General features: G+C 35.0%; 6 protein-coding genes across 7 annotated transcripts in view; 1 reads left to right on the top strand and 5 right to left on the bottom strand.

Moving 5' to 3' along the window:
* LOC141487385 (uncharacterized) overlaps nt 1-3,066 on the bottom strand; it is a 3,486-nt gene extending 420 nt beyond the window's left edge. The window contains exons 1-3 of the mRNA XM_074186350.1: nt 2,915-3,066; nt 1,624-1,832; nt 1-65 (exon numbers count right to left, since the gene is read on the bottom strand). The exon at nt 1-65 is cut by the window's left edge and continues 420 nt beyond it. Coding sequence (XP_074042451.1) covers nt 1-65; nt 1,624-1,832; nt 2,915-2,978 — 338 coding nt within the window. The 5' untranslated portion in view covers nt 2,979-3,066. The remainder of the gene's footprint in view (nt 66-1,623; nt 1,833-2,914) is intronic.
* Nucleotides 3,067-13,495: 10,429 nt separating this feature from the next.
* On the top strand, nt 13,496-15,161 carry LOC141479861 (uncharacterized). 2 transcript variants are annotated; one of them, XM_074186338.1, is made up of 3 exons: nt 13,496-13,509; nt 13,889-14,473; nt 14,534-15,161. In XM_074186338.1, exons 2-3 carry the CDS (start codon nt 14,303-14,305, stop codon nt 14,867-14,869), a joined length of 507 nt encoding a protein of 168 aa, XP_074042439.1. In that variant the 5' UTR covers nt 13,496-13,509; nt 13,889-14,302; the 3' UTR covers nt 14,870-15,161. The 2 variants fall into 2 exon arrangements, with proteins under 2 accessions (XP_074042439.1, XP_074042444.1); XM_074186343.1 differs by lacking the exon at nt 13,496-13,509 and having other exon boundaries at nt 13,739-14,473.
* Nucleotides 15,162-16,892: 1,731 nt separating this feature from the next.
* Nucleotides 16,893-18,466, bottom strand: LOC141487371 (uncharacterized). The gene is made up of 2 exons (XM_074186328.1): nt 17,253-18,466; nt 16,893-17,196 (listed from the first exon to the last, which is right to left on the bottom strand). Exons 1-2 carry the CDS (start codon nt 17,598-17,600, stop codon nt 17,176-17,178), a joined length of 369 nt encoding a protein of 122 aa, XP_074042429.1. The 5' UTR covers nt 17,601-18,466; the 3' UTR covers nt 16,893-17,175.
* Nucleotides 18,467-29,783: 11,317 nt separating this feature from the next.
* On the bottom strand, nt 29,784-35,888 carry LOC111506059 (uncharacterized). The gene is made up of 3 exons (XM_023160989.2): nt 35,732-35,888; nt 33,982-34,190; nt 29,784-30,101 (listed from the first exon to the last, which is right to left on the bottom strand). The coding sequence occupies exons 1-3, from the start codon at nt 35,793-35,795 to the stop codon at nt 29,820-29,822; spliced, it is 555 nt and encodes a 184-aa protein (XP_023016757.2). The 5' UTR covers nt 35,796-35,888; the 3' UTR covers nt 29,784-29,819.
* On the bottom strand, nt 35,871-40,692 carry LOC141484820 (uncharacterized). The gene is made up of 2 exons (XM_074180257.1): nt 39,843-40,692; nt 35,871-35,911 (listed from the first exon to the last, which is right to left on the bottom strand). The coding sequence occupies exons 1-2, from the start codon at nt 40,690-40,692 to the stop codon at nt 35,871-35,873; spliced, it is 891 nt and encodes a 296-aa protein (XP_074036358.1).
* A 15,617-nt stretch (nt 40,693-56,309) lies between these two features.
* LOC111506060 (uncharacterized) lies at nt 56,310-64,653 on the bottom strand. The gene is made up of 3 exons (XM_023160991.2): nt 64,496-64,653; nt 58,512-58,720; nt 56,310-56,627 (listed from the first exon to the last, which is right to left on the bottom strand). The coding sequence occupies exons 1-3, from the start codon at nt 64,557-64,559 to the stop codon at nt 56,346-56,348; spliced, it is 555 nt and encodes a 184-aa protein (XP_023016759.2). The 5' UTR covers nt 64,560-64,653; the 3' UTR covers nt 56,310-56,345.
* Nucleotides 64,654-72,089: the final 7,436 nt, after the last annotated feature.

Below are 72,089 nucleotides of genomic sequence, written 5' to 3'. Positions count from 1 at the left end.
TTTTTGAGTGCAGGAGATGACGTTGGATACCAGACTAACTTGTCTTTGTTATCGGAACATAAAACCTGAAAAAATATGATTATATTGTATTCAGTAAAGGATGATATTTGATATCAAAGTGAATGGAAAATTTATACAAAGTATCCCCAATTCAGTGGCGTATTAGAAGTAGGTACATCAGAATCAGAAGTGTTCCAAATTGAGGTAACCACTAAAAATGTTGTGAATCAGTTTTTAAAATTATTGACTGAGCGTAAAAGTATTGACTGATTTCTACACCTAAACAGACATTTCGATTTCAACATCATGGGCACTTTTGGAGATTCAAAAAAAATTGCTTTTGACATTGATACACTTTGACGTTTAAAGCAATTCTTGGAACAGTTTTTCCTTTCCTTCTGATGTTGCTTTCAAACCTCTAGCGTCAGTTATTTTAACGTAGTTATATTGTAGGGTACTGGAGGGTAGCCAGGCTGGATACAATTACACTTGTTTCTAATGACTGTTTCAGATACTTTGCAGCGAAAGATGGTTTTTTGGGCGCCCATGTCCGAATGGCCTAGTTAGTTAGGACTCAGGACCTGAACCTGTTTTGTCAGTTTTCGAAGAAGAGCACACTTATGAATAAAATATATTTTTTTTATGTTTCTGTAGATGGTGTCTTCCAAAAGAGAAATTAGTAAGGCAACCTTCAATTTTCAAAAAAATCTTCCTTTTTTTTCAAATGAAAAGTGTTTGGCGAAATGCTATCCTTCGGAATCTTCCAAAGAAAGCAATCAATTTTAAAAATTAACTCTATACAAAGATGTGTAGATCATGCAAAGAAGTAACTTTCAGAAACAAATTGGAATAAAAAGCCCTCTCGAAACAGCTATTTTCATATAATCATTGAATTACACGAAAAAAATACTTTCGAGACAAATACTTTTATATGAACGCTAAATTATACGAAATACCAATTTTCTGTATTCAGTTTTTACTCCAAATATTCGTATGAAATCGAATTAGATATTTTTCACAGGATTAGTACAGAATATAATCAATGAAAGGAGTTGAATTTCACTCTCATGGAACAGTATCATCCTCACTACTAGATATCTGATTGTTTGTCGTAAGACACTTAACTTATCAGCTCTTCAGTAGCCAATACGGATATGACTATAAGAAAAAACACTCTATTCGTTCATAACTACGACATTTTGTCACGTAAAAACTTTCATTCGCTTATTTGATTAAATCCCAGCCATAGGAAACTTGTTTAAATTGAAAATAGCTGTTTCGGGATGGCTTTTTCTTTCAGTTTGTGCCTGAAAGTTACTTCTTTGCATGATATATACATGTATAGAGTCAATTTTTGAAATTGATTACTTCCTTTCTTTCTTTAGAAGATTCCCGTATTTTTTATATCAAGGTGAAGTAGAAGGCCAAAAACTTTCTTTTCCAAAAATTAATTTCTTCAAAAAATATACGTTTTTGATTTATCCTTCGGAGATAATTCAACCTCTTTTTTGCAAAATATTTTATAGAATCAAAAGTGTAAAAGAGTGTTCGTACTTTATATAAATTGTCGAAATTTTTCATTTCTTGAATTGTCAAGAAAATATATAAACCAACATGTGATACCTTCAAAGCATGACTCTTCTGTGATATCAGTGACGCATTTACATGGAAGGCTGAAACATTGACTTCATGCTGATGAACAAATGCCTGACCGATAAAAATACCAAAATTGGGAGCATAGGCTTCAACTATGTAAGAAATGCCTCTGTAATCTCTACCGGTTATAGCGTCTACAGGTGGAGAACCAGGAGTCCAAGGTCTCCAAAAGTATTCTGGAAATGAAATATTATGAATTTTAGTGCCATCTGAGAATATGATTGAAGGGAACAAAATTCGAACTGGCAGGATGTGATCGAATGTACCGAACATTTCTTTAATTGTTGTAATGTTGTAAATATCCCCTTCAGAATTTTGAAATGTTATAGACTGTTTCGAGAGAGTTTTCTATTATCCAAATTATCGTGAGTTTTGGTTAGGCATTCATCAAGAAAATTCAATATGGTACTTGATAATCGAACAATAATTTGTCCAATCCAATGTGTCATTGAACCGATATGATTCCAGATAAAATGTCAAATATATCTCAGTTATGACGGTGACATAAACTTCATCTTATGTTCAAACTCTGAATATGAAAATGAAATCATCAAAATTGAAAGCTTTCTACTCATTTAGATTTTGAATTTGTAACGGACTGTACGATATTGAAAAAACTGTTTAATATCAACATTCAGTAGTTCATAATCAAAAGAATTCACATATATCATAATTGAATTCACCGTAAAATAATGTTGATCTTTTTTCAAGATTTCAGCAAAGCTTAAAAAGATAATGTAATAAAGACGATGAAATATTTTTTCTCAGAATAGAGAATCAATTCTAGTAAAAATAAATCATACACTGAAAATAATTTTCAATTTTATGAAATTTGTATTATTGTTTAAAGCTTCAATATGGTGTGATGATTTCAATGATGAACCTATTTTTCTATTGTGATTCCAAAGTAGGTGCTGTTATTCAATAGAATTATAATTTATTAGTTTTATTCGATGATAGGAGACTTATAACGGTTATCATGATGAAATTCAGTTGAAATAAAATATTAATTCAATACATGTATGTCACTGATGATGTATGTCAATCTGCATAAAATGTGTATTTATGGTCCAGTCATGTTCATTTCCAGAAACATATTTTCAAGAATTTAACAAAATGTGACTTGAAGCTGTATATTGGTTGACATAGATCTAATGCTATGAACGAGTATTTGTGATTTCGTTATGATGAATATATTATTGAATGAAAAACTTATTTTCTGAAAATTATCAAGTTTAATTCAATTGAATTACTTTACCTCCTTCACATTTCACTTGTAAAGTAATACTGTAAGTAATGATAACAACTATTTTGAGCAACATTATCACGGTGCATTTATTGTTGGGAATAAGGAATTACCACCGTTTTTATAGTAAAAATATGTGATTAATGTGTTATCTTTTTTAAAATTTATGAGGTAGCTTATGAATTAATACGACTAGAGAAATATGAATAACAACTCCTGAATAAATGAATCAAACATTGTAAATTGCACTGCCATCCTAATTTCTTTTATTTTGTCTTGAAAAATGTAAGATGTTTGTCAAATATAATACCAGCTACTTCGTTTGCGTGGAGAACAGACTAAATAATAATTAAACGACTGTAAACTAATCTCAAAACTAACAAAAAAAAATTGAATGGCAAAGCAAAATTTTGCAAAGAGAAAAAAATTTCAGTGATGGGGAGAATAAATAATATCGTCAACATATACATTCATCGGTGAACCTACTTTTATTTGTCTACATTATTTTGAAACAAATTTCATTTTCAATATGGTTCTTCCTCAACAGCCATGCACAAAATAGTTAGAGTTTCATATTATGCATCTTTCGAGGTGTCATCATAATTTTCTGTTACATTTCATTGGGTCAATGTCGAAGAGTTTTTGTTACAAATTCGATACGCGTTCTGTATATTCTTTGATTCATGATTATCTCGGATATAGTTCTAGACTGCGTGTTGATTCAATCCATATTTTTTTTTCAGTTCTCTTTATATTGAGATATATATACTTTCAGAACATGAATGTCAACCTCAGATTCGTATTTTATCCCATTGGCAGAAAAATAAATTTCGTAAATGAAAGAAAGTTGAAGGTGTCCATTATTGAAATAAACGTACCTTTCGAAAATTTTGTGCAGCCAAATGAAAGTGTATATGGAACATATGAAATTTGAATTTTTCCGTATTTAAAAAAATAAAAACCCTAAAGCTAGAAAACCAAAACTATCATTCTATTTATTTTTTTAAATTATTTTAAAAACGTTTTATGATATTTTCGATTTCATCACACCGTTTGATTAATCCTTGAAATGCGTAACTTTTTTGTGATTCAAGCAATAGTCTAACTTTGAAGGTTCTTGAGATAATATTAGTGACCCCCTTGAAGCTCATCTTTATGTAGAACTTTCATTTCATCAAACTCAATTCAGTGTACTTTCTCAAGATAATAATGTACTCGTATCAGTGCACGGGAATATTCATTTTTCAATTTTATATCACTTTCGTGTAAAGTTATTGTAGTGGACAATATTTGTGAGGTAGTTCCAAAACAATCAAAATCACAATTATCACCTGGTATGTTGTAGACATTTCATTTTCACAATCCGGTTTGAGCTTTCGAATTCCTAAAACCTTTTCTTAGAAGTTCCATTGTATACATTAACGCTATATCCCAAATACAAAACTTCAACGGCCATTTGTTACGCTGATGACACAGCGCTAATATTCAGAGATGACAGTTGGTACAATATCTCCAATCGAGCTGAGGAAAACCTATAGGAATTTAAAATCTGGTTCAACAATGAACTACTGAGTCCTTATATAAAAAAGACAAAATTTATGTGCTTCTCATTAAACTCTGATGACCAACCATCTATCAACAAACTCAGAATACACATGCCCACCTGCACTAAGAATATTACATGCAACTACCCAAAAATTGAAAAAGCTACGTTCATAAAATATCTGGGTGTAGTTATTGACCAACATCTGAGGAGGAAAGAATAGATTGTCCAAGTTAAAAAAAGGATGAGACTTCTCATGTTTAAATTCTACACCCTTACGGTTATACTCTCTCAAAAAAATATATTAATTTTATTTAATTTCTTGGCATAGTCTATAGTTAGATATTGTATTGTTGTGTGGGGAGGACCATTCAATAATACCATCAATTGCCTACAAACAACCCAAAACTTATTAATGAAAATTACATTAAAAAGAGCTAGAAGTTTTCTAACGGAGCAAGTAAGTATATTATATCTTCGATATACACATGTCATTCCTACTCTTTTCTTATTCGGAATAGAGTTCAGTTTGGGGATTGATGATGTGGTATTTCATTGTATTTGTCTGCTTTCGAGAAATATAGAATTTACCTGAATTGCATTTTATTGTTAAAACCTTAGAATTACTGAGCATAAGATCCTGATTCAGCTACCACAGTTTGATATGGAAGTTCTTGAGTTTCCAGAAATTCAGTTTCATCACTCACAAAACGACAAGATCAGTCGAAAACTTGCATATCAAAATTAGGCTCTTTTGAAAAGTGATACCCAAAGATTCGTTTTCTTCTTTGGAGTTTTGCCCCAAACATACCCTGAAGTTGCTGCCATCCAGAAAACAGCCATCCGCCGGATTGGAGACGCAAACATCACGTGCAACGGACTGTGGCTACTCATCGTTTTGAGGTTCAACTCAGTACACTTCGAACTTCACTGTTTACGAACTCTTTCATGTGGAGAACTGCTTTTATGTGGAATAAACCTCCTGAGAACGTTTTTTCAAATGGATTTAATCTCCAGCGATTCAAATCCAATGTGAATCGCTACTTCCGCACAGGCACCGCTCTGAGAGAAACTTAAGGATTTTCCTGTAGTGCTTGTGTTTGTTCCTTGAAAAAAAACGTAAACTGTTCAACCTTCTTCCAAAACTTCTGAATAAAAAATAATAAAAAGAAGGAAATTTAAATCGACTCTCAAGCAACACATTCAAGAGAACCCGGTGACATAAAATATTAAAAAAAAAAGAGTCGAAGACTCATTTCGAAACCCTGCATCGACGATCGCTATCCCTTCCTCCATCATCCATAAAATCAAAGAAACAATTTTTAAAAATCCAGAAATCATTAACACTCATTGTTAGCAGTTTTTCATTTTTATCAATGGAATTTTTGTTTTTCCTGTAGTAAGGATAATTTCATGGAGTTACTTCTCTGTTAAAGAAAGAGTATTTTGCCGATATACTTTCAATAATAGTATTTTTTGCTTTACAGGACGCATTCATTTTCATATTGGGAGTTGCTATGGGACATTCTTAATAACTTCGAAAGTCAATGTATTGAGATATATTTTACAAAGATTTTGACAAAATAAGTTAATGCAATTGATACACGTTTCAACACGACTTGAATCCTCTAAAAAAACGAAAGTAATCTGTATTTACTTTTCATAGTTTCTTTTTTGCGAATTCGATAAATTATAAATTATGTTCATCCTTGAATACATTTTCTCCTCAGTAACTTTGTGTTACGACAAATAAGTACATAGTTCAATTATCAAATTCAAAATAAAATATATTATGAAATTAGATAATCAACCAAGCAATTTTGAAGATAGTATTGTTTAAATGATATTTTTCGTGGTGAATTACCATGAGTGAGATAAAATTAAAATCTAAATATTTACTATAACCGTCATAGTATTCGACTAATATTATTATAATCAAAAGCATTGTCCATAAATAATCTAGATTATTGAAATTCAACCTTAAGCGTAATAATTACTACCTTGGGCCGGTTTTATGTGGTTGAAAAGGCGAGAAGTGGGGAAGATAAATAAAAGGTATTACCCTTTCATAACCTAAGTGAAGAGTGGGAAGTGAGGAATTGATCGATGAATGATATTCGAAAGTCAAGTTATGTTTCCCAATAGGCTCCCACTCTTCAACTCCATAAAATTATTGTATGTGTATCAAAAATCCAACGGGTCAAAATAGTTTATTTGGAATGAGTGATGGTAGAGAAAAGCGATAGAATGAAAACTCGCAAGTAGTAGAAACCACTACAATTTGCATAGACAGGAACGTTAAACTCGAGCAAACATGAAAAAAACGGCTTCAGGAACATTCAGTTGTACCACGCGATTGCCGCTGGCCGTCTCATTGCTATGTTGAAAGCACTTATTGATCGTGCCACTAGGATTTATGAACCACATTTCCTTGAAGAAAAACTTCGTCATCCAGACCAAGATCTACAGTCCAATGGTTTTATAGCGCAAGATATCAAACATGATCTACATCCTAAAAGGAGAAATACTTTGATCACATTACAGTCGCCAGTTGTGGGCATAGCATATTTGTCTCACATAAGCAAAGTCACGGACCACTTGAGAAGAATAATAACATTAAGAGTATTCACAAGCTAACTAATCAACTAAATTACAACATCAAATCGGCCAAGGACAAAAAAGAGCTTCTGTTATCCGGCGTTGTTCACAGGATTCTGTTCCTGTGGCTCATTTCATATTGGGACTACCGAATACAGCTTCAACTCTAGAATATAAAAACACAAGCATAGTTGCCACCTCATATATCCGAAAAAATCTGCAACTGCAGAACACTACGCATGACTTCATAGAGGGATCATTGAAATCTATAAGCATCCAACAATTTCAACAGATAAGAAAAAGCTATATGGGTCAACAAAACATAGTATTCAGTACTCAATAAGGCTATAAATGGATTCTAATAAAACCCCAATCGACATTCCAACGTGGACTAGTCAGGACAATGTGACAGTAACAGTAGGGACCAATCAGAATGACCCAGCAAAAGTACAATCCCGAGTGAGTATTTTCCGCGGGCATCCACTATCGCTTTCAACCCCACATCCTTCTTCGCCCTCACTCCCTTCCACATCAACAGCCTCACCACCGTCTTCACCGTCACCCCCACCACCCTCTGAAATCATAAATACGAGTGAACACGTAGCTCGCCAGTTAATCGTTGCTGACACTTCGATATGTAACTTACATCCTAGCATAAAAAGAAAATACCGAACGAAATCTAAAAAAAATCTAAGAATTTTGAATTGAGAAAAAATCATCTCAAATCAATCATGAGATGACGATAATAATATGTGTGATGGAAGTTTTGAATACTTAGAAGAGAAAATTCATGTAAGATATGTAACGATGTTGGCAAACATGAGGACCACTTGCAGAGCACCATTGCAGAGCTTATGGCAATTCCTGAATGTTCAGATTGCGATAACCCTGAAGATTTTATTTTTGTTATGTCCCTAATATATTTTATAATGTGTCATTTTTACCTATGAGAATCGTTAATTTTTGTTGTATATTATATCTTATTGATTAACTTTTGATTTGTTCAAATTTTTGTCATGTAGATCAAATTAAGTTTAGTTTTGTTCAATAGATTATGATGGCCCTTATTACACAAATGGAGGTTTTTGGCTATCTGACTCGTAGGGTCATGAGGGCGAAAGTGAAATCCACATGATTTCAATTAGCGTAATGAGGGTATGAACGAGTATTATGAATATTTCTTAGTAAAATGATTGTAACCTAAAATGACATATTTCTGTTACTTTTCCTCACTTGGATCTATTTGTCCCATTCTTTCCTATGCAAAAATCAAAAGTATTTTTTCCTGTGGTCTTTCTGTTTCTCGAATAACATATTTGCATGGACTTATTCAGTGAGTAAGTTGAAGGATCATCTTGATCTTCATCTATAATAGTAAAGATTTCAATCTGGTCTGAAGAACCAGGCAGTATTTGAAATTTAACTTTTACGGTTGAGGTTTCAATCCAATCTGAAGATCCAAATTTCAAATCCCAATATCATTCCTGACAAAATCAATTCTATTTTCAAAAATCATTATGTAAACAGTAACAAACGAATAGAACAGTTCAATTGTTGAATTTATTCAGGAACTGAACTGAACTGCACCTTTAATTTTCAAAAATATTCTTTTGATATAAATTTTCTCAATCTTCATTTCTTTAATATATTTCTTGAAAATAATAAAGACGATTATTATTATTATTATTATCAAAAATAATATAAGATGAAGAATATCAACAATATCGAAAACATAAGTATTCAACAAAGTGAAACTTCATTTTTACTATTAAGTAGGAAAGACATTGCGCAATTTGTGAATATGGTTTTATTTCTTCAAATAATAATGTTTGAAAATTCGAAATCCTATTGAATCACGTGTAATAACCGTCGATTAAGAAAATCCTAGGCTTTGTTATCGAATACAAGGACATCGGAGTATTGACAACTACATTTGATTACTATGACAGGTTGAACAGAGAGCTCTTGAATTCCATGCATACAAAATAATTTCAATAGTAAAGTTAGTCTGTCTCCTTACTCTGAGTATTAGTCAAATTAAATATGAAAATTATTATTCATCAGTAAACCTCCGTCCAGTGAATAACTAGGCGAAAGTAATTATGAACCAATCTCGAGGATATATACATAAACTCGTAGGGAGAAAATAACAGTTGTACTGTATTTGTAATTCGTTGAGAAATTTTCTCAAAAGAGTCAAACGACAAACAACAAATACAATAGATTCTGAGTATGGAATCCCAATTCAAGGTAATTCCAAAAGTGCAAAAATTCATAGTCCTTTCGATATTTTCAGAATGCGACAATCCTATGAAGTTGATATAGGGTATATATGAGTCGATGGATTCATGTTATCAACAAATGCCTTTAAGTTCGCTTAAATATAAGTGGCCACATTCGATGGCTTTAAATGTAAAGGCAAGCTTATGTAGACATCATAACCTCACTCATTATTCTTTAGTTTTGGAAATACTGCAAGTGTCATTTTGCTGAAATATTTCAGTAAACGGACTTGTGAAATTAAAATCAGTTGTTGCAGAATGATGGAACTAGAAGATAAAATCATGCTGGAAGACGATAATGGCATCTTACGACGAATTTTTAGGAGGCCCAACTATTTCGAGGAGATGGATGATATGGCCTTTCATAGAAGATTTGGACTGACCAAGCTAACAAAACTATATGTGCTGGAGCTCATAGAAAATGCTTTAAAATTCGAAAACGATTTGTAAAATAATATTCAATTGTTTTTACTTTTGTTCAATACAATCACATATCATATAACTGACCACATGTGAAATAGCAAATTTATAATTGGCTTCATAGAATTATTATTCTTCAGTATAGCTGGCCATCAGCCGAGATGCAGGTAGTCCTGAGTAGGACATTTCTCTCTCTCTCTACAGATGGTCAGATAGATCTTATTTTGCAATACAAGGAGCTACGATGAATTGCAAAAATTAATTCTCCGTTGAGGTGAAGTTTGGAACTCTTGATTTTCCATTCATTTAGCCAGTAAAAGATATGAAAATTCACTGTTAAGTATGTTCTTATCTCTGTTTCTAATACTTTCCGACAACAAGGTAGAAGAAAATCTACGAAACCCCAATTTTTATTGAATTCATTTCCTGCTCGTAATTTGAGAATTGACGTGAAAACCGTAATTATATCCCCTAAAAGATACATTACCAAGTGATTTTGGCGCTTGGCTAAGCTACGTGTATTTTTCTGTAGTGCATACCGCAAACATTCAAGCTTGGTTTAATTCATCCATAAAATTAAGACTTTATGTCACGAATCAGTTAATTAAATCTTCTCATGTTATCGATGACAGTACGTAATGGCGTAATGCACCTCTCCGGAATATTATTCATTATTCGGATTCCCAACCTGGAGTATGTGTTTGTGGAGTTGTTTCCTGGCTTTGTCTGTAGGTGGCGCAATGGTCATCTGATTCAACTGCAGAAATAATTCATGACTAGCTGGAATTATATTTGTTTGGTCGTGAAACTCAGACGATTCACTCCGTTCTGAAGAGACCATGCCCATACTGATGATGGGGCAATTACCCCGAAACCGTATATATACAGTGCATTCCATTCAAAACGAGCCGGCCTGAATAACTTTTGGTACAAAGATTTGCAGAAAAAATAAAAAACACGTCAACCATAGCACACAGAAGGACACCCCAGAGCATGTCACCATTTTTTTTAAATGGATCACCCTATATTGTTTCGCATTATCAGATAGATAGATAGATAGCACTTAATTTCCAACAGGTGTACACCCAATTACAGGAAATATACTGAAAAAATAAAATTCAATTCAATTGAATTCACATATTAGTAGAGGGGGAAAGACGGGTCTGGACCTCCCCCCAAGGGTATGCCCCCCCAGATACACACCACTGACTGTGACCTTGATTCGTTTTTTTATTCTCTGCCTATGAGTTGACCTTGAGTTGTGTGTAACATGATGAGGTGAAACCCCTTTTTTACTCTCCGCCCATGACTGGCATTGAGATGTGTGTGATTTGGCCTTGCATGGTCACATGACCTTGGAAATTTCCTAAGCGATTTCGAGCTACGAACACGTCATATGACCTTGGGAGAAAATTCTGATCGATATTGACCTCGGAACACGTCATATGACCTTAAACACAAAGTGTGGATAGACAACCGGCTTTGCCCTTGATACATGAGCTCAAATATAAAGAAGATGTAACCTTGAACCCCTTCCCTCCTGATAATTTTTCTATAAGTATGGAGTTTCATACTTTCACATTCAGTTCATATAATCTCAAGTGTTCGAATAGGTGATTAGTATTTGTTGAGTTTCAAGGTGATAACGAGAAGTAACTAGCAATCCAAGTAGTGAGTGTTGACATCGTCATAGAGGTGAACATATTTTTTATATTCTTAAACTGTAATTTTCACTATTTTTTTTGAAATGGATAATTTGAAATTTGACATTGAAAAGATTAATTTTGCAATTAATCAACAAAATGAAGTTTTAGAGCAGAGATCCATAACATCATTGATTGTCGATAAGGGTTATAAAATTGAAAAAATGACTATGCTTTCTACACGATATGGTAAATCCATCCAAGTAGTTTTATTGGATGAGGAAAGTAATACTTCCTTCAAATCGTGGCTACCAAAACGTGTCACAGAGCAATTCACAGAGGACATTATTCGTGAAGTGAATTCAACCAAATCTAAATTCATTTTTACATATATGGGTCAAAGTTCTCAGGATTATCCTGGTGCCAAGACCCGCTCATTGGTAAAATTTGATATTTTAGATTGATGGTGTTGATTGTGTCTTTATTCTCTTTGTAAATAGTGAAAATATGGTTTATTTATATGAAATATGTATCAACTCTCTCGCTTCAATCATGGTCAAATTTCAAGTGAGTGTTTTTTTTCCATTCACAATATATCTCCCAAACTAATGAATGTGATTTGTGTTTTTTCAGAGCTGTTCATTCTGCAAATATGTGGATGCAATATTCAGCACAAGAGTGGCCGGAAGCTGTGGATTTGGATTCTGCCATAAGAAAAATGGCTTGGGAAATGGCTGATCTGAGTTTTGACGCTCTACATTCATCAAATTATGATTTAAGTGTATGTTATGATGCTGAGGAGGTGCGAAAACTTTTGGAGCTTAGTGAAAAGTATGAACTTGGTGTGGCATTGTGTCATAAATATTCGTATGGAAGCAGGAATTTGGATGACTTCTGTAAGCTAATAATTGAAGCAGACTTGAAACATTTTCTTTACGATATATGCACATACCTGCCGCAGAATATTATAGAGAAATATCAATTGGAACCGCGAAGTCCTAACCCACAACTGGAAGAATCATTAACTGATGGTGATGTAAATAATTGAAATCTGTTGTATATGGTATGAATAAAATAATGTTGCATATTTGCCTATATCTAGTGAATAAAAGACACAAAATAATTATTGATTGTTTTATTATTTATCGAATATTTCATGATGAATTACATGTCAATCTTATTATAATCCAGTCTGAACAGAGCCGTTAAGAGCATTATATGATAAAACAGCATCGTGGAGGATGAGTGCATATACTTTGGTGTTTGCTGGAAACTTCACCTTGCGTGTTTCAAATTCTATTTTGATGTCGACAGTGGATGACTTCATAGCATCGGGTTGATGGGAGCAGTCGATGATGAATAGTGGATTGTTGCGAAAGCTGCCAATATCCATCATCGGCTCACTCATAATTTTATCGTAGTAGCTGCGTTGGAAGTTTTCATATGCATAGTAGGCTGATGAGTCTAACTTCTTATCGAAATCCAGATTCCAACGCTCATATGGATATACTTCAGAGTTCAGAGATAGTCGAATATTATTAATATTCACATGTGAGAATTTAGTTACATCTTTTGATATATTTTCGGATTGATTAGTATTTTGAAAGCCGATAATGATATATCGTGGTCTTTCGAGACTGTTGGTTGTCTTCACAGCCCATATATCTGAGGATGTATCACGAAGTGTGGGTAATTCATAAAGGTCCCACATACGATAAGCCACCTTCACTTTAGCATTATTAGAATTTTTATTGATGCGATTCAATAGTTTCAATTTTTGGCGATCTTCCGGCACAATGTGTCTGATTCTCCATTCTATTTTATTGATTTCTAAATCTGCATCAACTTCTCCTATGAATGAATTTTTGAATGAGCGTGCTATAATCAAAATGAGCTCCTGCTTCACATTCAATATCCCTTTATTGTAATCTTCAGCAAAACCCATGAGATACTTCAAGGGTAATTTGCCGCTGAATACATTGCTGACGGAATCCAATATATCTTGTTTATTCACATCAAGACCCCATCCTATCGGTAGTAGTGAATTTGCTTGTGTTTGTCCGAATGATATCATCGTTTTCATTGTTGTAGTTATACCAGGTTTTCGAAATTCATCTCGATGTAAGTACAACCTAATATATTATTCATATCAAACTGAAAAGGTTATATTTTAAGATGAGAATAATTTTGGTAAAGAACGGTTTTTGTTTTTCTATAAAGTTTTTTTTTTTGTATGATTCAGTGTTCATATGAAAGTAATTGATTTGAATGTAATTTTTGTTTCATGTAATTCAATGTTTTTTTTTGAAAGTAGTTGTTTTAGAAAGGGTACATTGTGATTAAAAGTTACTTCTTCGTATATAGTTACCTCTTTTGAAATTGCTTTTTCTGAAAGATTTCCACTGTTTTGTATCAAGGTGATGAAAAGAAAAGATGAAAACTTTTTTGTTAGCTAATTAAATTTAATCATATTATATTGTCTATTATTTTTTGATTTCAGAACCATGTCTTTGTTGAAAGAAGCTTTATTAAAACCATCAAGCTCTGTGAACCGATCAGAAATGTGTGAAATGGAGCGCAGGGATGTAATTGTCCACCAGAACGTGATCATTCAGGAAGGCGGGGAGATACCACAACCGGTGATGACTTCCATTCAGCAGATGCACAATGCTAAATCATTTTTAAATGGATTCAATCCAAACCATGTGGAGATGAATGACAATCCCTCAAACATTGATAATGTGATGGCGACTCACACCCAGAATCTTGATGAGTCACTTCCGAACTTATCACAAACTGTTGTGAGTAACATATTAGAGATGGAGGAAACATATTCGAAGAATATGGGATCTCCACATAGTTCAATCATTCAGAACAGTTCGGATGATGACCTTGAGAGACGAAAAAGAAAAAAATGGAGAGTGATGAAAAAATAATGAAGAAGGCGAAGAAGTCTAAAAAGTCTACCTCGAAGTCGCCATCTAGAAGGAGACACAAGGCGAAACACGAAAAAAGGGATAAAGTCAAGTCGATAAAAGTGAGAGAGATGGAAGTCATAGCAGGACCTTCTACATCACTCCATCAGGTAATTATCATTACTCAAACGCGACAAGATGTTAGTTCATCATATCCTTTCATTCCACAGGTTCCTGAATACGATAATGTTAGTGCTGGAAGCACGCCTCCCCCAACGATTGACCTCGAAAACTCAGACGATTGGTTTTTATTTATGAGATCCAGGAGAGACAAATTTCTAGAGATGTATCACGCTTACAATGGCTTCGAAACGGAATATAGAGCGAAGAAGGAAAAACTTGTTGAACTGGAAGAGCAAGTTTCTCTCCTCAAAGTGGAATGTGAACAAATGAGAGCAGCTCAACGAGAGAGATCTGCTCACATGAAAAAACTTTCTCCCAAAATTCGACAATTGGAAATCTTCAGTAAGGAGATACATGAAAATTCCATCTTACATCTCTTGTAAAAATTTTTATCTTTCCCTATACATTTGCAATTCATGTATCATAATATTTTCTATATTATTTTCATATCTGTATTATTCAGAGCAATCGTGTCGAGAAATCTCCCCCAATAAATATTTTGTAAATATTTTTTTTTGTATGTTGCTAATAAAGTTATATGTGAGTGTCACTTTCTAGTCATATTTAAAAGTGTAAAATTGATTATTCATATTTGAAAAAATGAATAATGAATGTATCAGTTAATCATTTAGTTTAAAAAAAACAAAATAAAGTTATGTAATGCAATTTCTATTTATATGTAAAAAAGTATATTTTATATTTTGAAAAATAAATAAGGAAAATAATGATTAGTCATTTTTATTTCTAGAAAACAAATAATATTTATGTATCTTACTTTCTACTCATAACTAAAAGTGCAAATCTGATTATTTAAAAAATATATAAAAGTAACAATTAGAAAGTTATTTTCAATCTCTGAAAAAATTAAAATGATTGTAGCATTGATTATTAAATGTCGTCAATGCCACAGATCAAAAAAAATTCTACATCCTATATTGAGATGGATGACTCAGATGAAGACAAATCAATGGTTATTTTTCAGAAAACAGAATGAGATTATCATTCATTACATTCAAAAGTTATCTGTCGAAAACAAAGTCAATCGTTAGGGTTAAAACTCCATGTCAGAGGGTATATGACATTTCATAACACAAGGTCGTATGAGATAGTAAAACCAAGGCCAAAACTCCATGTCGGAGGGTATATGACATTTCATAACACAAGGTCATATGAGATATAAATAAGTTGTGTTCATATATCGAGGTCATGTGACACAAAATATAATCAAGGTCATATGACACACATATCCCAAGGATTTGTGATGTTATTCATTGTCAATGTCGAAAGATTGGAAGTTTTCAGCTTTACATTGCAAGTAACTGACCACTTGTTCCCTCATAATGAATCAAGTAAAACCAAGGCCAAAACTCCATGTCGGAGGGTATATGACATTTCATAACACAAGGTCATATGAGATATAAATAAGTTGTGTTCATATATCGAGGTCATGTGACAAATCCTTGGGAAATATCCCAAGGATTTGTGATGTCATTCATTGTCAATGTCGAAAGATTGGAGATTTTCAGCTTCACACTGCAAGTAACAGACCACTTGTTCCCTCATCATGAATCAAGTAACACCGGTTGTGCAAGAAGCCGATTCAACGAGTGAACCATATTTCGTTCCTTCTGAGGATTCAGCTTATGGAGACATTCAAGTTGAAATTATCAATTCAACGGGTGTGGACAACAACTTTGATGGATATTCAGACACCACAATTGATTTGGATGAGGACCGTGGTTTCGAATTCGACGCTGACGAATACGGTCTATTTGACGACCCAAATGATAGCGACGGCGACTTTGGTGTGATGAATGAATTTTTTCCAATCTTTCGGGATTCACCCAGCCCTGACCTTATGGAACCGTATTTGGATGAAGAAATTGTACAAAATCAATTCGCCGACCCCCCAGAAATCATTATGATAGCCGATTCTCCAGATCCTGAAATAGTCGTTATCGATGATGATCAGAATGGTTAGGTTACGCTAGTGTACTCGGAGTGTACATAATTTGGTTGGTGCACACGGAATACTGCGTGATTTGGGGCAGTGTTCAACCTAAGACATTATTTTATTGAAAACTGATTACTCATATCTATCACTTATAGATGTTAGAAAAAAATTAGGTAAGTTCAATACAAAATTCAATGTGAAAAATGAATGATGAATATAAAGATAAAGCCATTTGTTTGTTTCATCTCGTTTTGTGTTGATGTTGTCTCGAAAATTTGTTGTTGCAATGATTTTTATTTTTCAAATATCTACTATCTCTGATAGGTTTTAAATTATTAATATCATCAACACGAAAAAACGACTTTTTGAGCTCTGAAGAAAAATTCAATTGAATTCAAATCGTCGACTAGAATACAATTATTTTTTAAGAAAAAAACTTGGATGTCTCAACAATATACTTTAGTTTATCATGTATATTGTGTCAATCATATTTTTTGAGAAGGACTTTTCTTCTCCATCAAAAGGTTCATTATTAAAATAACATCAACAATAGTGAAATCAATGATATTTATTATAACATTTCATTGTGGAGGGACATTGTTACAAATAATGCATGCATCTAAACGGCGAAAATTCGTCAGAGGTCTGTCACAAGATTCACACCAAGTTTGTGTTATTTCCATCATCGATATAGTGTAATGTAAATCCATATGTTCATATTCGCCTCCATTATTTCTATTTCGATGGGAATAAAATCTAAAACAACACCAACATAATGTGTGGATGCTATCATTAATGGTTCGTATACGCACATGAGAGTCCGTCACACAGTACAGATCTAAATTATTTTCCACTGTCTCACTAATGTTCATCCACCGGCTCCCTATTATAATGTTGCCATTGTCTGTCGCTGGATCATCATCAATGCCTTCATCTTCAAGTTCTGGATCCATTACACCTTCATTATCCTGCAAATTATCAGCAGCAGCTATGGCTCCACCATCTTCTTGTGCTACATCGAATATATCGATTTCTCCTCCGATGTTATCTTCTCCTTCGATAATGATGTTGGGAAGTTCGTCTTCTTCATCCGAAAACCAATTATTTTCATCTTCAAGTGTCAACCTTGTCAAAACTTCATTAATTTTTGCAGAATTCATTTTTCTTTATTTCTGAGTGAAAAGCTTGAAGTTACTAATAGTACTAGTGAAGTGAAGTTTCAGAATCAGCATTCGATTTTTATGATTTGTTCGATTGTGGAGGTGGTAGCCCCACCACTCTTCTCCCTCTATTCTCTCTATGAGTTTATGATAGGAAAAATAGGTTCATGAGAGTGCAGTTGAATTTGTCAGTTGAATATTGCACCATCTAATAGTGAATACTAATATGCCTTTTCCGAAAGAATGGAATTCAAAACCGAAAGTGTGTGGCGATCCAATTAAAATTGATAAAACTATATTTTGTAATAATTGTCAAGGTTATTGGCCTGAGACGTATATTAATCCATGTACTGGTTTGTGTCGTAGATGTGTGTTGGAGAATCCAGTTCCAGTTCCGAGTCCATTCACAATTCCGAAGACGTCAAATGATTCATCTCCTGAAGTATGCGTCCATCATCAGTGCTACAAATGTTTTACCAAAATCGTGTATAACAATATAGGAATTTGTAGAAATATGTGTGTGAATTGTGCATCAAATCGCGAGTTACTAATTCAACGTTGTATGCGTTGTGATAACTACAAAGTAGATTGTTGGAACAATTTATGTAGTATGTGTAGAAATGGATGGATATTATGTGAAAATGTTGGTGATTTCCATCCCGATGAGAACTTTCACTTCCGGGATTGTTGGTGTTTGGAGAGTGAAGATCAGATGAGGAGACTAGAAATCTATGGCAACGTTATTCGATCTTACATTCCATTGGTTATGGTGCCACCTATCACAACGAACGCTAATAATTAAACAAATGCATTAATAGATATAAATGTGATGAATAAAATCAGTTTGAATATTGTTTGTTTTTTTTACTATTTAGAATCAAAATTAAAAAAAAAAATTCAATTTCATTTATATATCTTTATTTTTCATCAAAAACAATAATACTGCAATTACATTAATGAATTTTCATCAATCCAAGAGTTATGATCTCCAGAAAATCCCAACCATTTCACAAATAGGCGACGTCCTTTCTTTTTCAAAACTCGTTCAACCAAATATGTATTGGGATCTTTCGCTTTATTCAACTCCATTTTATAAAAGCAACCTTTGATTGGATGTCCATTCACATCTTCTAGCTCATAAGTTATAGGGTCTGTACTATTAATTTTCACAACTTTAAAAAGTTCAGTGGTGAAGTTTGCAGTATAGCCTTTGGCGAATATGTTTTTAAATTTACTAATTCGTACCATATCTCCAATTTTGAATTGACTTTTTTCACGTTTACCACTTGGCTTCTCAGATTTTGTATAAACGAACAATTTTGTAGATGGTTTTACCTCTGCAGGCTTCATGCCAATGGTGCGATGAACTTTGTTGTTATATTGATTGGTAATTTTAGGAAGAACTTTCAACCACTTGTAATGGCCTTGAAGTGAAAATTGTTTATAAAGCCAACTTTTCAAAGTTCTGATAACTCGTTCGGCAATTGAAGCTTTTTTTGTGCTGAATGTTGAGTAATGATTGATATGGTGTTTTCTCATTAACGATGAAAATTTTGAATTATAGAACTCACTACCGTGATCAGATTGTAAGTTTCTCGGCACATGCTTTGCATCTTCCAACACACTTGCCATAGCTGCAGTAACTGAATCAGCAGATTTATTTTTCAACGGTTTTGACCATACATATTTTGAATAACAATTGATTACTATGAGTATGTATCTATTCCCGTTATTTTCTTTAGCATATGATTGCATTTCCATCAAATCCATCTGCCACAAGTCCGAAAATCCCTTTATTATTGTCTTTCGACGGGGAAAATTTCGACGCGCTGGCTTATGTATTTCTTTCACAATCTCCCATTTTGCATCACTCATATTACTCAAGATTATTATGTTAAGGATTCACTTCTCTACTGTTCAAGTGCAGGTTTAATTACTGACTGATCAAATTCATCAACTCGCTCAGTAAAAGTACCAATCAATTCAGTTATAACGCTAATTCACATTTCCACATTCCTCAAATCATTTAGTGATGAGTCAGTTTCACAAACTGATTCTGTGTTTATGACTTTGTGATTAATAGACTAATCCTTCTTCACGTAATTCCTCAATTATGGACAATATTTCATTATCGTGGCCGGTATGACCAGCCATTCGTGAACTCCAAAGTAATCGAAGGCGATCAATCAATTCTTCGAGTTTATTCCAATATACATAATCTATATGCTTATTTCTGATATATTTTTTTTGGGTTGGCGGTTTGATCATGCCAGCACCTTCTCTACTAGAGTTTGGCAGAGGGTTTCCATTGGATAATAGTGGTAGAATTATTTCACGATATTTCTTCCAATTATTCGATAGTAGACCCTGTTTTCTTTCATTATATTGATATGCCGCCTTTGTTAATTTGAGTATATCACCATAAGTGCTCATATCGGAAGAGGGAATATTTCCCGATGGTACTTTCATGAATATCAATTTATATAATTTTGGTGTGCCCTGATATGTGGCAATAGTTTTACCATTTTTCTTGAACACAATTTTCTCATCGATAAATTCCACATCAGCTACACCCATTTGTAAATTTCCCGTATCAGTGTTCATGTGTACTCCAAAGACTGTATCGTATGAGGGATTTCCTGATAGTAACTTTTGTATATGCATTTGTACTTCATCACCATTATCAAGTGCATTTGGTGATTCTGAATTTGAAGTTGACAATTGAGAAGATTGATGAGCCTTCGAAAAAGCACCTTCAAATTTTGGTTTCAACTCACTTTTAATTATAGTTTTAGCGGTGAATGGTGTACCACTATCTGTTTTCTGTATAACTCCATTCATTTGAGATAATCCTCCAGTATTGGCAGATATTGCTTTCAATGGTGTTATTATTGGCTCGTAGATTCTCTCGAGTGTTGATTGATCACCTTGGCGACTATTCTTGATATAATTGAATTTCTTTCGAACGGCATCCGTTGCTTCAATTAATTTTCTTTTTAAACATATTTCGTCATCATTTTTCCCCTCCATATTGTTTTCACTCCGAAAATGAGTACAATGAAGTGTTGTCTACACTATCCAGCACTTGAATGAATGAATTATTTCAAGAACGTCAAGGATATATGAAAGCGTCAAATCCTTTTCGATAACGTCCATCTAGCACTTCTCGATCCTTATCAATAACTAAAAATCCATATTTATCTTTCCAACATCTCGCACACATATCTTGAAATTGCTTGAATGTAACATCTGGTGACACATGGTCGGAAAAAATATGATTGAGATTCATATCATCTTGTTTGAACAGCACAATAAAATTTGCATTATCTCGAATCAATTGTTTTGGGACTCGTGAATATGTTTGGGCTAGATAGAAACAATCCACATTTTTATGACGACCCATACTGAAATATGATCGTATAACATCCTGTTTCTCACACATAACATCATCAAAAATGAATATCGAATCCGCTTTGGCATCTGACGGTTCTACTATTTCACCTGCGTTATTGGCGAAGGTGTAAAATCCCAATCCTCTAATTGGAGTTAGCACTTCACGTAAATACTCATATTTAGGTTGATAAAGAGATTTTGAATACAGATAAACATTTGCAAATCGTAATCCTAGAGGATGAGTCAGCAGAGAAATCATAACATTTGTTTTGCCACAATTAGAAGGTCCAATAATCAGTCCGCGAATGGATAGTGGAAGTAAAGATCCATGACGCTGTTTGACACCACTTCCCGATCCACAACCCACTTTTTCATCGAAATTATCGATGGAAAATTGTTGCTTTTGCTGTAGTATGCGCATTATATGACAGTTGGAGACTATATAAGCAGGGTTCCATATCGATTTCTTTATTTAAATGGGGGTTATGAACCGATGCAGATCTACTAAATTGCATTCGAATAAAGTTGGTAGAGGATTGGTAAATTCACTCATTAATAATCTACCATTCGAATTACACTTACCTGGCTATCAGTATTGCGGTCCCGGCACCAAATTGCAGAAAAGATTGGTGAGAGGTGATCCAGGTGTCAATCAACTGGATGTTGCATGCAAAAAACACGATATTGCATATTCACATAATCCCAACAATCTTGTAGCTAGACACATAGCGGATCAGGAACTTGCTGAAAGTTCTTGGAATCGATTCAAGGCAAAAGACGCTTCTATTGGAGAGAAAGGAGCCGCTTGGCTAATTACAAATATAATGAAGGGAAAACGTCGATTTGGTATGGGTTGCAAGTCACCATCCAAGCCGTCGCGCATACAAAAAAAACGTCCTATCAAGAAAAAAAAAGCTACAAAAAAATTAAAAGATTCTAAGTTAATAGCTTTTGGATCTGGAATCGTTAAGAAAGTGCGCGATGTTTTACACAAAGCGGGAGGAAGTGAATTTATTGTCAAAAATTCTAAAAAAGCAACTGAAATTGCATTAAAAGCTGCACGCAAATATACGCGAGATGCAGGTGGCAAAAAGAGAATTCGCACACCTCGAATCATACCAATTCCTAAAATTGGTGGAATACTACCACTCATTCCAATTTTTGCTGGTTTATCAGCGTTAGGAAGTTTAGCTGGTGCTACAGCTGGCATAACGAAAGCAGTTCAAGCAGCCAGAGCGAGTAGGGAGCAGCTGAGTGAAACAAATCGACATAATAAACACATGGAGGCAATTGCTTTAGGTAAACAAGGGAGTGGTATCTACTTGAAACCTTACCGTAAAGGATTAGGACTATATCTGAAACCTCAAAATCCAAAAAACTCATAGATTTGCTACCTCAAAGAGCTCTCTCCAACATCGACCTCATCTATCACGCTAAGAAAATGATGATTCCATATTTTCGGGGGGTATATATGCGTGATGATTTACCAAAATCAGGACCACGCCGATATGAATCTGCTATAGTAAATCTGGATAGTCGACATGGCCGAGGAACACATTGGGTAGCATACAGAAAAAGCGGCACTTCTGTGAAATATTTTGATAGTTTTGGTGATTTACCCCCTCCCAAAGAATTGATTTACTATTTCTATAAGGGATCAAATTCTATCAATACTATTACTTATAACTATGAGCGTAAACAACAATTCAACACAGTATGGTGTGGTCATTTGTGTTTGAAGTTTCTCCAGAACAAATCATGGAAATAACACCAGCACAGGACAGAAAGAGTATCAAGAGGATGAGTCATTCATTGATCGCATATTCCAGAGCACGCACTTTACGAAAAATGAGTAAAGAACAACTCGCTGATATGCCGAAAGAGGTGTTGATTGGGTGTGCATCACATGAAATTGCATCTGTATGGGATAAGTTACCACAAAACCTACAAAATGATATTGATGTGATGAAGTATCAGTACTGCCAAGAGCATTACAATGATTCCAGCGGCGGCAGCAGCTGTATTTCTGATGTGAATGATGGTCCACCTACAAGAAAAATTTTCTGTTGTTATTGTAAAGTGAATGATGTGAATGTAGTCACACATAGTGATATGGATAGATCGCCGAAAAAGCAACGATTACTCCACAATTTCTGCTGTCAGCAATAAAAAGACTTGAATCAGTGAAAATTCATCAGTCATGTCACGTACGTTTTCATTGTCGGGATACTCTAGCGAGTTGAGCGCCAACTTCTACCCTCCCATCGAATTGGATGCCACCAGTAATTATGGTCTGGGATTACATGGTTTCTACTCTTACAACTCCATATTTAATGTAGATGCTAAGAATAATGTTATCGGCTATTCGCAGACAATAAACTCACCCCCCACTATTATAAAAATTCCACCTGGGGCTTATGAAATTGATGAAATCAATAAGGTGATTCAAAGATTCATCAAATCCAAAGAAGTGAAACTAGAAAATGGGGATGAAGAAAATATCAACGAAGTATTTCTCCTACATGCAAACAACAACACTCTGAAATGCGAAATGCGCTCCAAATATTTCATCAATCTCAAACATGAAAACACCATTGCTGAACTTCTGGGGTTTGATAATAATGTGTTCGGTTGTGGTGAAACACACGAATCAACATTGCCTGTGAATATCAATAAGGTAAGAATAATTCGTGTGGATTGTAATGTTACAGCTGGAGCATATTCAAATGGTGATGAAATCCATAGCATCTTTGAATTTGATATTGATGTAGAGCCCGGTTACAAACTCACCAAAGAGCCACAAAATATTATATATATGCCAATCCAACCTGGGGGTCGTCAGTATCTCGACAATATCACTCTACGCATATTGGATGATAATGGTAAGCTGATCAATTTCAATGGTGAAAAAATAATAGTTAAATTGGAATTGATAAAGCTATAACAATCATCATTTCTCATATGTTGAATCACAACATCAACGACCGTCATAAGTGTATCACAAAAATGAGTGGAGGAAGCATCGATAAGTTTGGTCGCAGATGTAAGGCTGTTTCAAATACTGTTTTGCGAGGACCACCTGGAGCCGGTTTCAAATTGACTTCCGATGGAAACTTCGATATGGAAAATAAACGTTTGAAAAATATAGCACAACCTGAAGAGAGTACGGATTGTGTTAATCGTGATTATGTTGGTTTTTACATCTCAAAGATTAGAGGAGAAATAGATTCTGACATTGATAAAATTAATTTGAGATTAGATAGAGTAGAAACACATTCCTCATCTGTTAGAAAAGATCTCATTGCGCTTGGACTGAAGTTAGTAGAAACTGTGAGAAATTGTGAGCATATGGAAAAGGATATCAAATCGATGCAATCTGATTTGAAAAAACAACCCTCGATAAGTATCCAAACAATTGACCAAAAACGATGGTAAGCGATGATCATCTGTGAAAAAATCAATATAAAGCTGAAACTGATAAAATAGTAACTCAGTATTTATTACTTCCCAGCGCTGTGCAGATGATAATATTTGATGAAGATATAAACTCTACAAGTATTGTAAAAAAAAATGGGATTGTGCTTTAATAGTCATCGATTGCAGCAGCGGCAGCTGATGAATCAACGTAATGCATTTGGTGGAGAGTATAGTCATGTGCATTTAAAGGAGGGGAAATCTAAAAGTCGATTCATTCCACATATGTTAGCCAAACGGTCAAGATATAGAATAAGTGCTAGTAGCGTGAACTTTCTCAAATCCATTGGTTTGAAGGTGCGATATAAAAAATAGTAATAACATGGCTACCATCACCACAAGTGATAAATTGGAGGTATTCGAAGAGCCAATGTTCGACCATTCCCTCATTAGCCATCATGAGCATACATATAAGCCGTATGGTTCACCATATTACAAAAATTCAGATGAAATAAGAATTCCAATCAATTTTCAAGATCTTATACTGGATATAGCAGACAGTTACATTTATATCGAGGGGAAGTTCACACCATCTGATACCACGAAGCAGTGCTACCTATCCAATAACGCCCTCGCTTTTCTCTTCGATGAAATTCGCTATGAAATGGGGGGTGAACAAGTGGTCGTTGTTCGAAAACCTGGTATAACTACAACAATGAAAACGATGATATCATTCGGACAAACACAAGCAAATTCACTACTACCGATAGGATGGGGTCTTGATGTGAATAAACAAGATATATTGGATTCCGTCAGCAATGTATTCAGCGGCAAATTACCCTTGAAGTATCTCATGGGTTTTGCTGAAGATTACAATAAAGGGATATTGAATGTGAAGCAGGAGCTCATTTTGATTATAGCACGCTCATTCAAAAATTCATTCATAGGAGAAGTTGATGCAGATTTAGAAATCAATAAAATAGAATGGAGAATCAGACACATTGTGCCGGAAGATCGCCAAAAATTGAAACTATTGAATCGCATCAATAAAAATTCTAATAATGCTAAAGTGAAGGTGGCTTATCGTATGTGGGACCTTTATGAATTACCCACACTTCGTGATACATCCTCAGATATATGGGCTGTGAAGACAACCAACAGTCTCGAAAGACCACGATATATCATTATCGGCTTTCAAAATACTAATCAATCCGAAAATATATCAAAAGATGTAACTAAATTCTCACATGTGAATATTAATAATATTCGACTATCTCTGAACTCTGAAGTATATCCATATGAGCGTTGGAATCTGGATTTCGATAAGAAGTTAGACTCATCAGCCTACTATGCATATGAAAACTTCCAACGCAGCTACTACGATAAAATTATGAGTGAGCCGATGATGGATATTGGCAGCTTTCGCAACAATCCACTATTCATCATCGACTGCTCCCATCAACCCGATGCTATGAAGTCATCCACTGTCGACATCAAAATAGAATTTGAAACACGCAAGGTGAAGTTTCCAGCAAACACCAAAGTATATGCACTCATCCTCCACGATGCTGTTTTATCATATAATGCTCTTAACGGCTCTGTTCAGACTGGATTATAATAAGATTGACATGTAATTCATCATGAAATATTCGATAAATAATAAAACAATCAATAATTATTTTGTGTCTTTTATTCACTAGATATAGGCAAATATGCAACATTATTTTATTCATACCATATACAACAGATTTCAATTATTTACATCACCATCAGTTAATGATTCTTCCAGTTGTGGGTTAGGACTTCGCGGTTCCAATTGATATTTCTCTATAATATTCTGCGGCAGGTATGTGCATATATCGTAAAGAAAATGTTTCAAGTCTGCTTCAATTATTAGCTTACAGAAGTCATCCAAATTCCTGCTTCCATACGAATATTTATGACACAATGCCACACCAAGTTCATACTTTTCACTAAGCTCCAAAAGTTTTCGCACCTCCTCAGCATCATAACATACACTTAAATCATAATTTGATGAATGTAGAGCGTCAAAACTCAGATCAGCCATTTCCCAAGCCATTTTTCTTATGGCAGAATCCAAATCCACAGCTTCCGGCCACTCTTGTGCTGAATATTGCATCCACATATTTGCAGGATGAACAGCTCTGAAAAAACACAAATCACATTCATTAGTTTGGGAGATATATTGTGAATGGAAAAAAAACACTCACTTGAAATTTGACCATGATTGAAGCGAGAGAGTTGATACATATTTCATATAAATAAACCATATTTTCACTATTTACAAAGAGAATAAAGACACAATCAACACCATCAATCTAAAATATCAAATTTTACCAATGAGCGGGTCTTGGCACCAGGATAATCCTGAGAACTTTGACCCATATATGTAAAAATGAATTTAGATTTGGTTGAATTCACTTCATGAATAATGTCCTCTGTGAATTGCTCTGTGACACGTTTTGGTAGCCACGATTTGAAGGAAGTATTACTTTCCTCATCCAATAAAACTACTTGGATGGATTTACCATATCGTGTAGAAAGCATAGTCATTTTTTCAATTTTATAACCCTTATCGACAATCAATGATGTTATGGATCTCTGCTCTAAAACTTCATTTTGTTGATTAATTGCAAAATTAATCTTTTCAATGTCAAATTTCAAATTATCCATTTCAAAAAAAATAGTGAAAATTACAGTTTAAGAATATAAAAAATATGTTCACCTCTATGACGATGTCAACACTCACTACTTGGATTGCTAGTTACTTCTCGTTATCACCTTGAAACTCAACAAATACTAATCACCTATTCGAACACTTGAGATTATATGAACTGAATGTGAAAGTATGAAACTCCATACTTATAGAAAAATTATCAGGAGGGAAGGGGTTCAAGGTTACATCTTCTTTATATTTGAGCTCATGTATCAAGGGCAAAGCCGGTTGTCTATCCACACTTTGTGTTTAAGGTCATATGACGTGTTCCGAGGTCAATATCGATCAGAATTTTCTCCCAAGGTCATATGACGTGTTCGTAGCTCGAAATCGCTTAGGAAATTTCCAAGGTCATGTGACCATGCAAGGCCAAATCACACACATCTCAATGCCAGTCATGGGCGGAGAGTAAAAAAGGGGTTTCACCTCATCATGTTACACACAACTCAAGGTCAACTCATAGGCAGAGAATAAAAAAACGAATCAAGGTCACAGTCAGTGGTGTGTATCTGGGGGGGCATACCCTTGGGAGGAGGTCCAGACCCGTCTTTCCCCCTCTACTCATATTACATATGCAATTGACAAATTAAAAATTGTTATTATTAATATAAATGAAATAATATCATTCAATTGTTGACATAAAAATTGAAAATTATATAAAAAAAAACTATAAATGAAAGGTTCTATGTAAGATACAATCCTTGATGAAATTCAGAGAGTTTTCATTAATGTCACACACGTTGCATAATAAAGCTCAAGGTCTCCGGATCTCACTCCTGTAGATTTCTTTCTATGAGGTCATTTGAAGTCTCAAGTGTATGAGATAGAATCACCAACATTGACAGATTTGAGAGAGAATATCATGAGGCATTGCAAAGAAATAACTCCCGAGATTCTCAACAATGTGAGGGCGGCAATGAAAGCTCGTTCGTACCAGTATATGGAAGTTGGTGGAAACGTTTTAGAACATTAATTATGAAATTTTTGCTCCATTGTCCAGTCATTTTGATTCAAGAATTGATGAAAAGTATCTTTTTCTGATTTATTGCTTCCATATTTGACTCTTGAACGAATATTCAAAAATGTGACCTCCTGTATAATTGTTGACTTTTTTATTTTTCCTGCTAATTATTGTTTCAAAAGTTACTCAGGGTAACTCGTTTTCAACTCAAATAATCAAGCTTCAAACCATATGTTCTATATATACTTTGTTGAAATCTGCTCATCATAGAGCATCTGATAATGCGAAATAATATATGGTAATCCATTAAAAATCATTGATGACATGCTCTGGGGGTGCGATAGGGGAAGTAACATCAAATGTGAATATGTCAAAATGTATCCCTCTGTATACTATTGTACGTGTATTTTTATTTGTACATTAATGAAATCAGAATGAGAAGCACTATTTTTCTGTATGAAAAAACGATATAGCGCCCATAATAGAAAAAAGTTGATGATGATTGCCATAGACGATACATCGGATAGTAAATCTGAACATGAAAACGTGTAGCTGACAAAAAATATCAATGAAAATGTGTTTTTGGTTTTGAGACTATGTTGTCAAATAACGCTAGTAAAAATGAAAACAAAAATTCCGATTTTCAATTTTTCCGGAAATGCTCGGAGTTTTTTCAAGTCTCAATAACAGTATTTTGTTAGGCACAAAAAACGCAACTTTGCCCTAATTCAAGCTTCGACGTATCTCCTGTAGTTTAGGAGATCCCAATGCTGAGGATCGAATTTGAATTACTTCTTTAGATATAGATGTTGATGTTTACCTGAGTTTTTTCTCCTCTTTTGTCTGTTAATGATCAAATGTTCGGAACTAGACTGACCCTGCTCGAATCCATTTCCTACTATATAGGTACAGATATTAAATCAGTGACATCATTTGAGATATTTGTCAAGGCTTTCTGTGAAATATTGACATTTCATGACGTTTCGGCAAAATCCCACTTGTCATATTCATGTGTTCTGATTGGGAGCTGAGAAAAATCAACCTCCATATTTGCAATTTTTTTTCTGTTCCTACTAATTCATCTGAATATTTTGGCCTTGTGATAATTATTATTTTCAATCATTTCAACAATTATTTCAACTGTTACTCCATAGATTCCAAATCAACTTTCCAAACAAGTCCAAACTTGTTCGATAATTTTGGTTATGTTCGGAGCTAAACACTGTTAACTTCCGTGACGACTATTACGGCTGATTATTATTTTTATTAAGAGTAATACAATTTGCTAGACATCACTGGTCGTAAATAAATGGAAAATGTAGATGGTTTCTATTTTCATTTGTTTGTCTGTCAGTATTGACTTTAATCAGCAGAAGTAAGAATTTAAGGTCGATTACCAAACACGCATTTAGTCTATCAGCTCACAAGAGTATCCCGGAGAAATTCTTATTCAGTTTTAAGTTAATTCGAATTGAATTCCGAATAATCAGCGGCAAAGTTGCTCTCTACTTCAAATCAACTATTTGATCGAATAAGAAATGGGTAGAACATTTTTGTTGAAATATTAACCCATATCTTGAAACATTTTTGTTGAAATATTAACCCATATCTTGAAATCAACATTTTTATTCTTTTGAACTCGATGTAGGTGAAATTGTATGATTAATAATACCTACGCTTCAATGTATCACATATATTTCAGTATTACCTTCATTTATTTATTACACTTATCATTCAATATCAATATTTCATAATGATATTGAATTTTATTAACGTTATTATGATTGTAATGTAAGTGCAGCAAACTATCGCAAATGCTTCCAAAATGTATAGTTCTTGCTGATGTATCTACGTATTTTCCTATGTAAAGGATGTCATCTTGTGCATTCTGACCTCCAACCACAGCATTCACTGTCGAAGTCTCCAATTCATGTCTGAGTACATGAGATGACGTTGGATACCAGGCTAACTTGTCCTTGTTACCAGAACATAAAACCTGGAAAATATGGATGTTTATATTGAAAAAAAAACTAGAGTGTGAGATCTGATCAGTGCGTTTGGTGTAGAGTGAATTTCAAAATTTCCTTATGATGAAAATTAAAGAACAATATCAAATTCTCTAATCACGCATCCCCCATTTCTAAATGTCAGAATATCAAACCAAATTCCCTATGTGAACATTTCGAGCCTACTGTCAAGCATTAATTCAGGAAGTGAAAATTGTCAAAAAAATAATTCTTTTGAATCCAACTCCGTTGATGTTTCAGTAGCAGATACGCGTTCTTCATTATCCGCACGAATATAGAAATCAATGTTGTTTGTCCCCACTTGAAATCGTATAAACCGTAACCAACTTGTAGGAACTAAAGTTGACAATTTCGAAACTTTGAGGGAAAATAGTTCATCATATTTAGATAATTATCAACTTAATAATTGACTTGGGAAATTTCCATGACAAAAAAATTTTTGTTTTTTCAAATCAACATGCAAGCATTTTCAAAAGACGTTTCGTCTCCCAAAATAATATTGGTTGGAATATCATTTCGTAATTTCTCATCCATGATCCATGTTTCTTTATTATTTTGTCTAGTGCACTATTCAATGAAGTCATTTCTTGTTACAGATCTGAATCCTATATTTGGATTTATATCCTGATTCCATTTGAATATTTTGTCACTTATTGATTCTAACCTTTCCACACGAACCCTGGCTTGTAGGGTTTAACGAATGTGTTATATTTGAATAGCTGATATTATTCATCTACCTTTTTTCCGAATTTTGTGAATTTCTATTATGTTTCTCTGTTGAATGCCTAAATATTTCTTCACGACTTCAAAAGTGGGTGATGATATTTTTTTTTCAAAAGGCATTCAATCCAACTTTAGTGAAATATTTATTTGTAACACAATTTACCTATTTATCAACAATACTATTGGTCAAGGCTAATTTTTTTTCGTGTTAATTGAAACACCGAAAACGATTGAAGCCGATTTTATATCATCGTAAATATATTTGGAATATGTTCCAATAATTTTTAATTTCGATGACCTGCTTCCTACAGACGCAAGATTCACAGGCGTTATGACATTGATTCTCAGGACTTCTCAAATGGAGTAATAGTAAAAAACGGTGCGGCGAGTCGACGTAGTAGTGCGCGGGTAGCAAAATTAGAATTTGTTTTCAGTTTAGTTTTAGTTCAGAATCAAGAATTGTTTTTCTACAAGGGTCACTGCGCAAGGCTTTTGAAAGAGTAGTTGTCCTGCTCGCGACCCCCCAAGGCCGCCACTGGAAACAAGTAATGATGTTTCCGAAATAAATTGAGTTGAGTGTGACTCTGAATTTACCCGAATTTTTTTAGTAGTTTCAAGAATATGTACTGAAATCAAGTTTTTGATGAATAATAAGAAAATAAGAGCAAACAATAGATTATATACAAAATGTTCTAGAAAACACAGTATTGCTAGAGAAACAAAAAATACTATTGGAAAAATTATGATTCAAAATTGAAAAAGAGGCGAACAGAAAAATTTCGAAAAATATTAAGTGATGTTCTCCCTACGGATTCATCTACAAGGCTAATTAGTTTGGTGGATGGTGGTGAATGCTTACAGAAGTTACCAAAACGATTTGATTGCAACCATGCTAGTAGAAGGAGTTGAATCAGAATTAGTGATTGTTTTGTCTTTTCCAGTAGGAAAGGACAGATCAACCCGTTTATGCAAATAGGCGGATTCATGTGATGATGTTGTGACGAAACTGTCACTTATCGAGTATTTTCTTCCCACATGAACACTGGTATTATTCATTTCCTTTTTTGTGCATTCAGCGAATTTATATTATGTTCATTCTCTGTTGTATACCTTACTAATTCTCATGACTTCAATAATCGCAAAATACACAGAAATCTATTAGATGAAAAGTCATTATTTTGAAAAAAAAGTGAGTAATAATAATCTCTTCCAACTGCAGTTGAATATTAATTTGTAATAAATCTTACCTACCTATCAATAATACTATCTGTCTTAGATGATTTTTTTCCGTGTTAATTGAAACACTTCTTGAAATGGGTTCTATTTTTCGTTAAGAAGACTTGTCCGCTGACAACTTTTGTACTATTCTATTCTATTTGATGAAAAGCCATCCTTCTGAATGAAAAGTGAGTAGTAATATTCTCTTTCGAAAGGCATTTTATCCAACTTCAGTGAAATATTTATTTGTAATACCACTCACCTACCTATCAACAAGACTATCGATCTAGATAGAATTTTTTTACGCGTTATTCGCAACACATTTTGGAATAAATTCAATTTTTGGTTGAGAAGACTTTACCGCTGATTATTTTAGTACTATTCAGATGATAGGCGAAATTATTTGAAAATAATTACTAACCGTTATTGTGTGTGATGAAATATCACTGATTTCAAAAAATTACTGTTTCACAAATTCTGATAAAATTGCCTTGAAAAAAATTAATCATAGTTGTTCAGAGAATACGAAAGGTTACATTGAACATTTTTGTTTGAGAAATGTTTGAGACATCATTTAACATTTTTTAAACATCAAGAGAAGACACATATGTTACGGCGTGAAATAAATATATTTTTCTCGAAGGAAAATGTTCTGTTCATCAGTAACTTGCGTTTTTGAAAAATTTTGTCTTTTGAAAAAAAAAATTGAGAGAATTTTAAAAGTTACTTTTTACATCTTTCTTCAAGATGGAAAGTCAAGTACGATCCATGTCCAGATTATTGAAAAATGTGTATATATGTATTTCACGAAGTAATTTGTCCGGTAAAGTGAAAGTTTGACTTTTCTACACCTGTATGAAGTTCTTAATTACTCATCTTCATTTTTTCAGATCGTGGAAGGTGAAAACATGCAGAAAAGGTTGATGAAAATACTGATTCCTTCACAAAAATTTCTTTCATTCAAAATATGGGAGACTGACATGATCAAATATGGTTTTTGTTCCATATTTCCCTAATCAGTTTTGATATCGTAAATATGTTTTCACCAGATGATATCCAAAAATTATAAATGTTTCTTCATTTAACCGTTCTTCTTTCTTTCATTACTTCAAAATCATTCATATATCCAAACCTTCATCTTTGGTTATCATCATTAAAGTTTCCGTTGTTGACGGCCTACAAAGTCTCGAAAAAATACCGATTCATATCAAGGATACACATTTCTGTCAGTTGTTTTTTTTGTATATTTTGACATATTCTACACATTCAAATCATTATTGGTTGAATTGATTTTTGAATCTTCTATATCATCCTCTTTTCAATAAAATTGTTTTTACGAAGAACTAGCTAGCTGAAATAGCCTACAAACGTTATTTTGTATATAAGAAGTGGAATATTTAATCCTGCAGCTGACGTGTGTTAGTTTTGGAGGTGTTAAAAAATAATAATTATTTTCCTGGAACTCATATGGCGAGTACAAAACATTATTCTCCATTACGTCTCATCAATTTTGCAATTACCTCATCACCAGTCTTTTACCCATTACCAGTGCTTCAAGTACTATTTTTCTGATTATTGGATAAAATTTCAAAAAACGGGGTACATGGGAAGTTACGGCACATTTATGTACTTATGATCAGAGATTACAAATTTTATAACTTCTTGAGAATGTTGGTCAACCTGTTTGATTTTTGTGTGATTTTTTTCTAAAACAGCTTGGGAACTTGAAACTATATGAAAGAGAAAACAGTGAAAAAAAATTAATTTTGAACTAATTTTTCAAAACTGATTAAGTTTTTTATAAATATTTTTAATGTGTTATAATGTCTCATATTTCAGCAAGAGAATAATGAAATCTATTTGAGAAACTTTTCAAACAGGCATATTATTTAATACATAATGTGCTACCTTCAAAGCATGACTCTTCTGCGGTATGAGCGTTGAATTCATATGGAAGGCTGAAACATTTATTTGGTGCTGGTGAACAAATGCCTGCCCGATGAAAATACCAAGATTGGGGGCATAAGCTTCGACAACGTAAGAAATTCCTCTGTTATCTCGAGCCGTTATAGCATCTTCAGGTGGAGAATCACGAGTCCAAGGTCTCCAGTAGTATTCTAGAACCAAAAATAGTTCGATAAATTATTGATTTTGGGATTGAAGGTTATCAAAATTTTGATTGGAATAATTCCAACTCGGTTCCAGGTATACCATCCAATTTATGATTTTGTGTTCTGTTTTGTGGAAGCTGCGAACTCTTCAATCCATCCTAACAATCCCGATTGATATTTTAAGCGCGCACGCCAATATAACGATACCGTATGCTGCTGGATATGAGATATAAAGAGGATGATAATAGATTTGATATTCTTCGACGAGACAGCGAGTCATAAGGGTAGCCACGTATTTTCAAGATGTTCATAATAGATGAAGAAAAGACAGCTGTAAGTCCTTTCTATTTTTCGTAAAACTTAAACTAACCGTCATGTATTTCTATCAACTTCGTAAAGGAATCTTCCCAGACAGATATGTGGATTGAATTCCAGTAAAGTCGAGTGAAATCAGACTGACTGAGTCGAATCCATGTTGAATTTTGCCTTGTACTAACTACACTGTTGCTGCTCGTCGCGGCCTGGGCTACTACAAATTCGAAAGGTTGGCCGCTCAGAATCCTTCGATATCATCCAATGTCGTCATTAGGTGAGTCAACATACCAGAGAGCTTTGAAATATATTCAATTTATTCATTTCTTTCTTTGAAATTCTTTAGCTTCCTATACATTCAGAGAAAAGCTAAAAGCAAGAAAGTTTTTTTTAAAAAACTAATTTTGTTTTAAAAAACATTCCATGATCAATGATTCCTTCAATTCCCAAGATTTTCAATACCCTCGCTACGTTTCTTGAATCGAAATAGTTTTCTTTTTTGAAATAGACTGTTTTTCAATTAGGAAATGGAACAGCAACTACTGGCTCATTGAAGTTTACCAAGTCCTTCTTTTTGGATTATATACTGTTCCAACTACTTTCGAAAGGGTGATAATATCGGTTTGGAGGAGTGTACATATTGGAATAATTTTTATTTAAAATATAGGTTTCATATGAAAAAACTTGATAATTTTTACAGTATTCAGTGATTGGCAATAAAACTTTTGTATTTATGATTCTTTACTAAAAATGTTTGAAAGGTTTTTTTTCTTTAACCAACCGTCATTCCTTCACGAACGACAATCCTTAGAATTCTGAGCTTTTGCGAGTTGAAAATTAACGATATTCTTTTTAACCTGGAGTTACTAGCACGTATCAGACGTGTGCATTGAAAATAAAAAAACTGACAGTTGGATTCGAACCAACGTTAACTGGATTGAATGAGTAGAATGAATATCTCACGCTAGCCAACCGGCTACTGTCCGACCGAATAAAAACAAAGAATATTTTATTGGGTAAAAATTACACTTTGTGTTGCACTTTATTGAAATTCCCAATCCACATTTCAATCTTAGAGAAAAGCAAATAGGAAAACATTCATGGGCAGAGCACCAAAAAAAATATAAACCGCAGACACGTTTCTCTGGATTATTGACCATCATAGTACGGTTTTTCCATGAATATACCTTCATTTAATTCATATATTACACTTAGATAAAATAACAGCAGCTTACCTCCTTCACATTTCACCTCTAAGGTTAGACTGTATGTAATGAAAACAATTATTTTAAGAAACATTATCACGAGAGAATTTATGGGTTATTGTTTTGAAAAAAAAATGACCACTGTTTTTATAGTAAAATTGTTGTTATTTTAAGTTATCTTTATCAAATTGGCAATTCTTTTAGTACCGCCTGAAAATTATTATGATCCATAAAAAATTTGAAACAAATGAAATGAAATATTTTCAATCACATTAGGATTTACCTCGATGGCGCATTTTCTGATATGGAAATAAAAATAATTCTTTTGTAAACTTTTCAATTCACCGGAGGTTTGTTTTTACAAATTTTCGCGTATTGAACGAAGAGTGAAATCTCGCTTCTTGATACGTAAAAGCGTGCAAAAGGAAAAAGTAAATGAATAAAAACTTATGGATATGTAAAGGAGTTGAATGTTATATGATAACTGAACGCTATGGGTATTTAAAACACTTTTTGAAGGAGAAATGAATCATATTAACAATTTTTTATATTCCATGAACTATTATGAGCCCTATGAAGTTGATGAAAATGAATGATGAATCATACCAACAAATACTCCATGAATTGATAATAATAATATTGATAGCCACCGCGCAGTTACGTAATGGGTATAGTACAGAGGTTCCTGACGCAGGGCCAGTCGCGAGGCATCCGAGATCCTGATGAATTTTCCCTCGGCATGTTCAGCATATTATGCGGTCTCAATCTCTTATATTCATCGACATAAAGTGGCCTGAGGAGTGGTTGATTACCACTTACGGCACTTCCACGGTATTGACGAGATACCGGTGTTGCCTTACTCTCTAGGGGATATTGAATGCGATGTGAAAAATGAGAAGTGCCAAATATATCACGCTGACTAGCCTGATGTAGATTTTCTCGAATATCCCTTCCAAGTAAACAGTCGATAAAATTGATAATCACTGATGAAGAAAGACGCCTTCACAATCAACCTTCTCGGGGTACGGGGCAAGTTGGTGAGACCCATAACCAGATTTTTCTATCAGATGACGAACTCAATGCCACTGGATGTTTTGAGAGGACGCATACGTTGAGATGTAGCCTGATACAATAAAACGAGAGTAGTGAGTCCTTGCGGAGAGGGTACTTAGTAGGAATTCATGCTCTGTGCCGCTTTTTCCATCCTGGTCTGTTGATTGAGTAGTGGTAGTGACAGCTCTACCATCCGTAGATGCGACTGGAGAAGAGACTTGCATCATATTCCCAGTGGAGCCAATCAAAACACACAGGGCGCTCCACCGAATTAGGCTTCTGATGCCACAAGAACTGGGTCGTTTGGATGCGGAGGTTTGGGATGTTTAAACACTAGTGGCTGACACCTGGCAAACTGAAAAACCGCCGTGTATATAGCCATTCAATGGCTAATCCGAATTAGAGATTCGTAAGATTGGGTGGCGGATACACAAAAGGCTAAGATGGAGGTAGTGGGACTACAAAGGGACAACGTATTCAATGTGTGATGGATTACACGGCGACCAATAGGCCTTTCACGTCCGGAATGTGGCGAATAGTCGGTAAATTACGTCAGGGCATGCTCCTGACACAAAGAACTATTATCTTGATGAGATACGAACACTAGTGGCCGCTGAAAAGTTACTGGCAAGGCGAGCGGAAAATATCGTAGAAAACCTCAAGTGTGACGGGAAACCCTTTCGGTTGTTCCAAGAGACTCCGCGTGTTGTGAATAATTTGCTGACCGCTGATTAGCTGATATCCTTTCGATAGTATATTTATAAACAGCCGCAACCACTCAACTTGCAGTTTGAAGCTTCCAGTAGGGAGCTTCGATAGCCTGAGCCCAATTAACTGCATAAACCGATCACCCCGGATGATGTTCAAAGAGGTCTTGAGGGACCCAAGAACTTTGCTGCTACGGGCCAAAATCACTTATTGTTTGAATAAACTGATTATTGTTCGAAAAAACTACCAATCTCTCACCGCCTTCTGGCCGGAGTTTTTAACTTCTGGCTGGAAGAAAAGCAGAAAGCAGCCGGTACCGGTGGCTTGACTTGAGATCGACCGTCTTCATCTCCAAACACGATTCCTGGGAAGGCCAATAATATGCCTAAATTCGTATTGTGTGTTGTTTATGATCACCCTATATACACCATTACTTACCGCAGTTGATCGAGTGTTCGAATGGATATATGAGCGAGTTTGTCGAAGAGAGAACCTGCTCATCGATAGATGAAGAACTCAGTATAAGCGTAACCTTTGTATGGCCTGAATCGACTATGGCATACATGAGTACATCTTGAATTTGCTCAAGTGCCTTGCGGATTCCGACGAGATAATGTGATGCTTTGAACAACTTATATCTCTCTGCCGGACTCATTCAATTATAAAATATGGGCAGGCTAGAGTCCAAACGTAGTGAGTCATTTCCAGAAGGAGTATATGTCAGGACGGAGACATTAATATGGATGATCTCAAACTTCGTGTCTCCAGAGAAAAGGATCTTGATCAGTTCTTGAGGGTAAGTACACGCATGGTATCGGTATGAAATTCGCCAAAGTGCATTGACCCATCTCAAAAAACGGCGATGTGAGGATAACGAAGAGGATGTGCAGCTAATAGATGAATGCCATCTGGATACTGGAGAGAAGTATACTTGCCTCGATGATGAAAAAAAGCGTGGTCCGCGACCATGATAAAGCAGGAATTGGAGCATTTCTCTCTAGGGCAGCTGCGAAAAGGATTTGAAGCAGCTTTAATAACTTCTAATTATTATATGAGGACGAAAGCGCTCGCATATAACCAAGAAAAAACTAATCCAAAGGGACAACGAGCACAAAAAAGCATTCACAAAACCAATACCATTTAAATGAAACCTCGCAACACACTCCACATCAAACAAACATAACTTTCCCCCAACAGAAAACAACAAACTCATAAAACAAGTCAATAAAGGAAATCGTATTAACATCTGAGAAAACCTGAATCTTCATATATATATATATATATATATATATATATATATATATATATATATATATATATATATATGATGTGTTGTTTTTCCGGGTGTTCATCCGTTGTGTACTATTCGATAGTCGACGTTTCGCCATCATCTCAGATGGCATTATCAAGACGAGTTACTGCTTCGCTTCGAGAGGTGTAACTGATGTTAGGTTCTTCTTGTGGTGTTTTTATACGGTTTCGCTTGCGTAAGTTGTATGGATTTGTTACCTGCTTTTCCACCTGAAGGTTGTTGATGGATTTTGGTAGTTCTCCTACCTGTTTTTCTACCTGAGGGTTGTTAATGGCTTCTAGCGGTTCTCCTACCTGCGATGGTTCATTATCAATTTGTGGTTGTCTTTGGGGGTTGTTTTTAATTATTGTTTTCCAAATCCTTGGGATGTTTAGTGAGTCATCCTTTTTATTGATGAGGCCTTGCTTTTCGATTTCGATAGCTTCCCTGATTTGTCGAATTCTTGGGTTTTGCACCTGTGCTATCTGTTTTGTGGACTCAAAATTAATCTTGTGACCTGTTTGTAGATGGTGTTGAAAGAGGGCAGAGGAGGTTTGTTTTGTTCTTATCGAGTTTTTGTGCTCCTGGGTTCTGGCAGATATACGTCTGTTGGTCTGACCGATATATTGTTGTCCACAGACCTCGCATGTGATGCTATATACTCCTTGGTTTTCTAGGGAAATTCTCTCTTTCGGTCTGGGCAGCCAACTGGATATCGTTTTGTGCAGTTTGTAGGTTATCCGAATGTTTTTACGTCTTAGTATTCTCCCGATTTTGTCGGTCACACCTTTGATATAAGGTAGTGTCACAGATTGTCTGTCGTGTGGAGAGTCTTCTGTCGATCTAGTGGATGTTTTTTGGTTCTTCTTTGTCTGTCGATGGCCTTTTGAATGATCTTTGGTCCGTAGCCATTTTGTCGCAGAGCCTTTGTTGTCTCCCCCAATTCTGTTGCCCTGTTTGTTGGTTCTGTTAGGCGGAAACTGCGGGATATTAACGTGTTGGCTACGGATTGTAGCTGGGTAGGGTGGTGGTGTGATGCTGCTTGTAGGTAGCGGTTGGTGTGTGTGGGTTTTCGGTAAACTGTATAACCCAAGTTGCCAGATGGTTTTCGTGTTATGAGCAGGTCTAGGAAAGGTAGCTGCCTGTTCTCCTCTCTTTCGGTAGTGAACTGGATGCGGGGATGGATGTTGTTCAGGTAGGTCAAAAACCGGTCTAGTTCTTGTTTTCCGTGGGGCCAGATGATGAATATGTCGTCTACATATCTTTTCCACAGGGTTGGTTTGAGGCGGGCGTTGTTAAGTGCTTCTTTCTCGAATAGCATCATGAACAGGTTTGCGATCACGGGCGATAGGGAGGAACCCATCGGAGCTCCCTCTACCTGTTTATAGATCTGGTTGTCAAATATGAAATAGGTGTTCTTAAGGCAGTGCTCTGCTAGATCTGTGATATGATGCGGAACGCTATGATCAGTTCTAATGGTGGCTAGGGCTTCGTTTATGGGTATACTCGGGTAGAGGGATTTTATGTCTAGGCTGGCAAGGATGTCGGTGTCGTTTAGTTTGATGTTTTTAATGATATACACCAAGTTCTCTGAGTTTCTCACATAAGATTCTGCCAGTTCCGTCTTTGGTTGCATCATTTTGGATAAGTATTTCTCTAGATTTTGTGTCGGTGAGTTGATGGCACTCACTATTGGTCTTAGTGGAACGTCCGTCTTGTGAATTTTTGGAAGGCCATACAACTTCGGGCATTTGCGTGACTTTTCCCGAGGTATGGTTTTCTGCTCGATTTCCCGACCTAGCTTGAAAGACTGGATTTTGGCCTTTGTGGTTTTCTCTAAATATATCGTCGGGTCTCTGGCTGATGGTTTATAAGAACCGTCTTGGAGGATGTTCATCATCTTTTTCTGATAGTCCGTGGTATTCATGACTACTGTCATGATGTTCATATTATGATGTTCTTGTTATTTTCCAAGTTCTGAAGGGCATCTCTTTCTTTCCTTGGTAAGTTGGATTTGGGTGGTTTTTGTGTTTTTAGGACATGTGCAACTTCATGTCGTATATCCTCTGCGGTCTCTGGTGGCATGTCTTGTAAGGTGGCTTCCAAACTGGAGATTATTTCCTCATTTGAGACTGTTTTTGGTGTGATGGCAAAATTGAAACCTCTACTGATTACGTGTGTTTCGTCGTCGGTGAGAGTGTGATCCGAAATATTATACACTACCGTTTTGGTTTCGGAAGTCGTGTTGGACTTGGTGGTGTGTCCGAGATGCTCAAACTTTTGAGCATCTCGGACACAGGCAGGTAATAGCTTATTTAGAATACAGGTGTATTGGTGGCCACTTCCGTAAGAAATTTAAAAAAATGTTGAGATATGTTATATTTTCTCTGATAAATATGATCTCATGAATACATTCAATTATCCATAAGCCGAAATCAGTGAATTTTCTCTTCATATTCTCTGTAAAATCGAAATAAAACTCATATTTTCAGTAAATTTATTATCCAACAGTTTATGGGTTGGTAATGAATCTAGTTATATCCGTGAATCAACAACCCCTTATTTTAATTATAAATTGTCATTCAGTATCTCGTAGAAAGTCAAAATGAGTGATAACGATAAAAAAATTTGTGCTATCCCACCAGATATCACCGCAAGCAAAATCAAAAGGAAAATTCGAATATAATTTCGAAAATTTTATGAGTTGTAGAGAGAAGAAAAACATAACTTCGTTTTCCGAATACGTACTTCTCGTTTATTTCGAAGATTTAGGAAAAACTTTGAAACCATCATCATGATGGGCAATTTACTATATGCTTAGAATATCAATAAAAATATGGTCATTAGCAAATATTCCATATTCCACGTTCCTCTCTAAAACGCAAATCTGATGGTTATAAAGCGAAGAAGTGGTCGACGCTTACCACTGAAGGAATAATTAATTCATTCAATTCTATTCTTTTTGCAACAATTTTTGAAATACTAAGAGCCAACATAAAGGTTGAAACTGAATTATTTAACGTCACCAGCTAATAGCCAATCGTATTTCATTTGCCAGACGCCTCTAAAGCAAAGCCCACTTTCGATAATTCTATGAACTATAACAGCCAAGCAAAAGGATTTGAAAATATTTTTCAGACCAAAAACTTCCTGTTCGAACTCGTATTTGAGGTTATCATTTTATTTAAAACTCTCAATCTCAATCAATATATTTTTCCTATAACCTGAGTTCGAATCCCACTGCTGAATATAGGTTTATGTAAATCATATAATTATATATTAGTGTAACTATAAATGTACATAATTGCCACCAAGTTTGAATTTATTCAATTGGTTTCTGACTGTCTGAGTCAATGAGTTTATTATCCATAACCATAATCGCAAAGGAATATATTTTACCATTACTTTCTACGGTCAGTCGTAGAAAATGTATAGTACGCACCTCGAGGATAAGACCAATTACGTCCACTCACGAATTATCGCACTCGGCTAACGCCTCGTGCTTACAATTTTTCGCTCGTGGGTAATTGGCTCCCTGTCCCACTCGATACGTAATACACTAATTAACGGTTTTGTTCAGTTTGCCGTGTTTGTTTGTTTGAATCAAATTCAGTTACTGAAGTTTGACCTCCTTCTTGTGGACATATTGATCTGATATTTGATACACACATTTGGTTTTGATGACGATACAATTTGATGAATTTTGTATCATTGTTATTTCAAGATGGTCGCAGCTACAAAATGGCAGATTACATATTGCTTCACAACTAACTCAATATCGGTATCAAATGACAGGGCTTGACTAGTAGCAAAGTAGAACACTTTGAAAGAGATGCAAATTCAAGATGACCACAGCTACAAAATTGCAGATTACATTTTACCTTATAATACTGGGGCACTAACTGAAGTAAACGGAATGGGAAGAATTGAATAACAAAATTAGAAACTAGAAACTTTAGAATGGAATAAGTGAAAAAAATCATGCTAAGCGACTTATTAAAATATTAATAATAGTATGATGTCATCATAATAGTCATCAGATAGAAAAATAATAAAATCGTTGGGTGTAGTACCTACATATTTATTCGGCTAAGCCGACTCATGTGACCTTGAAAAATATGTCTGGTGCATGCCACCTTGAAAATTATGTATGGTGTATATGACCTTGAAAAATACGTCTGGTGCATGAGTGGTATGTGTACATCACAGATTATAGCCGGTTCTGGGCCTCCCCCCACCACTATGACGTATTGATTGCTTTTTTTGTTGTTGTTCAGTAACATCAAGGCGATGTGACCTTGAAGGGTCTGGTGCATGGATCGTTCAAAATTTTTCTCATATGAGATTTTGTGTGTGTGTGCGGGTGACATAGTGACGTCATTAAATTTGATTGGTGTGTGTGTGTGTGTGAGAATGCACGGTACAGGGTTTCATCATGTGCTTGTTTATGTACAAACATACGTCTGCATACTCCGAAGATCCTTCAAGTAATGAATGTTCCATCGGTGTGAGCCCACCAAGTTAGTAGTGGTGTGACGTCACAGCATCAACCGTTCTACGGTAAGAGAGCGAGATGTTCACTCCACGACGTGCGGCTGAGTAATGCGTATTCATCGGTGTGCCCTCACCTATCCCGATTCGATGAAGGTTGTGACGTAACGCATCGCTCTAGCCTCGCTATCGATGGTGACACGCAGACGGCCGAGGACTATGCTAACGTCTGCCCTCTCCGAAAGCGCAACGACCACTGTCTGTCCGTATCGACATGTGTTATCGCATCCAGTTGGGAGGTGGGCTTGGCTGTGACGTCAGGCATCTCTAGTGGGTAGCAGAGTAGGGTGAACTGAAGAGAGTTAAATAACGTGCATTTGTATAGATAATTTTGTAGAATCTCGTGAAATATTAATCTGAAAATTATCAACTTGAGCTGTGCCAAGGTATGTTAGGGCGAATTGGATAAATATAACAATTGACAGAAATTCTCCCTATTATAGCAAAATTTGACCTCACATTTTCGCTTTGAAACCTCATTGAACTATTGAGGCCCGCGTCGGACTGCAAAGTTAAAGGTTATAAAATAATTCGAGATAAGTAATGAGAAGAGTTCATTGCATGTATTCAAATGATTCAACATGAAACAAACCAATAAAGCACAAGTGATAAGAAATGAGAGTTCAGAGAGTGAATTCTTGTTACTTGCAACTATACAATGGAATTTAGGATCTGAATCTTGTGCAATGTTATATTCATGATGACGAATAAAAGAACAGTTATTATTCAGGTCTATTTTATGTACGGAAAACACTGAAGAGAGTGAAATTGAATTACAGAATACATATTCGGAAGAGAAATAAATTTAGTAGTATTTGGAAAAATGTTGAGGTTTGGTTAGAATTTAGAAATTGTCGAAAGAGACAACTGCTTTGATGAGCCGATTTTCTATAGTTTGTGCCTGTATTTCTTGGTCCCGTATGTCAAAAACTTGTCGATTTTGATATTGCAAGTAGCTTTTGCATTCCGTTTCGACCTTCACAGCATATGACATCCGCGTAACTATAACTGAAAAGTAGGATGTGCCATCACTTTCATCGAAAATAAATTAATTCACCTGTCATTGCCAGATTTACCCGTCAAGTTTGGTTTGACTTTGAAATGAATGCAAGTTTATTATCTGCCCCAAAACAGATGCGTAGAGTCAACACATAACATTTTACAGGAGAACAGACTGACATTTCTCACGCATATGCATGTCTAAAATGAATTAGTTATCACATACTTAATGATGATTCAAAATGCTACACTATATTTTTACTTGAAATATAATTTCATTACAATTTGAAGCGACATAGTAGATGATATTGACGTAACATCAACTGAAACGTGGGTATCGCCTTACTTTGGTCTCTTTTTTCCACAAATTAGCAAAATCTGATGGTGAAGTTTGGTTTAACCTTGAAACTAAATATTAGGATTTTCTCGAGGGTCGAGTTTTCATGTTTGCCGATGACACAACATTGTGATTTCCCCAGATCTGAATAAAATTGAAAATAAAACTAAACTAGTAATCAATGAATTCGAATGTTAGTGTAGAAACAATCATTTAATAAATAATGGAAATAAAACAACATTTATCCAGTTTTCAAGTAAGTATCAGCGCCCTTTCCAAATAAATCTAGGTTTAGAAATAACAGAATATACAAAATGCTTCGAAACACAACTTGACAATGAATTGTCTTTCAATAATCACATCGAATACTTGTGCACTTCTCTGAAAAACCTATTTTGCCTTCCTAACAATGAAATTAAATTTTTTGAGACATAATCTCTTGGATATATACTATGGTCTAGTGTATTCTAAGCTTAATATAAATATTACCATTTGGGGACACTCATCAGAAATAAATAGAATTTTATAAGGCAAAAACGCTTCATTAGACTAATTTTTGATCTCAAATACAGAGAATCTTGTAAGAGACCATTCCAAGACAAAACATTTTTCACATTACCATGCATTTATCTTCACAAAAGCTACGTTCATGTACATTCTCATTTGCTAACAAGAAATTAGGAAATTCACTGTCATTAAACGAGACGGAGAAACGACTTCCATCAGGCAAAAATAAACCATAATGAGTACAGAGGTTCGCCACTTTATGCTGAGGCAAAATGTATTAACAGCTCAGAAGTGAAACAAATTTTCTCATATTCAAGAAAAAAGTCAAAGACTTTTTGGTAACAAGTTGTTTTCCCTTCCTGATAGAGTATGAAAATGATATTTTTGTGTAACATGTGCTGTTATTGATATAAGTGCTATAAGATAAAATATCTTTTGTAAAATGTGACGTGTCATATATACATTCATGTATCAAAAATGATGACTAAAATTTGACTTTGACTTCTCCGCCAATGTCATGCTAGATGGAGATTTGTAGACATGTAGTGTCAACACTTGACATTTTACAGGAGAACAGACTGATATTTCTCACACATATGCATGCCCTACATGAACTTCCGCATGCTTAAAAATGATGTAATAATTCAAAATGTCACACTACGTATTTCTTTTCGAAACATAATTCATTACGAATCTGAAGCCATATAGTAGATGATACTGATATGATTTCCACTGAAAAGCAGGTTTGTTCTCACTTTGGTGTGTTTCTCCCCCACCATGTCAAGATCTGACAGTGCGGCTTGGTTTGAGCTTGAAACTGAACTTGTGTTTACTCACTGACCAGGTTATGCTAGACGGAGATTTGTGGAGTTTCCAGAAGAGATGCGTAGGGTCATGCCATTTTGCAGTAGAACAGATTGATATTTCTCACACATACATATGCTCGCCTAACAAGAACTTCCACGTATTGAAATACAATCGAATCATTTGAAATTCAACACTATATTGCAGTATCTGACGGTGGAGTGTGGTTTGACTGTGAAAATGAATACAAAGTTCATTCTTTGCGAAAATCATGCTAAACGGGGTTTGGAAGTTCTCCAAAACAATGTATACAGACACAACACACCATTTTACAGCGAAGAAGACATATTTTCCACATCTAAATATATTCTCGACATGTCGCAATACACATGTTTCAATTTGAAATGTATTACTATCTTCTTCTCAAAACCCAATATTATCCAAGATTCAAGCCAATATATCATATGACGTAAGCGTGTATTCAACTGAAAAGGATGTATTTCCACACTTCAACCTGAAAACTGATTCCTTCCCTCCACCATTTCATGATCTGAACTTGAAGTTGAGTTTGATCTTCAACTTGACTACGTGGTCATTTTCTGTCGATGTCCTGCTATACTGGTTTGTGAGTCCTCAAATATTACATAATGCACACATTTTTCGTACATACCCACGCATGCTTCACACCATGCATGCTTATGCTTATGTTATAGTATTTTTCTCGAGAGAATTCATCTGGTTGAAGCTGCAATGATTCTGCAACCGTGTTAGGAATCACACGTTGAAAGGTAAGACCTCGTTAGTCCTTAGCTCGCATAAGTAACAGAACATTTACTTGCTGCATGATAAAGATACAGTAATGCAACTTGTCGCTATCGAATTGGGTACTGTAATAGCGCGATAAACATTTTTACTGTTGTTCCTGTAAATATAGTGTTTCAGACTAACATATCATCATAGAAATTCATTTTTCTGATATACTATGATTCCATAAGACATGTGTCTCAATAGCAGATTTTATTCATATTCATATTTGGTCACATTACTTCTAACGCAAAGTTTTCCCCGCTAGGTAGTGATGTTTCTAATTCACTGTTCGAAAAATATTTTCTGGCGCTTCATTTCGGTCAATCAGTTATTGTTGAACCTGCTTCTACAATTTTGAAAAATGTTTGCTGATGTGATGAAATATATCGCATCTATCTTGAGGCTCATAATAGATGAATACAAGGAGAACACAGTGAAAGATGGACTTGAAGAGTGTTATAAGGCTTCTAAACGAATAAAAAAAATCTGAAAAATACTACTACTATGGGTGGGAAACAAAATCTACTAGCATTCTTGGTCAATATTATAATACTACGTAATCAGATGAAATTTGAGGTGAAGAAAGGAGCAGGCCTGATTAGCCGGAAAGAGACAGCCCTCTAATCGAGTACATTGGGATGATTCAGAATCGGCATTCAATTCGCGTATCCGGTTTGAAGTGATTAGTAATCTCAAGCATAAGAACCCTACCTCATTTTTGATCGACTGTAAGACCCTTTTTGTGAAACTAATTCAACATGCATTGAAAAAGGATGCATTTTCAAAGGTCAATATGACATTCGGTGGAGAATTTGAGGTTGTCAAAGGCGATCGAATCTTCAACGAATATAAGTATTACTCATTATCTAACGCATCCATCCACAGTGACACTGATATGAATATGTGGTTTGAGGAACATGTTATGGAGCCAATCATGATAAAGTTTGAAGAGTTTGAGGAACGTGACAGAGGTTAGACGTTGAAAGCAGTAGTGAATTTGGGGATTACCGTAAACAAATTTGTGCCGCAGAGAGGTTCATCATACATTGAACTGCTTTCTCAAATCAAACGAAAAATCATGATAATGCCTGCTTCGCTTGGGCCATTGTTGTATCCAGTTCCCCATGGACAACATTCAGATCACATCCTATCTTATCCTGACTATTCAAAAGTTGTGAAGTTGTAAGGTATTCACTTTCCGATGACAATTATTCAGATAATCTCTCAGTCAATGTTTACACGTTGAAACTTTTTAAACCGGAGGATACTGTAATACCGCTAAGATTGAGCATAGCAAAAAATAAAAGCAAACATGTGAATCTACTAATGATTCAAAACATGTATTACGATGAAAGATGTGAGGATGCAATAAATGTCTATGATGTTACGTCACCAACCAGAAAACACTTTGGATAAAATATCTATCTAGTTTGGTGAGTAATCAACTCGACAACCATAATAGAAAAAAATATTTTTGTCATAGGTGTTTTCACTGTTTTTCCACGCAAGCTATATTAGATAAACACCTTGAAGACTGCTCGAAGACAAAGGAATGCCTACCAACATCACCTATGGAGGGAAAATATATTTTGAGGTTCAAAAATTTCAAAAATAAAATTACATCGCCTTTCGTCATATACGCCGAGTATATTGGTATCTGCACAAGATGGCAATAGATATCAACGACACATTCCGGCATCTATTGGATATTATGTGAAACGCTCTTATGATGATACACTACTATCATTTTATCGATCATTTCGTGATGAAAATTGTATGAAATGGTTTGCAGACGAGATCGGTCAGTTTGCTGAAGATTTTGGAACTGTGTTCCAGTGTCCATTCGATCTAGATATATCAGCCAGCCAGGAAACATTTTTTCAGACATCAACTCATTGTCATATATATGACAAACCATTCAATATATCAGACAAAATAGTATGCGACCATAATCGTCTAATACCTAAAAATAATTAATCGCCGACCATCACACAATGAGTGCATTATAAACTATCAAGATGATCAAACAATTCCCACCGTGTTTCATAACTTATCAGGGTATGATGCACATTTTGTTATAGAAAATATTGCATTGGATCTCAATAGAAGTGTCGCCGTTTGGCCAATAACAAAGGATCATATAACATCATCTCATATGGATCATAATTTATAATTTCATAAATCAAACTGTCCGTGTCAGTATAAACTGCGCAAAAATTTCTTCTATACCTAGGAGCCATGTACTCATAATGGAAATCATATGTGGTCAACTTTGCCAAATCCAGTACTACCATTCCAACATATATAGGTTTGTTGAAGAATATTTTAGATTTTCCCAATTCAATGGCAGTCAAGTTTTCATCGAAGACAGTCAAACTCTTGAACCGAGGATTGGAGATTCTGGCTTCGGCACCATATCGCCCATCCCAACTCGTTACAAGGCGAACATCAGAGTGCTTTCTCAGATTTTCCATAGTTTTCCCTGAAACAAATATTTATATATATGGGACAAAAATTGAGTTTTGAAGATAGCAGTACATATCAAATAAGGCATTATTCATTAGTTTGATTAGGTTATTTTCAAAATCATTCGAGGCAGCAGTTCGCAAACGTGTGTTCAAGCCTTTGTAGGGCTTCAACCATGTGGACTGCTTGAACGTTAGAACACGATGAATCTTGTTCAAAATGAGACCATGTTCTAAGGCCTGCCTGAGATTTCTGTAATGATTCACATACTTTTTCTTCGACTGTAGAGTAGCCATCAATTTAAATTGTTTCACATCCAATGTACTTTCGGTTCGAGATTTTTTTGTCTTAGGATCCACATGATCGGGGCAGAACGGTAAATCCTTATGCATATTGTGAAGGTTGTTTGGATACTCCATATCAATTTCTAGTATATAACCTTCCGAAGCATCATCAGGCACAGTTGTGATATCAATGTTGGTGTCCATCCACTCAAACCAGCCGTATGGTAGATATTAAGACATTGCCCAACCATATTGATTATTAACATCGAAATACATTAGGTATGAGTCAGCTTTGGCTTTATCATAATTGTCACCCATGTATTTGTTATTAGCTGTGACTTTTCGCTTGGAGCAAACTTGACTCAGTCCACCTCTTGTTTCCTTTTCGAAAGACATCAACTAATCTACATCGGTGAGAAGTTCAAGTTGCTGTTTCGTTTTGAATAACATAGCATCCCATGTATAGCCAGACAGAGTGAAATAATGGGCAGGATCCAAGCCGTAAGTTTTATGACAACTTGAGCGGAACTGCTCAAAGACATAGCCAGAAGCATAACATCCGTCTTCAAATACAGATTCGTATATTTTCCCAATGTGTTTATATTAAAAGTAGCCCATATCAGCTTGGCACGTAAGTAAGATCTCCTAGGACACGGTTTTTCCTCCAGTTAAAGATGTCGATAGTAAACAATCTTCATTGAATTTTTTGAAAGAATCGATAGAGTCATACGGCATTACACCCTTCTATGTCAAAATCTACTCTTCATCATTTTGTCTGATATATTGAATGGTTTGTCATATATATGACAATGAGTTGCTGTCTGAAAAAATGTTTCCTGGCTGACTGATATATCTACATCAAATGGACACTGGAACACAGTTGCAAAATCTACAGCAAACTGACCTATCTCGTCTGCAAAACATTCCATTCAATTTTCATCACGAAATGATCGATAAAATGATAGTAGTGTATCATCATAAGAGCGTTTCACATAATATCCAATAGATGCCGGAATGTGTCGTTGATATTTATTGCCATCTTGTGCAGATACCAATATACTCGGCGTATATGACGAAAGGCGATGTAATTTTATTTTTGAAATTTTTGAACCTCAAAATATATTTTACCTCCATAGGTGATGTTGGTAGGCGTTCCTTTGTCTTCGAGCAGTCTTCAAGGTGTTTATCTAGTTTAGCTTGCGTTGAAAAATAGTGAAAACACCTATGACAAAAATATTTTTTTTCTATTATGGTTGTCGAGTTGATTACTCACCAAACTAGATAGATCTTTTATCCAAACAAAGTGTTTTCTGATTGGTGACGTAACATCATAGACATTTATTGCATCCTCACATCTTTCATAGTAATACATAAGTAGATTTACATGTTTGCTTTTATTTTTTGCTATGCTCAATCTTGGCGGTATTACAGTATCCTCCGATTTAAAAAGTTTCAACGTGTAAACATTGACTGAGAGATTATCTGAATAATTGTCATCGGAAAGTGAATACCTTACAACTTCACAACTTTTGAATAGTCAGGATAAGATAGGATGTGATCTGAATGTTGTCCATGGAGAAGATACAACGCCAAAACAATGGCCCAATCGAAGCAGGCATCATCATGATTTTTCGTTTGATTTGAGAAGGCAGTTCAACATGTTCCTCAAACCACATATTCATATCAGTGTCACTATGGATGGATGCGTTAGATATTGAGAAATACTTATATTCGTTGAAGATTCGATCGCCTTTGACAACCTAAAATTCTCCACCGAATGTCGTATTGACCTTTGAAAATGCATCCTTTTTCAATGCATTTTGAATTAGTTTCACAAGAAGGGTCTTACAGTCGATCAATAATGAGGTAGGGTTCTTATGCTTGAGATTATTAATCACTTCAGTCCGGATACGCGAATTGAAAGCCGATTCTGATTCAGGATCGGCTCTCAATTCAGAATTCAGAGTTTCTGAATCATCCCAATGTACTCGGCTGTCTCATTCCGGCTAATCAGGCCTGCTCCTTTCTTCATCTCAAATTTCATCTGATTACGTAGTATTGTAATATTGACCAAGAATGCTAGTAGATTTTGTTTCCCACCCATAATAGTAGTATTTTTCAGATCTTTTTTTATTCGTTTAGAAGCCTTATAACACTCTTCAAGTCCATCCTTCACTGTGTTCTCCTTGTATTCATCTAGTATGAGGCTCAAGATAGATGCGATATATTTCATCACATCAGCAAACATTTTTCAAAATTCTAGAAGCAGGTTCAACAATAACTGATTGACCGAAATGGAGCGCCAGAAAATATTTCTCGAACAGTACATTAGAAACATCACTACCTAGCGGGGAAAACTTTGTGTTAGAAGTAATGTGACCAAATATGAATATGAATAAAATCTGCTATTGAGACACATGTCTTATGGAATCATAGTATATCAGAAAAATGAATTTCTATGATGATATATTAGTCTGAAACACTATATTTACAGGAACAATAGTAAAAATGTTTATCGCGCTATTACAGTACCCAATTCGATAGCGACAAGTTGCATTACTGTATCTTTATCATGCAGCAAATAAATGTTCTGTTTCTGTTTAAAATATGTTTTTCCGTTAATCAGCTATCGCCCCCATACGAACGACAACTCTCAGAAGTTGAAAAACTTGTGCGAGCTAAGGACTAACGAGGTCTTACCTTTTAACGTGTGATTCCTAACAGGGTTGCAGAATCATTGCAGCTTCAACCAGATGAATTCTCTCGAGAAAAATACTATACCATAAGCATAAGCATGCATGGTGTGAAGCATGCGTGGGTATATACGAAAAATGTGTGCATTATGTAATATTTGGGGACTCACAAACCAGTATAGCAGGACATCGACAGAAAATGACCACGTAGTCAAGTTGAAGATCAAACTCAACTTCAAGTTCAGATCATGAAATGGTGGAGAGGAGGAATCAGTTTTCAGGTTGAAGTGTGGAAATACCTCCTTTTCAGTTGAATACACGCTTACGTCATATGGTATATTGGTTTGAATCTTGGATAATATTGGGTTTTAAGAAGAAGATAGTAATATATTTCAAATTGAAACATGTATATTGCGACATGTCGAGAATATATTTAGATGTGAAAAATATGTCTTTTTCGCTGTAAAATGGTGTGTTGTGTCTGTATACATTGTTTTGGAGAACTTCCAAACCCCGTTTAGCATGATTTTCCACACTCCACACTCCACTGTCAGATACTGCAATATAGTGTTGAATTTCAAATGATTAGATTGTATTGCAATACGTGAAAGTTCTTGTTAGGCGAGCATATGCATGTGTGAGAAATATCAATCCATTCTACTGCAAAATGGCATGACCCTACTCATCTCTTTTGGAAACTCCGCAAATCTTCGTCTAGCATAACCTGGGCAGTGAGTAAACTCACGTTCAGTTTCGAACTCAAACCAAGCTGCTCTGTCAGATCTTGACATGGTGGGGGAGAAACAGACCAAAGTGAGAACAAACCTGCTTTTCAGTGGAAATCATATCAGTATCATCTACAATATGACTTCAGATTTGTTATAAATTATGTTTCGAAAAGAAATACGTAGTGTGACATTTTGAATTAAGCATGCGGAAGTTCATGTAGGGCATGCATATGTGTGAGAAATATCAGTCAGTTCTCCTGTAAAATGTCAAGTGTTGACACTACATGTCTACAAATCTCCATCTAGCATGACATTGGCGGAGAAGTCAAAGTCAAATTTTAATCATCATTTTTGATACATGAATGTATATATGACACGTCACATTTTACAAAAGATATTTTATCTTATATCACTTATATCAATAACAGCACATGTTACACAAAAATATCATTTTCATACTCTATCAGGAAGTAAAAACGACTTTTTACCAAAAAGTCTTTGACTTTTTTCTTGAATATGAGAAAATGTGTTTCACTGTGCTGTTAATACATTTTGCCCCAGCATAAAGTGGCGAACCTCTGTACTCATTATGGTTTATTTTTCCCTGATGGAAGTCGTTTCTCCGTCTCGTTTAATGACAGTGAATTTCCTAATTTCTTGGTAGCAAATGGGAATGTAAATGAACGGTAGCTTTTGTAAAGATAAATGCATGGTAATGTGAAAAATGTTTTTTCTTGGAATGTTTTCTTACAAGATTCACTGTATTTGAGATCAAATATTAGTCTAATGAAGCGTTTTTTCCTTATAAAGATTCTATTTATTTCTGATGAGTGTCCCCAAATGGAATACACTAGATCATAGTATATATGCAAGAGATTATGTCTCAAAAAATTCAATTTCATTGTTAGGAAGGCAAAATACGTTTTTCAGAGAAGTGCACAAGTATTCGATGTGATTATTGACAGACAATTCATTGTTGAGTTGTGTTCCAAGGAATTTTGTATATTCTGTTATTTCTAAACCTAGATTTATTTGGAAAGGGCGCTGATACTTACTTGAAAACTGGATAAATGTTGTTTTATATCCATTATTTATTAAATGATTGTTTCTACACCAACATTCGAATTCATTGATTACTAGTTTCATTTCATTTAGATCTGGGGACGTCACAATGTTTTGTCATCGGCATACATGAAAACTCGACTCTCGAGAAACCAAACAAACAAAAGGTTAAACCAAACTTCACCATCAGATTTCACCAATGTGTGGAAAAAAGGGACCAAAGTGAGGCGATACCCACGTTTCAGTTGAAATTACGTCAATATCATCCACTATGTTGCTTCAAATTGTAATGAAATTATATTTCAAGAAAAAATATAGTGTAGCATTTTGAATCATCATTGAGTATGTGGTAACTAGTTCATGTTAGACATGCATTTGCGTGAGAAATGTCAGTGTGTTCTCCTGTAAAATGTTATGTGTTGAGTCTACGCATCTGTTTTGGGGCAGATAATAACCTTGCATTTATTTCAAAGTCAAATCAAACTTGACGGGTAAATCTGGCAATGACAGGTGAATTAATTTATTTTCGATCAAAGTGATAGCACATCCTACTTTTCAGTTATAGTTACGCTGATGTCATAAGCTGTGAAGGTCGAAACGGAATGCAAAAGCTACGTGCAATATCAAAATCGACAAGTTTTTTACATACGGAACCAAGAAATACAGGCACAAACTATAGAAAATCGGCCCATCAAAGCAGTTGTCTTTTTCGACAATTTTTAAATTCTAACCAAACCTCAAGATTTTTCCAAATCCTAATATATTTATTTCTCTTTCGGATATGTATTCTGTTATTCAATTCCACTCTCTTCAGTGTTTTCCGTACATGAAATAGACCTAAATAATAACTGTTCTCTTATTCGTCATCATGAATATAACATTGCACAAGATTCAGATCTTAAATTCCATTGTATAGTTACAAGCAACAAGAATTCACTCTCTGAACTCTCATTTCTTATCACTTGTGCTCTATTGGTTTGTTTCATGTTGAATCATTTGAATACATGCAATGAACTCTTCTCATCACTTATCTCTAATTATTTTATGACCTTTAACTTTGCAGTCCGACGCGGGCCTCAATAGTTCAATGAGGTTTCAAAGCAAAAATGTGAGGTCAAATTTTGCTATAATAGGGAGAATTCCTGTCAATTGTTATATTTATCCAATTCGCCCTAACCATACCTTGGCACAGCTCAAGTTGATAATTTTCAGATTAATACTTCACGAGATTCTACAATATTATCTATACAAATGCACGTTATTTAAATCTCCTCAGGTCACCCTACTTTACTACCTACTAGAGATGCCTGACGTCACAGCCAAGCCCACCTCCCAACTGCATGCGATAACAGATGTCGATACGGACTGGCAGTGGTCGATGCGCTCTCGGAGAAGGCAGACGTTAGCACAGTCCTCGGCCGTCTGCGTGTCACCATCGATAGCGAGGCTAGAGCGATGCGTTACGTCACAACCTTCATCGCATCGGGAGAGGTGAGGGTACACCGATGAATACGCAATACTCAGCCGCACTGGAGTGAACATCTCGCTCTCTCACCTTTGAACGGTTGATGCTGTGACGTCACACCACTACTAACTTGGTGGGCTCACACCGATGGAACATCCATTACTTGAAGGATCTTCGAAGTATGCAGACGTCTGTTTGTACATAGACAAGTACATGATGAAACCCTGTACCGTGCATTCTCTCTCTCACACACACACACACACACACACACCAATCAAATGTAATTACATCACTGTCACACGCACACACACACACACACAAAATCTCATATGAAAAAAATTCTGAACGATCCATGCACCAGACCCTCCAAGGTCATATCGCCTTGATGTTACTAAATAACAAAAAAAAAGCAATTAATACGTCAAAGTGGTGGGGGGAGGCCCAGAACCGGCTGGTTTACACATACACATACCACCTATGCACCAGACGTATTTTTCAAGGTCATATACACCATACATATTTTTCAAGGTGGCATGCACCAGACATATTTTTCAAGGTCACATGAGTCGGTCTAGGTCATCCACCCCACGTGACGTCATAGTGGTGGGAAGAGGCTCAGAACCGGCTCAAATCTCCTCCTGAAGTACTCTAGAGCTATTCTTATTTCCTTTTCTGTCATTTGAAACTGAATACTGGATAGTGAGCGACAAAGTTGCCCTTATACTTCAAACCAAGAAGAAATTTTCTTCAGAAATATAGGTGATTTTATTGAAGGACACCTATTTGATCTGTTGAGAAATGAGCTGAAAATATTATTTGTTGTTATCTAAAATTGTATAATGAACACCTACCCTTTTATATAATATATTTATTTCAGTATTGCTTTCATTTATTTATTACACTTATCATTCGATATCAGTATTTCATAATGATATTGAATTTTATCAACGTTATTATAATTGTAATGTAAGTGCAGCAAACTATCGCAAATGCTTCCAAAATGTATTGTCCTTGCTAATGTATCCACATATTTTCCTATGTAAAGTATGTCATCTTGTGCATTCTGACCCCCAATCACAGGATTCACTGATGAAGTCTCCAATTCATTTCTAAGTACGTGAGATGTCGTTGGATACCAGGCTAACGTATCCTTGTTACCAGAACATAGAACCTGAAACATATGGATGTTTATGTTCAAATTATAACTAGATAAATTTTCCTAAGGAGAAAATTAAAGAACAATATCAATTTATTCAATCTCATATCATTCATTCCTAAACGCCAGAATATTGAACCAAATTTTCTATGAGAACATTTTAAGTAAATTTTTGGGAAAGAACATTTTTGGCTTTCTGCTACTCTATCTTAATACAAAAAATGTGGGAATCTTCCAAAGAAAGGAAGTAGCTGTTTCAGGAGGGCTTTTTCTTCCATTTTGTGTCTGAAAGTTACTTCTTTGTATGATCTACACATCCATGTATATAGTTACTTATCTTGAAATTGATTACTTCCTTCCTTTCTTTGGAAGTTCCCCATATTTTTTGTATCAAGATGGAGTAGTAGAAAGCCAAAAACTTTCTTTTACAAAAAATTGGTCACTCATAAAAATATAACCTTCTCTATTTATTTTAAGTAATATTTATAAAATGAAAGTTGCCACTGAATTGTATCATTGTGCCCACTTTCAAGCTTTAATTCAGAAAGTGAAAATTGACAAAACAATTATTTCATTAAATCCAACTCCGTTGATGTTTCGATAGCAGATACGCGATCTTCATTTTCCTTACGAATGTAGACATCAATGTTGTTAGCCCCCACTTGAAATGAGACAGATTTCCGTGCATTATATGAACCGTAACCTATTTGTAAAGTTGACAGTGGAGTTGAAAATTTTGAAATTTCGAAAAAAAATCGTTCACCATGTTTAAATAACTATCAACTTTTGGATTGACATAAAGATGTAATTTTTTTCAAATCAACATGCAAGAATTTTCAAAAGATGTTTCGTTTCCCAAAATAATAGCAGGTGCAATATTATTCCATAATTCCTGCTGAAACTTCTGTAAAATGATAATCGTCATCTAGGATCAATATAGTTTGTGCACATTCCCATAATTATAATTCATAACTCGTTTTTATTTTGTCTACTGCACCTTTCAATGAAGTCATTTCTTGCTACAGTTCTGAATCCTACTTTCAGATCTGGAGTTAGATCTGAATTCCACGGTAGACAGCTGTTTTAGCCTATTGGGCATCGTCAGTACAGGGCAGGCGGTCCTCGATTGAAGACAAAATGTGAATAACCAAGAAAATTACTTGATAAAAATATCTGCGTAAACGCAAGCGAGACATTAGTGAAACCACCCCCATATGTGCGGTGCGAAATAAATATATTTTTCTCAAAGGAAAATGTTCTGTTCATCAGTACCTTGTTTTATTAAAATATTTGCCTATCGAAAAAATGAAAAGAATTTCAAAAGTTACTTTCTATATATTTCTTCAAAATGAAGATTATTGAGAAATGTATTACATGTATTTCATGCAGTAATTTGTCCGGTGAACTTTGTCTTTCCTACACCGCTATGGATTCCTTCATTACTTATCTCCTGTTTTTGAGATTAGGAAAAGTGAAAAGGTCCAGAAAATGGTAATGAAAGTATCGATTCTCCCACAAATATCTACTGTTCGAAATACGGAGAACTGACTTCATCAAATTTGCTTTTTGTTCTATATTTCCCTAACCAGTTTCAATATCGTATTTTTTTTTCACCCGATGAGCTCCAGAAACTGCAACCCTTTAATTCAAATTTCACATCTTCTCGAATATTGATGAATGTTTTGGATATCTGTTTGATTATTGTTCATTTATAAAAAAACAGCTTGATAACGGTAAAAAAAAAAAACAAATTTTGAAAAAAAAATGAAAACTGATCATGTTTTATATATTTAAACGTGTCAGGAAATTGTGCCTGGATTCATTTCATATTTCAGAAAAATACTAAAATGTATTTGAGAGTTTTCAAACAGGCATATTGTTTGATACATATCGTGTTACCTTCAAAGCATGACTCTTTTGTGATATGAGCGTTGTATTCACATGGAAGGCCGAAATATTGATTTGGTGCTGGTGAACAAATGCCTGTCCGATGAAAATACCAAGATTGGGAGCATAAGCTTCAACAATGTAAGAAATTCCTCTGTGGTCTCGAGCAGTTATAGCATCTTCAAGTGGAGAACCACGAGTCCAAGGTCTCCAGTAGTATTCTAGAATCAGAAAATAATTCCATAAATTCAATACAGATTTGAGATTTGATGAAACACAATCAGTCACACTAAAAACTCCAGTACATCGCTATTGGAAACAATAAGATTCATTGCGATTCAGAAATATCAAATATTCAATGATATCACGATTTGATTATGAAATTGACGAAATGTAATATTTTTTATATTTCAAAATGTACTGTTTACAGAACAAACAATGTATGGAAAACATTTATAGACATTTGCAATGTGACCTCCATGAAAAGTAGAGCTATATGATTTCTATCATAGGGAAACGCCATAAATATCATCACGATATTTTTCAATGTAGGTGATGAGGCGGAAATCAAATGGAAGAAAAAGTGGTATCATTTATGAAGGGTTGGGCTGTGGACATGAGAAAACAATAGTTTGAAAAAGTCAAAGCCTAAACTTTGTGAGAAATTAGAAGTGCTCTTACAAGAAAAATATTATGAGTGAAAGTTACCATAGTTTGAACTGTCCACATACACAGAAACGACAAAAACTGCATTCGAATTATTATGGAAGAAAACGAAATTCAAATAAGAAATTCAATAACCCCTGCGACGGAAACTTCAACACACAGGTGTGGTAGACATTTCTCGACGGAGTGGACAAATGTGGAAAAGAACGTATTTCGAAAATACGTTTTTCTGAAAATTGATAAACAAACTTTCAGCACCGTGGTTTTTTAATGATGAAAAACTACGGTGCATATAAATGACTCAAAAGATATATCCACCTTGTCTCAAACCCTCTTTTGTTTTGAAACCTTCTGATTTCATGTTGTTCTTGATAACATAATTTCTATTATTTCTATATATGTTTTTAATCATATTTATGTTTTTTTCATCGATATTTCTATTTTTCAGACTCTCCCATAATTCTGTTCTTGGTACCTTGTCGAAACCTTTTTCTAGGTCTATGAATGCCAAATATATATTTTGGTTTTCTGATCTTCTCTTTTCTATTATTTGTTTTATTGTGAAGATGTGGTCTTGTTTGCTTCTTCCGGGCCTGAACCCACTTTGTGGTTCTGAGAGTTGTGACTCTATTTTATTCCTGAGTTTGTTGTTAATTATTCTTTCTATTATTTTTGTAATGGTATTCAGTTGCGTAATCCCTCTATAATTATTGCAATTTTTGTAGTCTACTTTTTTATGTATCGGTGTTATTAGATCTGTTCCCCATTCCTCTAATATAGTTTTTTTTCCATGCCTTATTAATTATTTCTAGTAGGCTTTTTCTTCCATTTTCCCCTAAGTTTTTCATCATTTCTGATGTTATTTTGTCCTCTCCTGGTGCTTTCCCATTCTTCAATGTTTCAAATACTTTATCTAATTCTTGCATTTCTATCAATGGTTCGCTTTCGTTTAACTGGTTCCTTTCTGTTGTTTCTATAGATCCTTCTTCGTTACCTTGTCCTAGTAGTGTCTGGAAATATTCTTTCCATCTCTTCATTATATCTATTTCGTTTGTAATTATTTCACCTTTTGGATTCTTGATTTGTATGTCTTTTACGGGTTTATCTGATCTCATGGATTCAAGTGCTAGAATAGTTTTTGGTTACTTTTACTGTCTTCTTCTAGTTTATTACCGAATTCAATCCATGACATTTCTTTTGCTTTATTAACTAATGTTTTTACTTGTTTTCTTCGGTTTTTATATATTTCATACTGTTCTGTTGTATTATTATTCTAGTATTTCTTCCATTGTATTTTTTTTTCTTTTATAGCCTCCTTTATGTCACCGTTCCACCATGATGTCTGTTTTCTATTATTATTTGTTTTGTAGGTGCCACATGTACTGATAGCTGTTTCTATGATAACATTTCTAAAAATGTTCCACGCTTCTTTTAGTTCTGCTTTCTTATTGTCGTTGTATTTGTTTTCAAGTTTTTCGTTGGTAATATCTTTATATCTAGTAGCTACAGTTGTGTCTCTCATTTTATATGATCTGATCGTGATGTGTTCACCTTTCTTAGTCACCGTTTCTTGTTTCTTTTCTGTTGCGTCTCCTTTGATTTTTATTGTCAATAGGAAATGATCACTGTGTATTTCTGCTCCCCTTCGAACTCTAACATCTAGAACATTGTTCCTATTTTCTTTCTGTACCAGAATGTAATCAATTATTGATTTTTTTCCTCTGCTTTCTTGTACTCTTGTGAATTTATGTATGTTTTTGTGTTGGTAAAATGTTTTTGTAATGAACAGGTTTTGTAATTGACAGTATTGAAGCATTCTCTTTCCATTGTCATTCCTGGTTTGTTCTCCATATTTTCCTAACATTGTTTTGTATATATGGTCCTGTTTTCCCACTCTGCTATTAAAATCTCCCATAACTATTATTGTTCCTCTTGCATTTTCGGTTATTTTTGTCAATTTTTCCCAAAATTTTTCTTTTTTTTCTATTCTTTCATTTTCATCTGGTCCGTATATTGTTATTATTGTACTCACTTCTTTATTTTGTTTCTCTAATTCTATGGTTATTATTCTGTCATTTATAGCTTCCCATTCTCTTATTTTCTCGGTTAAGTCTTCATGTTTTATTAATCCAACTCCAGCTGCTGCCCTTTGTTTTATTTCTACTCCGCTATATACTAATATGTGTCCATTCTGTAATAGTATTTGTCCTGTCCCTTTTTTTTTCGTTTCGGTTATTGCTAGTATTTTCAATTTGTTCCCTTCAAATTCTTCTACTATTTCAATTTCTTTTCCATTCAAGCTTCTAGTGTTCTACGTTCCTAGTAACCATGCATTTTTTTTATTATTTTTATTGCCACTTCTCGTTATCATTTCATTTTTCCTAATATCGTAATCCGAATTCCTTGCCGTTTTCTTATTTGTTCGATGTTTCCTGTGTTCATTATCAGTTTTTTGTATTGATTGGTGTTTTCTTTTCTTTTTCTAGTTCTTTTCTTTCTAGGTTCCGATACCATTTTTCTCCATCTATCTCTAGTTTTCTATATCCAATTTTCACATGTTTTCCTTCTTTTCTTTCTTCTTTAGCTTGATTTTGTATCTTTTTTTCTATTTCTCTTTGTTCTTTTGACATATCATCATTTACATATACCTTGTATTCATTGATCCTGCTGAGTTTGTTTTTATTTTTCATCACTTTCTGTTTTTCGTTTGAGTTTTCCAATTGTAGTAGACACATTTTATCACCTATTTTTCTGGCATTTCTTATTTTTAAATCGATGTCCATACTATTTTTAATGAATGAAGTCATTTCTTCTTTCAACTCCTCTTCATCATTTGTTGTGATTGGTAGACCTTGTATAACCACATTATTTCTTCTCGTTTCTCTATCTATTTTGTCAAGTTTGCTATTGATTGTTTCAATTTCTTCTTTCAGTTTTTTATTTTTATTTTTCAGTATTTCATTGTCCGTTTTGATTTTTATCATTTCATTTCTATATTCTTTTTGTTCTTCCCTTATTTGTTTGAGTTCCTTTTTCATATCCGTTTTCATTTCTTGAATCATTGTGATGATAGTTTCTAATTTGTCGTCTTCTTCTTTTTTCTTTCTTTCAGGTGTTCTGTTAATTTTTCTGCTTTTAAAGAATATATCTGGAAACTTTCCAGTATCTTTTTTCCTTTTCCCTCCATCTGTCATCGATTCTTCGTCGCTACTCATTTTGATGTTTTCTAAATCCGACTCTGTATTGTCTTTATGTACCGCGATAAGAAGGTTTCCCGAATCGACTTCTCAGAGGTCACCCACTTCTCAGTACAATATTTATTTTATTATAGTCGTTCTACTCACTCTGTTCTTTCAAACTTATTTCCAATCAATTTCACTCACTTATTTCCTTCTCTATCATATATGTCATTATATATTTCGAATATATTCCAATTATTTTCAATTTCGGAAACCTGCTTTCTACGGACGCAACATTCACAGGCGTTGTGGCAATAATTTTCAGGAGTACTCTGATGGTATAGTACACTTAATATTCAATTTTTCCAGTGTATATCTCTGTGGCTAATTGCATAGTATACTCAATATTCATTGTTTCGACTGTATATTTCTGTGGCTACTAGAATAACTGAGGGATCGTCTCGGAGGTTTTCCGAATGTAAATATCAAATGAAGTAATTGTAAAAAGCGGTGCGGCGAATCGAGGTATTAGTTTGCGAGGATCAAAATTTGAATCTGTTATGTTTCAGTATTTGAGGATTGAAAATTGTTTTTCTATAAGTGTCACTGGCTGAGGTTCCTGAATGAGTAGATGCCCTGCTCGCCATCCCTTAAGGCTGCTGCTGGAAACAAGTAATGATGGTTCCGAAATGAATCGACTTGAATATGAATTTGAATTCAATAAAACTCACCTAGGCGGTGCAATATTGTTCATAGAAATCATGTTTTTATTGAAAACCAAGAGCAGACAATGTTTGTATGTTTGGTATATTTATAAAACGTGGAGAAAAGAATACAATAATATCAACAACAATTCTGGAAACAAATTAGTACTAGAAAAAAAAAATGGAAAATGGAAAAAAAAATCAAAATGGAAAAAAATTTAAGAAAATGAAAATTTGGAAAAAATTTAAATGATGTGTTCCCTACGGATACATCTACAGGAAAAGTTAATCTGGTGGGACATAAATGAATACCGGTGAACACAAACAATTAGACAGTTTCCAACGAATCTGTTATTTGCCAAATGATAACAGAAGTTACCAACATTATTGAAACCATGATGGAAGTAGGAGTTTAAATAAAATCAGAAACAGAAAGAATATTTTTCAGTAGGAAAGGATTGATCAACACTTTTATGTGTATAGGCTGATCAATGTGGAGAGTGGTTATCCATGTTGTTACGAAATTATTAGTTTCGGGATTGAAGGTTATCAAACTTTTGGTTAAAATAGTTTCACCTCTGTTCCAGGTATATCGTTCCATTTATGGTTTTATATTCTGTTTAATGTGAGCTACGAACTTTTCAATCGAAGAAAAAGTCACGAATTCTTGGTAAAATCAACTATAACAATCAAAAACTAGATATCCCTTGAGATATAGTCAATGCGTTTGCAGAGTTCTTTAGCAACGTGTATCTTCTTGAAAATTCAAATTCAAGTGATTGTTCAGGATAGGTAAGTAACTAACAAAATATCAATATCACAAACATTTCGGTAAATGAAGTAGGAGGAGCGATAAAGGAAACAATAGAATAAAATGACTTCCGTTTTCAGTTCTATACCATCTTTCATAGTGAAAGACTGTAGCTCAGTCCTAGCTTCTCCTCTCTGTTGCACCTTCCATTTATTGTTAAATACAGTAACGTTTTCTGATGTTTGGAAACGCCAAAATTTACCAAAATGGAGATGCTTCAAAAATAACAATCTACAGAGCAATCTCGATTATCTCAAACTTCATGAAGGCGTTTGAAATTATCTTGTATAAGACTTCAATGACCTTAGTAATAAACTACTGGGCTTTTTTGAATTGTACCTTTTTAACCGTAACCAAATAGTTTATTACAACGGATACAAATCAAACACAATAATTGATAAGTCTGGCGTACCACAGATCAAGATCAAACTGTTTGATCTTTATCTTGGAGATGATCACTTGGTGATCGAAACATATGCCGAAGTGTTGAAATAACGATTTGATATTGGGGAAAAAACTCCAGCAATATTCATTACTACACCAAAGGTGTATCACAAGATCATCAGTACGGTTTAGCCATGAATATACCTTCATTCAATTCATGTTTTACACCTGAATGAAATCACACCAGCTTACCTCCTTCACATGTCACTTCTAAAGTTAGACTGTATGTGATGAAAACAATTATTTTAAGAAGCATTATCACGAGAGAATTTATGGGTTATTGTTTTGAAAGAGAAAAATTACCACTGTTTTTATAGTAAAATTGTTGCTATCCTATGTTATCTTCATCAAATTGGCAATATTTTTAGTACCACCTAAAATTATTATGATCCATAAAAATGTATAAGCAAATGAAACGAAAATTTTTAATCACATTTTAATCACATTTACCTCGATCGCGTATTTTTCATATTGAAATGAATATTCTTTTGTGATCTCTTCAAAACATATAAGGTTTATTTTTACAATTCTGTCATGAGCGGGGCGTCAATTATCATTGAAGAAATCGAAATTTGTAAAAACCCCATATATAAGTTTTGGTTTCTAATGTTGTTTTTTGGGTAGAGACAAACTGAGTAACATTTTTTTGTATTAACGCGAAAAAATGTGGTGCAGTTGGCTTCAGAATATTGGTTTATCCTTAACCATTTGTGGTTTGTGGGCACCGCTCGCTGCAATTACTCGAATTTCATTGGTAAGAAAACGTCCGGAAAGTTTTTTTTGGTGGCTAAACTAATGAAAATACAGTTTGTATAATGTGTCATACTGGGAGTGCTTTAATGCTACCTACGGCACCCTCAAACGCAATTGAATCCATTGTGGGGAATGAGAAGTACGGAATTTATTGAATCTAATTATTCCCAACCCTCAGGCCCTTCAAGCTCATGCTTCTAATATAGTTCTCTTGCTCATCAGAGCAAGATGAGCATGCTATGCTATGACGAATATCGTCCGAAGAGGAAAGGAAAATGGTTGAGATAGGTAACCATTTCAAAAATGACCTCTCGTTCTGGTATTTCCAACAGATATAATGTTTGTATTTCTATACTTCGAGCAGTGAATCTCAAATACAAAATTTGAAAAACTTCGAGAAAATATAATAATAATACAAAAAAATAATCTTTCAATTTTTACATGTAGATAGAAGAATATGTATGAGAATACTGTGTTGATGAAAATCGCATTCTCAAGCCATCTAGCCCGACTGATAGCCTTAAACTATCCTACTGCGATCCTGCGAAAAGGGAAAGTTCTCGATGTTTTGCTTCGCGTTGGAGATACCAAAATGAGTTATTTGAAAAAGTTCCCAATACATTGATTTTGACCTCACATACCAAATTTCACCCCTAAATTCGTAATTCGATTTTTTTTCGTAATTTTCATTGTGCTGTAAATCATGCCTTGAAGAAAATAATGCCGGCCGCCACTGATAGTGACGTGGCTAAGAGCGCGCCCAGTCTGACCGAATTTTCCAATGTTCGATGTTTGCTGCCGTTCTAGAAGTGGCGAGAATAATGCCACCGGCTCCCATGGAAATCCGATGAGATTTCTACCGCCTTCGATTGTCAAATATAAACGCGATCCACTCACCTATCGGGATAGTAAAGTTTCAGTGACACTGCGGTAAGCGGAGCGATCTAATGAGGAGATAAACATTTGAATAATAGCTGAAGTTTTAGTTAAAGTGTTTTGTTGTATTGATAGTGAAATACAGTTATTGATTGAGTTTGATCATTGTTCAGTGTAGTCAATTATTGGTATGATGAAAACAAGTGTCGATTACGACGAGATGGAAAAGCTTGAGAAAATGATCTAGGCTTAACAAGCGAGCCTGGGGGAGAATGAAAAACGCCAAAATGAAAAAGATGAGCGATGTAGGAAGGAAGAACGATTACGCCGAAATGAAAAAGGTGAACGAAGGAGGAAGGAAGAAAAATTACGCTGAAATGAAGACCGTTAATTATTATTGAATATTCAAGTGAAACAATAAAAAGACAATAAAATGTACCTTCATTTATTGGAAGATTTGAAGTGAAAAGGGGAGGTACAGAAATTTATTCAGGAAGAATTTGGAAAAGCATTTCAGAAAACAAAGGAGGGATTGGAAAAAGTTGTCGATGAGGAACTTGAGGGAGTCGAAAGGGAATTTGAAAAGAAGCTCGAAGGAGTCGAAAAAAGGTTTGAAGGAGTCGACAAAAAATTAGAAAAGGTTTTCCGGGAACTTTGGAAAAAATTACCGGAGACGAAGAGGATTGCTGCGGAATATTGCAAAGCGGTAGTAGTAGTTTTATTAAAAATCCGACCTTCGATTGTGAATTTTCATAGTCACTTCATCGCAGACAATTTGAGGACGCTGCGGAAAATTATGGGTGGAAAAATGAATGGAAAGCAACAGCTCTCATACTGGCACTATGAGGAAAGGCCTTCGAAATCTTGCAAAATATCCCAGTAAGTGAGCAGAAAGATTATGAAGTAGTAGCAACTCGTGACACTGAGCTGCAGCAGTCGTTGAGGATGGCGCGTCATATAAAATTGAATGAAGCTATTATTTATGCCCTAGAATTTGAAGCTGCCAAAAATGCTCGCGACAACAACGGAAAGTTCTGGTGAAGAGGGCGATTTGAATGCTATAACTGTAGCAGAAAAAAATATTTAGGGCGGGACTCTCGATCACATCCTGTAACCGACGAAAGAAGAGACTGGCGTTCGAGATTACGCGAACTGTAGCGCCGGAGTTTGGAAAAACTAAATTCAGCTAGCGTTGAAAGAAGTACATTGGCTGCCGCATCCCAAGCTCCCAGGTATTCGAGTTCCATGATAGGACGTAACAGTAACAGCTTGCCGATGTATTTTTGAATAACTACCAGTGACTTTCCACCATCGATGCTGATGCAACAAGGTCAGTAATGAGATCCGACATTTCCAACAGAAGCAGTTTGAATGGGTTATCAGCAGTACCTGTTTAGGAAACAGCCACTGGAGATAGACCGACGGTATCATGCGACAGGTTACACACCAACCATGTTGTTAACTTGTCGAGAACTGGTACTTCCCATAGATGTACTGTGTGGTAGATTATCCGATGAGTTCCAAGGTGTACCTATTTCAGAGTATGTGAATGACCTGAAGGAGAGACAGGAAATTGTTCAAAAGTTTGCCATATACAAATTACAGCTTTCCAGCGCAACGACAGGATGACGATAACATTTCACAAAAATTTGCTGCCGGTAAGCTTGAAGGTGGACAATGCAGAATGCCTCTACCAACTCCAACGTCGAATAGGTTTGTGTCTAAATTTATAGAGGACCTCACTTGGTAACCAAAGAGATTAACGATCTGGTGTAAATATTTCAATTGTCACCCAGAAGCAATTCCAAAGTTGTCCACATAGAGAGACTGAGTCCTTATATAGGTCGCGATATTTCGTCTTGGGTGTTGTTGGGTGGACGAACAACCTTAGGGAAGGGGGTAGTGTTTTAAACCATGCCCCGAAGAAAATAACGCCAGCCGCTACTGGTAGCCAAAAACTAATGTTGACGTATCTAAAAGCACCCAGTCCAATGGACGTTTCGCGAATGTTCGATGTTCGCTACCGTTCTAGATGTGGCGAAAATAATGCCACCAGCTTCCATGGAATTCCAAAGAGTTTTCTACTGTCTTCGAATGCCAAATATGTTAAACTCTTTGTTGTCTGTCAAGCTTTAGGTAAATTCATTACCTCCGTCAAGCCAATTATAATAAATGACATTATACTTTTTCATAAAGATATAAATATGAAACACTCACCAAAAAGATGATGATAAAGAAACTGAAACGAAAGGAATAGAAATAAAAAAACATGTTGGAAAATGCTGAATACCAGGTGATTTTCTTTTATCTATTTTTTTTATCGTTTCGCAAACATTTATCTAATGGAATTTATCAAATCAACAATTTCAATTTGAAATTAGGAAAAAAATTCTGAATCTAGAAAGGCAAATGAAGGTATGCGACATCTCTAAACTCACCCGAAAACAAATACAACTAGAAAGTAAATCAACATCCATAATATCTGATCATATCTTTCTTGAATATAAATTATAATCGCCATTTCTATTATATAAAAAACAAAAGTATTCAGAAAATCGATGATCCTTTAACTAAAATAACGTTCCAAATATTAGTCTAAAAAACTAATTGATGCCAATTTCTCCAATGTATTATTACTTGGTCCAAAATTCAGTGTCTGGATAAACATTAACATTTCGTGTCTGTTTTCTTTACAAAAACTATGGCAGCGAACATTGTTTGACGATGATGTATAATGAAACCAAAAAATATCTGAGCGAAAATCCAGACATGATTATTCCAAACATTGACAAAGGTAATGTTACAGTAGACATTAATAGAAATTATTATATTCATGAAAGTCCACTATTATTGAAAGATAATGAATATTATTTTATTTCAAGATCCAATCCAACTTCAACATTACAACAGAAAGCTAACAAGTTATTCACAAACCTGAACAATTATCAAAGGATATATTCTACAACAGCTCAATCACTAACAATATATACTTCCGTAGCACCGCGATTTTATTAGTTACCAAAAAATCCATAAACCAACCTTGTCGACGAGACCTATCGTATCTTCCATTGATGCTCTGAATTTAAACATTGCAAATTTTTTTTGAATATATTAAAAAATTATTACAAATCGAACAATCTATACCATGTAATAGATTCATCCTCTTTAAGCGAATTCATTAACAAATTTTCAAATACCTCAAAATTATGTTATGATAAGCCAAGACTTTTGTTTGAAGGTGGTTGACAATGTTTCGTGCTGTATTTCATCAGTTCGGACTTCCATTGTCTAATATAATATAAATTGATTTGAAATCCCTGAAAAAAATAAAAGATTAACCGAAAATAACAATTTTATTAAAACAAAAAACTGAAATTACAAGGAAATAACATACAAGCTACAACCAGAAAATAAAAAATTCAAATATTAATAAAACCTGAAAATGAAAAAATATTATTAACAAAAATGAAAAATAAAAATTAAAAGATTCCAAACCAAGTTACGTTACGACATTTCGATTGTTAGTATCCACAATCATCTTCAGGGATTTCAAATCAATTAATATCATATTAGACAATGGAAGTCGGAACTGATGAAATAAGCCAAGACTTTGTTTCACTTTTTACAAATCTGTCTTAGGAAATGGTGAAACAATGTATGCATGATAATGAGAATATCATTGAAGAACAATGTAACCTAAACAAAATTATTTTCAAGAAAATTCTAGACTTCATATTTGATTCAACCTAATATGTATTTAATGATAAATCGCATATTAACAAATATTTGGTACACCAATGGGTTTAACAATATCATCCATTTCATCCGATTATGTTCCAGATGATCTTCTTGATGAAATCATTCCAAAACTATCTTTTTGCATTCCTTTCATCAAGCGTTTTATAGAGTGATTTCAGCGATCCCTTCAGATGGTGAAGAAGTTTTGAAAGTTTTATAAAGCTTAGATCAGACCTTCTTTGGAGTATTGTTCTCATGTATGGAGCTCTGCCTCCAAACATACCCTGAAGTTGCTGGATTCCATCCAGAAAAGAGCCATCCACCTGATTGGAGACGCGAACATCACATGCAACCTTGATAGCCTGGAACATCGAAAGAAGGTTGAAGATTTGTCTCTCTTCTATAGATACTTTCACGGCAAGTGTTCAAGTGACTTGGCACATTTGATTCCATCAAGAGCGGTACATATCAGAAATACGCGACGGACTGCTCATCGTTTTGAGGTTCAACTTAATACACCTCGAACTTCACTGTTCAAATACTTTTTCATCTGGAGAACAACGTTTATGTGAAATAAACTTCCTGAGGACGTTTTTCCAATTGGATTCAATCTCCAACGATTCAAATCCAATGTGAATCGCTACTTTCGCACAGGCACCGCTCTGATAGCGATTTAAGGATTTTCCTGTAGTGCTTCTATTTTGTCCTTGAAAAAAAAATTTCTTTTGATACAAATATATTCACGTCACAATCGAATAAGAAATGAATAAGTGTCTTCCTTTTCTCAACATGAAATTGACAAGATCGGAACAAAATATCATAGTCAGAGAATGGTACGGAAAACCTATGTCTAGTAATAGATTCATCAATTATTATTCTCGTCGTTTCAGTGAAATGAAGATCAATTTGATGAAACCATTAAAAAACAGAATTACTAAAATCACTCATTCCAGTTTACGATACAAAAGTTTGTCTGATTTGAGTTAGATTCTGTTTCAAAATTCTTATCCGGAATCTTCAGTAAATAGACTTTTCTCAAACCTCCCTAACTAGACTTGATAATGATTAATGATTCTTTAGCTTATGTTCAAGAACTGAGACCAAAATAATTGATATATTTCGAAACAATCACTTTATAATTTCTAAAAGAAATGCCACAACTATTTCCTAATTGAGTCGTAGAATAGCGTAAGCTAAACTCCGCCAAGTCCATTTTTTTTCACCGTAGTGTGCGCTGGTCAGGCCCGATCCCCCGAAGCCCCGATACATTCGGGAGGGCGCGCCAGCATAATCAACCAATGACCACTCCCCACACCGTGGGGTAAGTGATCATTGGGTCCGAGAATCATGAGCCCTGAGCAAACGCAGTGAGCCAAGAATGACAGCCTTCTGCATCTGTGCGGCTAAGATTTCTGCCTTAGTGCGGCAAGCCGGTATGATTTTGAGATTCGAGAGTAGAGAAGACATGATTCCACCAAGGACTCCAACAATCAGAACGACCATCTTGACAGAGTGATCTGGATAGAGTCTGCGGAGTTCGAAGAGAAAATCTCGATATTTTATCCGTTTTTTCTCCTCTTTTCTGACGATATTCGTCTCGCCACGAGCTGAAAACTCCACGACAAATATCGTTTTGGTCTGGTGGTCGAGAAGGACTACATCAGGCTTATTAGCTTGTATGAGCCTGAGGGTGGGGAACGAATAGTTCCAATAAATTCGGCACTTCTCGTTCCCCACAACGGATTCAATATCCCCCGGAGCGTACGGCAACAACGGTGTCTCGTCAATACCGTAAGTGTACCGTAGATGGTAATATAGCACTCTTAGGGCCGCGTTATGTCGATGGATATAGGCCGAGACCGCATATGCTGGACATGCTGATAGCAAGTGCATTAGGGTCTCGGGCGCCTCGCGGCAGGCCCTGCACCTTGTGTCAGGAACCTCTATACCCATCACGCGACTGCGGTAGACTAAGGTGTTGAAGACACCATCCTGGCAAGCCATGATGAACCCCTCAGTTTCCGACTTCAGCCCACTCGACCTGAGAAAAGCGAACGTCAGGCGCTTTGATAAGCCAAGGTCTTCAATATTATTGAAGAAGACCCCATGCATTGGCTTATCCCTGTGTCTCCGCAGAAGTAAGGTGATCTCTGCGGCTTTTATCTGAGCTTTTTGCTGAACGGGTTCCAACTCGGTGACAGAGTTGTAGTCACCTCGTTCAGAGTCGAAAACTATACCGAGTTCATCAGCTGCTCGAGCAGCTGCCCTAAGGAGAAATGCTCCAATTCCTGCTCTCTCATGGTCACGGACCATGCAGAGAAGGGGATCCGAACTCCTGACGACTTTACAGGCTGTATCCAGTACCATTCTGTCATATAGACACTCCAAACTCAAAAGTCCACGACCTCCCTGTTGTCGA

This window comes from Leptinotarsa decemlineata, unplaced genomic scaffold (assembly GCF_025532065.1).
Source record: "Leptinotarsa decemlineata unplaced genomic scaffold, Ldec_3_MD MMD2_P_RNA_scaffold_2, whole genome shotgun sequence".
Classification (NCBI taxonomy): domain Eukaryota; kingdom Metazoa; phylum Arthropoda; class Insecta; order Coleoptera; family Chrysomelidae; genus Leptinotarsa; species Leptinotarsa decemlineata.
This window is presented reverse-complemented; position numbering and strand designations above follow the sequence as displayed.

Excerpts from the sequence above, each read along its gene's own strand:
- LOC141479861 (XM_074186338.1), top strand. The coding sequence starts at position 14,303 with ATGGAGAGTGATGAAAAAATAATGAAGAAGGCGAAGAAGTCTAAAAAG. Across the intron at positions 14,474-14,533 it reads CTTCTACATCACTCCATCAG|GTTCCTGAATACGATAATGT; the intron begins GTAATTATCATT and ends TTCATTCCACAG.
- LOC141487371 (XM_074186328.1), bottom strand. The coding sequence starts at position 17,600 with ATGAATTCTGCAAAAATTAATGAAGTTTTGACAAGGTTGACACTTGAA. Across the intron at positions 17,197-17,252 it reads ACTGTGTGACGGACTCTCAT|ATTTTATTCCCATCGAAATA; the intron begins GTGCGTATACGA and ends GTGTTGTTTTAG.
- LOC111506059 (XM_023160989.2), bottom strand. The coding sequence starts at position 35,795 with ATGTTTCTTAAAATAATTGTTTTCATTACATACAGTCTAACCTTAGAG. Across the intron at positions 34,191-35,731 it reads AGAGGTGAAATGTGAAGGAG|AATACTACTGGAGACCTTGG; the intron begins GTAAGCTGCTGT and ends TTTTGGTTCTAG. Across the intron at positions 30,102-33,981 it reads AGAAGAGTCATGCTTTGAAG|GTTTTATGTTCTGGTAACAA; the intron begins GTAGCACATTAT and ends CATATTTTCCAG.
- LOC141484820 (XM_074180257.1), bottom strand. The coding sequence starts at position 40,692 with ATGACAGTAGTCATGAATACCACGGACTATCAGAAAAAGATGATGAAC. Across the intron at positions 35,912-39,842 it reads AAAACCATCTGGCAACTTGG|GCGGTACTAAAAGAATTGCC; the intron begins GTTATACAGTTT and ends AATAATTTTCAG.
- LOC111506060 (XM_023160991.2), bottom strand. The coding sequence starts at position 64,559 with ATGCTTCTTAAAATAATTGTTTTCATCACATACAGTCTAACTTTAGAA. Across the intron at positions 58,721-64,495 it reads AGAAGTGACATGTGAAGGAG|AATACTACTGGAGACCTTGG; the intron begins GTAAGCTGGTGT and ends TTCTGATTCTAG. Across the intron at positions 56,628-58,511 it reads AAAAGAGTCATGCTTTGAAG|GTTCTATGTTCTGGTAACAA; the intron begins GTAACACGATAT and ends CATATGTTTCAG.